The 72089-nt window shown below is 38.3% G+C and overlaps 1 pseudogene; it reads left to right on the top strand.

Moving 5' to 3' along the window:
* The first annotated feature begins 28413 nt into the window (after window positions 1-28413).
* On the top strand, window positions 28414-52404 carry LOC110293356 (60 kDa heat shock protein, mitochondrial-like; annotated as a pseudogene).
* Window positions 52405-72089: the final 19685 nt, after the last annotated feature.

The raw sequence follows: 72089 nt of genomic DNA, 5'->3' as shown, positions 1-72089 counted from the left end.
TATATATATATATATACACATTACAATATATATATATATATAGTACAATATATATATGTATATATATATATATTAATATATATATATTGTACTACTTTTATTCATTACCTCAATGGGGAAAGCAGACCTCTTCATGAGAAAAGCATTCTGCCTGTGTTAAATGCAGAAACATAATGACAATAAACTTTGCAGGTCTATTTTTTTAATGTGTAAAAAATTTATTTTCAATAAAAAGGAAAAAATGTGATTTATAAGGCATTTCACATGTCATTTATCAACTTAACATAGACCCAAGGGGACACTGGTTATTTACACTAGTGGTTATTTGTTTATTTATTTTAAATATATTTTCTTTATTTACATTGCAAATATTATCCCCTTTCCTGTTTTCCCCTCTGAAAACCCCCATACCATCCCCCTCCCCTTGCTCACCAACCCACCCACTCCTGCTTCTCTGTCTTGGCATTCCTCTACACTGGGGCATCAAGCCTTCTCAGGACTTCTCCTCCCATTTGATGTCCAACAAGGCCATCCTCTGCTACATATGCCACTGGAACCATGGGTCCCTCCATGTGTACTCTTTGGTTGGTGGTTTAGTCCCTGGCAGCTCTGGGGGTACTGCTTGGCTTATATTGTTCCTCCTATGGGGCTCCAAACCCTTCAGATCCTTCAGTCCTTTCTCTAGCAACTCTACTGGGGATCTTGTGCTGAGAGCATCTGCCTCTGCATTTGTCAGGCACTGGCAGAGCCTCTCAGGAGACAGCTATATCAGGTTCCTGTCAGCAAGCACTTGTTGGCATCCACAATAGTGTCTGGGTTTGATGACTGTATATTAGATGGATCCCCAGGTGGGGCAGTCTCTGGATGGCCTTTCCTTTAGTTTCTGCTACATACTCTGTATCTCCTCTCATGGGTATTTTGTTCCCCTTTCTAAGAAGGACCAAAGTATCCATACTTTGGTCTTCCTTCTTCTTGAGCTTCATGTGGGTTGTGAATTTTATCTTGAGAATGCCAAGGTTCTGGGCTAATATGCACTTGTCAGTGAGTGGATACCATGTGTGTTCTTTTGTGATTGAGTTACCTCACTCAGGATGATATTTTCTAGTTCTATCCATTTACGTAAAAATGGGACCTCATATAATTGCAAAGCTTCTGTAATACAAAGGATACTGTCAATAGGACAAAAGAGTAACCAACAGATTGGGAAAAGATGTTTACCAATCCTACATTCAATAAAGGGCTGATATCCGATATATACAAAGAACTCAAGTAGTTAAACTCCAGATAACCAAATAACCCTATTAAAAATGGGGTACAGAGCCAAACAAAGAATTCTCAGCTGAGGAATACTGAATGACTGAGAAGCACCTAAAGAAATGTTCAACATCCTTAGTCATCGGGGAGATGAAAACTAAAACATCCCTGAGATTCCATCTCACACCAGTTAGAATAGCTAAGATCAAAAACTCAGGTAACATCAGATTCTGTTGAGGATGTGGAGAAAGAGTAACACTCCTCCATTGCTGGTGGGATTGCAAGCTGCTGCAACCACTCTGGAAATCAGTTTGGCAGTTCCTCAGAAAATTGGACATATTACTACCTAAGGACCCAGCTATACCACTCCTGGGCATATACCCAGAAAATGCTCCAACATGTAATTAGGCCACATGCTTCACTAAGTTCTTAGCAGCCTTATTTAGAATAGTCAGAATCTGGAACGTATTCAGATGTCCCTCAACAGAGGAATGGATACAGAAAATGTGATACATTTATACAGTGGAGTACTACTCAGCTATTAAATACAGAACACACATTTTTTTGGAGGAAAAGGGATTTTATTAAAGATTTTACATCAAACATGTTCAAGTACTGTTTTCTTGGAATTACTTGGAACCAAGATGCTAAGTATGACAATCCCTTCCTATCTCAGAAGAGTAGTGGGTAAACACTTGCCTAACATATGTCCACTCTTGTTTTGCTCCCTAGTAATGCAATTTTAATAGATTCTGTTTTCTGCTTCTCAGATTATGATCAAGTTCCAGTTCTTTTGTTCTTGATCCCTCCCTTAGCACCTCCCACTTTCTCACAGAGGAATACTGTTATACCCTTTCCCTAAGCCCTGAGGAAACTTTCTTCTTGTATTCTAGGCTCCTGTTTAGCATCTACCTCAGGGTCTCTTCTAAATGGATAGAAAATTATATCTTCCTTTTCCTGTTAGGGGGTTAGAAGTGAACAATATAGCTAATGACGGTGAGTACTCTTCATTTTCACCCCTTTGTCGATAGACCGGGCAACATCAGAGGGTTTTGCCTCTTGTTGGCTTAATTTATTCTAAAACATACGTTAAAAATTTGAAAAGTTATATATGGAAGAATTGTGTTTCATTGTTAAAAGTATTTTGGAACATTTCATATGTAATTAATCAATGCTATTTTACACCCTGAGAAAATTATATATATATATATAGTAGTTGGGTTTTTTTTGGGTTTCATAGAAATTTTGTTTTTTTCTTTTTCCTTTGTCCTCTACGTTTATCAAAGTGAAGTGTAATAATGCTAGCATACTGTAGCATTGGACCAATACTTAAAATGAAATAGATAGTTTTCACTTTAGCTGCATTTCCTAATGCTATGGCTACTAGCTACTATTTATTTTGCTAAAACAAATAAATTCAAGGGAACTACCATTCAAAAATGTTAATAATATGCCAAATGTCACATGGACAGCAAGTGACAGAGCTGGCCTTCACATTGTGGCTGTTGGACTAAAATTCAACTGGATGGGAAACCAGGATGACTGAGTACTGACCATAAAGATACCAGTTCATGGCAGGGTATGACAGAATTTTTTTCAGACTGTATTGGAAGATAAGTATTTGTGTTTGAAGTCTGATAGGAATGATGGTTTTTAAAGCAACAAGAGTGACAACAAAGGATACCGTTTCAAAGTATTCTTGAATGCTGCTGGAAGTGAACTGTGGAGGACACAAAACTAATGAGGTAGGAAGTAAACAAAGAAATCTAAGAACAGATGACAATTCTCTGAGTACCACATAGTGTTGGGACTCAAAGTGTTTTCATCAAAGAGAGATTAAGCTAGTATTAAAGCCACCTTGTTTGAATTTGATGAAAGTATATGTAGTTTTGTCCTAATCCCATATGACCAGTGTCACGGTAGGAGAGGATAATGTGAACTATGAAAGAAGTCTGTGTGCCTTTAGAAGCTGGGGCAAGTCCAGGACTACTGAGGATCGTTGATGATTCCAGATGCCAAGAGAACAGGTTCTCCTTTAAAATCTTTTGAGAAAATATGGTTCTACTGAAATGCGGGCTGAGGGCTTTGAGCATCCTTAAGTGTGAAAGAACAAAGACCCGTTGTATTCATTTAAGGTGGTGCTTTGTCATAGCCACAGTAGGAAATGAGCATAACATCCAGAGATATCCTGCCTTTGGGGCATCTGCTAAGCCTACAAATTCACTTATGGCTAAAGCCACAGCAGTTATTCAAATGTCTTCAAACAGCTTCAAAATGTCTCAGTAAATTGTTCAACTGCTTTCAAGATCCCATCAGATTGTTCATCTGGCAGGGCTCTTCAGGGAACCTCTCTATCAGGGACTAGGCTAGCCAAGACACTTCTAGTACTTCCCAACTCTCCAGCAATAGGAGTTCAAGCCAGGCTTAGATATTATTTCTTTTTTGGATTCGATAATTCTTTTGGGTCTGAGAATTGTCTCATGTCTTATAACTCACCCATAAGTGAAGATTCAGGGCCAAATCTTTTGCAGGAGTCCTCTGCTGTATACCATCACACATAACATACATTTTCTCAGACTTCCCATCCCCATTCCTACAACTGTCACATCCCAGCCTCCCCAAAGCTATGAGAATTTCATTCAGTTTGAGTAAAAAGAAAAACAATTATCACCTCTGACCAGCCAACGATAATTACTTTCTACTTGGCATCTGCTAGGTATAGTCATCTTTATCTTGGCATCTTTGTTTTCTAGATACAATTTTTGGATGAGGAAGCCCTAGTTTGTCCTTGTTTTGAGTGTTAAGAAATCACTATTTGAAGGAAAATACTGCAAGAGAAATAATAACGTAACTCTAACTTAATCTGATATTGAGGTCAAATTTTAATGGTCAGAGTAGGCTAGGCACTCAAATCATATCCCTGAGAGGCTGCTACCACTTAAAAGAACTATATATGTCCACATATGTATGCCCATATATATGTGTGTGTGTGTACATTTTATTCATTTGTCAGAAAATATACAACCTTCTTCCTTGTTTTTTGACGGATTTTGTACATTTACTAATCATGCAGAGATTCTCCCACTGTGTTTTGCCTGTTTTTTGTTTTTTGTTTGTTTTGTGTTTTTTTTGTTTTTTTTGTTTTTGTTTTTGTTTTTTGTTTTTTGGTTTTTGGTTTTTTTTTTAATTGTTTTTTTGCCTAGGAAGAGCTGTTCCTAATTGTTTCTCTCAGCATGACTTGGAAATCAACTAGGATCTGATATTAACAATTAAAGTAATGTTGAGGGAGTGTTTCATGCTGAATATGGCTATTCATAAAGGCTCCATACAAAACTGAATATTTCAATGTTATACAAGTGATCATATAGTTCTAGATCCTCGGGAGTGAGGTGTGGTATCTGAAAGGAGACGTTCAGGCTAAGTATTCCTTCCTATGGCACTTACCATACCCAAGGAAGAAGGAAACATAGATACCAGAGATAATAGCCCAAAATACCCAAACCACAAGCTATAGGATTCAGAAGATTATCTAATAAAATGGCATATAAGATAGAGTTAACCAGGCAGCACTCAAAATGAGGGAGTAACTCAGGCAGCTTGAATTATGTCTGGTTTATAATCTCTCTAACTAAAGGTTACTTGAGTTGAATCTTACCTTGTCTGAATTTTACTCAGAGAAGAGAGATGGGGGTAGGGGTAGGGGTAGGGGTAGGGTTGGGGGTACTGGGAGGGAGGGGGAGGGGGAGGGGGAGGGGGAGGGGGAGGGGGAGGGGGAGGGAGAGGGAGAGGGAGAGGGAGAGGGAGAGGGAGAGAGAGAGAGAGAAGAGAGAAGAGAGCAGACAGCCTATAAACTTCTCTTCCAAATGAGAAATTTAGCAATTAGAAGAAAAATTCTATTTCAGGCACACAGTATGGGGCTCTTTCATACAAACACAGTTCTAAATGCATTTCTAAGATTTGTGTTTATGTTGGTCTGAATCTCATTCATGCTAATGCATTAATTCAAGTGTCCTAGCCAAGGATGGGCCGATAGATCTTAATGAATGTACACTAAGCAGTCAAATGGTGTTTCTCTTAATGAAATTTCTGCTACCCGGTGCTCTTTTTTGTACAGCCTAATCAGTTAATGAATAAAATGTCTTCCCTGATACTGCGATGCTTTTTGTTTTATATCCTTCTTATGTAGAAAGGAAGAACTGTAGACAGTCTCCACAGAAAGCCCTGAGGAAGCTACTGTGCAGTCTTTTCCTGGTACATCGCTGCAGTGTATGGCACAGTCCCAGTCCTTCCGTCCCACACTCCCATTTTGTCCTTCTGAAGACCGAGACTGACCTAGGATCCTTTCCAGAAGGTGCTTATACTAAATTATGGGCTGTGTAGAACAAAACCTTAAAGCCTCATGATACAATTTTTTTCCTAGCTCTTACTGGGTTTGAAAAAGTCGATTTACATTAAATCAAAAGGACTCAGATTCATTAAAATGCATAAATGTGTAATTTCACCTTGCTTTTTGAAGTGTCCAATTTAGAATAATTTAATCTAGAAAGAATCTCATTAGAAATATAAATGTTTACATTAAAGAAATGTTTTGAAACTATATTGTCTTGTGAAGGTAAACACAGCACTTTAAATAGGGAGCCTCTTATTTAGCTCATTTATCCATTTTCTTCAAAATACAAACGCTTTAACACAAGTTGCAAACATAGAGAAACAAATTAACTTTACAACAAAGGCAAACATCTCTCAAACAGCAACCAGAGACTCGTAGCATTTAAGAAGTGTGATATTGCTTTATGTTTATGTTAATAATGAAATATTTTTTTTCTGCAGCATTTTTCCTTGTGGAGAACACGGCTGGCTCTCTGTCTTCATACACAAATAGAGCTGAGGAGGGACCTGGTGGCCTCCCAGAAGCTCCCTTTGCATCTGATTTGATGAGAACATTTATACTTTCTAAAAAGCCCCTTTTTTATATAGATATGAGCTTCGCTAGTTTCATCCCTAGAGCCTAGGGTATTTTGGTGGTTTTGATAGAATAGATCAGACACACATGTTGGCTGCGGAGCATTTAAACATACATTATCGATTCCATCGTTTGAAGGTAAAAATGCTTTCAGAAGAAACTTGGAAAACAAGTCTAAATCAATTGAATGTGAAGACCAATAGAAATCCCCAGATATGGTTTCCACAGCAACGATTTGAATGTTGAATATTTCTTCACACTCCACAGGTAATTAATTGCTTCATTGACTCAATAAAATTTTTGGAAGCTCCTATGTGATAAGTAACTGAACAGCAAAAATGAGTAAAGGCAAGCTGGACACTCTTCCTTGTCACCTTCTTTCATCCTATCTTTGTGTCTCCGGAGAGCTCACAGCATACTCAGGGCACTGGGAATGTAAGTTAAAAAATAATGTGATATGTGACACAATAAAGGTGGGAAATATACTTTGAGCATAAAAAGAAGCAGCTAAAATTGTCACTTGGGACTAGAGACAGACTGAAGAGATTTACTGTTAAAACAGCAGCAAAAAGGCATTTGTGTTGTCCCTTTAAATATAAAAATGGTTTTCAGGAGGGACTGGCAAGGGGCAGAATGAGGCTGAGTGGCTGGGAAACAGGAGACTTCTCCACATAAGGAAACAGCATGGCAAAGCAAAGGTCCCTGGGAGGGCTCTGTGTGTGCTTGTGTGGCTTCTTCTCCATATTATAGCAGTGCAGGATATGCAGGATGCTGGCAGGGAACATAGAGATACTGTTAGACCTTCTTATGACATCATAAGGAGATTGTGTCTTACACTACAGTCAATGGAGGATGCTGAATGGCTGACAGCCTACACCTGATACACACCACAGGCAATCATTGCAGCCCATCACAGCACCTGCCATTGTTTCTGTCTCTCTGCCTGCCAGGGAAAGCAGTGTTCAAATACAGTATTGTAGGTGATTTTCCTGAGAGCCTTGGATGTGCTTCCCGGGCACCAGTGATGGTGTTTAGTAGTCTTCACCATCATGACTTTTATCCACATACTAAACCTCACAATTTGCTGCTCAACTCTATCTCCTCACTTTTATCCTCTTAGATAGGAAGGATTTTGTAGCTTTTGATGCACCCAGAGGCGGTTTGAAAGTTATTTTATTGACTTTTTTTCTCTATACTAACCAATCCTATTTATTTTCGTCTTTTCCCCTTCTACATTACAACCATTTAAGATTTTTCAATTGTTTTCTGGATACTTTTTAGATTTTTTTTGTAGCTTCATTATATTTGATACAATAAAAATTAACATAGTCCTTAAAAAGAGATTCTTAGTAATGTTGGAGCTGGTAGGAAGGCTCATTCCCAGCCGGTTCACATCATGCTACAAGGAGGACTTGTCTGGCATGGTGTTGGAAATTATTTTTAAAGCAGCTCTATGGGTGAATGATATAATTTCTTTAATGTTTTGATCACTCTTTGTTCTTTTCTATGAATTAAGTTTAAAACATTTTAAAGCAGTCCTATTAAGTTCTGTCTTATTGTTCACAGACTCTTTCTCTAGCAGTCTTCAAATTCTATTCTTATCATGATCAGCAAGATATAATAGGAGGAGGATCAGCTGGGGGAAAATCTGGGTTCAAATCATTTCTTCGTCTGCTAGTGACGAAGTTAATCTGTGAAAATTGTCCTAGGATAATTGTAGAATATTCTTAAAGTGTCCTAATTTGGATGGTAACTTGAACAGCCACTTTGGGCTTGTCAATTACAAGTCTGTGCCTTCTGACTAGGCTCTTAGCTACAGGGAACAATGACATCCAGACAATACAATTGCTCAGAGATTTAAATATTCACGTTTCTAGCATAAAATTTGATACATAGAAAGAGCTTCATTAACTAGTTCTTTTCATTTTTTGCTCATTTTAAAAAATAAAAATGACAGCCTTTCAAATCAGGTAGAATTTGTATATATAAATTATCTAAATATTTGATACAGAAATATATTCAGTAGAATAATCTGCTATTGAAATTTTGGCTGAAATATAGGAAGGATATAATAAAGATCATTGCTATTTCCACAGCCAAAGTCATCACTAAGGACATTACAAATGCAGACCTACATGTACAACTGTTCACTACCCTTTAACTAGATATACAAGCAGTCATAATGATCTCATACCCAGTTGTGCCTCCAGTTTTCAGAGTAAATCAGGTTATGATAGGATTCAGTCAACTGCATTCTGTGGATGCTGTACTGTTTTTGGGTAAGGTAGATAGGCTGCCAAGAGTAAATTATGAGCTGGGCATGGTAGCACACGCCTTTAATCCCAGCACTTGGGAGGCAGAGGCAGGAGAATTTCTGAGTTCCAGGACAGCCTGGTCTACAAAGTGAGTTCCAGGACAGCCAGGGCTACACAGAGAAACCCTGTCTCGAAAAAAAAAAACCAAAAAAAAAAAGAGTAAATTATGGAAATGGTAAATGCTGGAATAAACAACATTAAAGAGAGTGTGACCTTGTAGCGTTTCCTCTATACCTCTGTCTCTGCTGTGAGTCAAAGGCTCCTATACTACACTATAGTACCCACTTTTGTAAACTAACTAATTGAGCTTAATCTTCTTTCCACAAAATTCCTCAAGTACTAGTACTCAGTAGAAAATATTTGGGAAATACCAAATTACTTAGAGCTCACCCTACCCAAAATGTTACCATTTATTATCCCATTAATTATTCAACAAGTATATATTTGCTTAAAACCATTTTATGTTTTGTGGCTAAGTAATACTTTAGGTCAGATTATATGATAAAAACTACAGTTTAATATTTTAGAAAATAATTGGAATTTATAAACAAAGAGTATATTACAAAACAAAAATTAAACCAATGATTCTGTTATTGTGACTTGGTTGAAAGAGTTAAGTATTCAAGGTATTTAATATAGTCTCACTATGGTTGTACAGTTAGTTATTCTCATGGCAAATATGCTTACTTATTTATGTTCATATTCACGTATTTAGAGGCTAGCGATCATAAAATTACAAATAAAATTAAGATGTTTAAAAAGAAAAGGGTCGAAAAATAATAAGAAATAGAAGCTCCACTATTTTCCTGCTGGACTTCAAGAGATCACAGCATCCGCATGAGCAGTGGCCTTTCTTCAGAATCACTGCTTTTGTGTTGAAAGGACAAAGGAAAAAGAAAAGATAGACAATTATGCTTCAGAAAAGTGTTGTTCCCTTCCCAAAAATACTCTCCTCCTACAAGTATTAAATATGTATTTGCTAAGGTATTTACAGTAAAATGTATTTTATTTGCATAAGCTCATATGGATGCAGGGAATTAAAAATAACCAAGTAGTACCATTTAAAGAGGAACCATTGAGGGAGTTGATGATGAGGGGAACCACAGGGTGGGGAATAGTGGGTGAGGAATCAGGGAGAGCCAGGGAGAAATCTGTCCTTTGAGAGTCTCTACCCAGCAGCCAATGGAAAAAGATGTAGAGACCTACAGATAATCAAAACATTAGACCAAGTAGCTTGGCCAGTCTTGTGGCAGAGTTGGGGAAGGACTGAGGGACCTGAATAAAATAGGGACTCCATAAGAAGACTAACAGAGTAAACTAACATGAACCCTGGGGCTCCCAGAGACTGAACTACCAATCAAAGAATAAGCATGGGTGTCTTAGTCAGGGTTTCTATTCCTGCACAAACATCATGACCAAGAAGCAAGTTGGGGAGGAAAGGGTTTATTCATTCTACACTTTCCACATTGCTGTTTATCACCAAAGGATGTCAGGTCTGGACTCAAGCAGTTCAGGAAGCAGGAGCTCATGCAGAGGCCATGGAGGGATATTACTTACTGGCTTGGTTCCCCTGGCTTGCTCAGCCTGCTCTCTTATAGAACCCAAGACTACCAGCCCAGAGATGGTCCCACCCACAAGGGGCCTTTCCCCCTTGATCACTAATTAACAAAATGTTCCACAGATGGATCTTATGGAGACATTTCCCCAACTGAAGCTCCTTTCTCTGTGATAACTCCAGCTTGTGTCAAGTTGACACAAAACTGGTCAGTACAATGGGCTAGACCTAGCCCCTTCACACACACACACACACACACACACACACACACACACACACACACACATGTAATGTATGTATAGCCTGGTCTTTATGTGTGGAGTTTCCAACAACGGGGGCCGTAGGTGATTCTGCTGCCTGACTCTGAATTCTGTTGCCCTAACATGGCTGCCTTGTCTGGTCTCAGTGGGAGAGAGGATGCTCCTAGTCCTGTAGTGACTCAATGTGCCAGGGTGAGTTGATACAGAGTGAGAGTGGCTCCTCTTTCTTAAAAAAGAAGGGAGGGCTGTGTGAGGGGGAGGAGTTTGGAAGGGGGAGGGATGAGATCAGGGTATAAAGTGAATAAATAAATAAATTAAAGGAAAAGGAAAGAATTCTCCCTTTCTCTTCCTTCTAAGAACCACTGAGATAGTAGGAGTGTATAGTTTATGTCACATCATCAAAACCTCCAGTGGAATAATATCAATGCATAAAACTTCCTTTACAAGAGTAGAGAAAACCACTTGAGAATTATACCTGGGTAAAGCATAGAATAAGAAAACGTGCATCCTAATACATCCTGCTACCTTGCCTGTTTACAGAGGACATAGCTTTTGATTTACCACAGTGGCAAGCTTACTCACAAACTTCCAGGTTCTAGATATTGGCTGGTGGGCTCATATTCCTCACTAGTTCCAATTGCCATGCACTAGAGTAATACTAATAAACTTAGATAGCAGGTTGTGCATAGTGGATCAATGTCAGGACTTCTGACTCACTGATCCAGGCACCTTCCCCCTCCTGTCAGAAAACTCCAGAGGAAAACAGGCCTGGAGACTCTGGCAGCTGGTTTGACTACAGTCTCTGGCTAGGCCAACTGGGGAATGAGATATTCGATTGAAATCAATATATAAAGACGGTAAGAGTCAACACAAGACAATAGGATAATTAATAAAGAGTAGCTTTTGTGTGTAGGTTTAAGCATAGAGATTTAGAAGGCAGTTTAATTCAGTGAGTCATAGCTGTCCAAAGTGTTGAAAAGTGACTCTTGAGGGAGCAACCTTCAACAAAACATTTGTTCCATCCCTTGTACGGATCAGGTACTATTGCAGAAGAGGGGGCATGACAAGGGAGCTAAAACCATCCAGTGGAAAAAAGAGCATTTTCAACAAATGGTGCAGGCACAACTGGCGGTTATCCTGTAGAAGAATGCAAATTGATCCATTCTTATCTCCTTGTACAAAGCTCAAGTCTAAGTGGATCAAAGACCTCCAAATAAGACCAGAGACACTGAAATTAATAGAGGAGAAAGTGGGGAAAAGCCTCAAAGATATGGGCACAGGGGAAAAATTCCTAAACAGAACAGCAATGGCTTGTGCTGTAAGATCAAAAATTGACAAATGGGACCTCATAAAATGGCAAAAGACACCGTCAATAAAACAAAAAGGCCACCAACAGATTGGGAAAGGATTTTTACCAATCCTAAATCTGAGAGGGGACTAATATCAAATATATAAGAGCTCAAGAAGCTGGACTCCAGAAATTCAAATAACCCAATTAAAAATGGGGTTCAGAGCTAAACAAAGAATTCTCACCTGTGGAATACTGAATGGCTGGGAAGCACCTGAAAAAATGTTCAACATCCTTAATCATCAGAGGAAACAAACAAACAAACAAAAAAAAAAAACCTTGAGATTACACCTCAACCAGTCAGAATGGCTAAGATCAAAAGTTCAGGTGGCAGCCGATGCTGGTGAGGATGTGGAGAAAGAGGAACACTCCTCCACTGCTGGTGGGATTGCAAGCTGCTACAACCTTTCTGGAAGTCAGTCTGGAAGTTCCTCAGAAAATTGGACATAATACTGGAAAATCCAGCAATACCTCTCCTTGGCATATACCAAGAAGAAGTTCAACTGGTAATAAAAACACATGCTCCGCTATGTTCATAGCAGCCTTATTTATAATAGCGAAAAGCTGGAAAGAACCCAGATGTCCCTCAACAGAAGAATGGATACAGAAAATGTGGTACATTTACACAACGGAGTACTACTCGGCTTTTAAAAACAAAGGATTTATGAAATTCTTGGACAAATGATGTATCTGGAGGATATTATCCTTAGTGAGGTAACCCAATCACAAAAGAAGTCATTAGATATGCACTCACTGATAAGTGGATATTAGCCCAGAAACATAGAACACCCAAGATAAAATTTGCAAAACACAAGAAAAACAAGAAGAGGGAAGACCAATGGGTGGATATTTCATCCCTCCATAGAATAGGGAACAAAATACCCATGAAAGGAGTTACAGAGACAAAGTTTGGAGCTAAGACAAAAGGATGGACTATCCAGAGAATACCCCACCCAGGGATCCATTCCATAATCAGCCACCAAACACATACACTATTGCATATGCCAGAAATATTTTGCTCACGGGACCTTGTCATAGCTGTCTTGTATGAGGCTATGCCAGTGCCTGGCAAATACAGAAATGGATGCTCACAGTCATCTATCAGATGGAACACAGGGCCCCCAATGGAGAAGCTAGAGAAAGCACCCAAGGAGCTGAAGGGGTCTGAAACCCTATAAGTGGAACAACAATATGAACTAACCAGTACCCCCCCCCCCAGAACTCATATCTCTAGCTGTATATGTAGCAGAAGATGGCCTAGTCAGCCATCACTGGGAAGAGAGGCCCCTTGATATTGCAAACTTTATATGAGCCAGTAGAGGGGAATGCCAGGGCCAAGAAACTGGAGTGGGTGGGTAGGGGAGCAGGGCAAAGGGAGGGTATAGGGAACTTTCGGGATAGCATTTGAAATGTATATAAAGAAAATATCTAATAAAAAAAGGAGTCAGAAGTTCATAGGCTGAAGGTTTGTAACCACAAACCTCCTTAGTCATCTTCTAGACTTTCATTAACCCACAAAATTTTCAACAGTCATTAACCCATAAAAATGTCCGTTACCTGTACTGAGCCAGGATAGGACTATGTACAATCAGTCATGAAAGAAGGAGGAACTTAAGGGTCCCTGAATTTACTGATGAACTTTGTCTATTGATAGGCTCAGAGAGAGAGAAAGAGTCCTGATCTTCAGTATTTATCTTCTGATGACCTCACCATATTCTAATGAATAGCTCCAAATCTTTATCATATAGAAGGCTCTGGTTCAACTCAGTGGGTCAGAAAACGAAATGAATAGATATAAAAGTGAGAAACAATTTGTAGTAAAGGGTGAGGTGAAACCAAGTTCCAAGTTGGGAAGAGATGAGAGAAGCTGTGGGATGAGCACAAGATCCAAGTGGACAGCAGATGGAAGAGGTGAGCACAAGCATAGACCATATATGCAAAATTTAGTTGTATAAAAATACCAATGAACACATTTAATTAATAAAACAGTGGTTGTAAATAACTAGGACCAAATGATAGGGGAATGAAATAAACATCGGAACCTAACCAAGAAGAAACAGAGAGTGCTGTACCTTCAAAATAAAATCATTTAAAACCAGTTCTTAAAAAAAAAAAAAAGCCCAGTGAACTGCAAGAAAACACATATAAGCAATTAAACTAAATAACATTAAAAATACACAAAACCTCAAGGAGTTCACTGGAGAAACAGATGCCATGTAAAGAAAGAGAGTGGAGCTGAGGAGTGTATAACTAAAACTTGCTACAGATTGTTTCAATAGAAGATCCAATTAAGCAGGAGACAGACGAGGTGAATGCAAGGAGAGATCATATAAATTACCCTCTCATCAGGGGGAACAGCAAGAGACGGAAAGACCCCAGGAGTCACCATACACTCTTGAGTGAATCTATCATGTTATGGAATTTCCAGGAAGAACTGAGACAAAGAAAAGGAAAGCTACAGTGAATAGTGTTGTAAAAAACATGGGGACACCTTTTTGACGTACTGATTTTAAGTTGTTTGGACATGCACCTTGCAGTGAAGTCTCTAGATCACAGGGTTTTAGTTTTGTGGGGATCCTCCATCCATAGAGATACCAGACAGCTCATTGTTTTGGAACTTTCCATGGTCGTGCTTGTGTGAGTTCAAATTGTTAATGTGAATTGTTTTCCCTCACTTGCTGTCTGTTCTCTGCTGTGAAACTTGGAGACTGGAACTGCTATGCTCACCTCCCCGTCACCTGCCCTTTGCTCTCCTCGGCTCAGTCTTTAAATTTATCTTTTGCCATCTGCCATCAGTGTTGCTTGCTCTTCTGTTCCATTCTTTCTTTCAGTCTCTCTGGATGTTGGATATGTATTACCTCACACCAACTCTAAGCTACCTTAAGCAGATGTCCATTTCCTTTCAATACCGTAAAGTTATCTTCACTAGCATTTTACAAGTGCACGTGATTAGAATTATTGAAGGGTATTTGATACCTTTGTTTCTCATGTGTGTATGTTGTATACACATAAAACCTACGCATTGAAGGAAAAGGAATAATGCAGGGCAGGATTTCTCAGGTTTCCAGTTCATTTCCCCCCCCTCTTCTGAAACAGTTCACTTCAAATAGAGTTTTAATTGTATTGGCTCTAAGTGAATGTAAACCAAGTTAATATTGAACCAGCAGATGGAAAAATCCTTATCATTGAACAGTGAAACAACTTGAATTCTTTCCCCCTCTTTTACCATCTGGTATCTGAGCTCATATTTGAAACATTAGCCGTTCAGAAAGGAGGGTTTGTTGTTGTTATCTTTTTTTTTTTTTTTTTTTGTCTCCAGTAGGCAGAGAGTTTCTCTGAAGATCCAGTGCTTATCTCTTCAGAAGGAAAAAAGTGTTATAAATGTGAAGGGAGCCCTGAACTAATATTTAACAGTCACATAAAAGCTTAAGAAAATGCAGAGTACAAAGTCAGTCTAAGGAGATGCCATTTCCAATTTATTTTCATAATCTAATTCTGCCTTGCCTGTAAAGGTTAATCTAAACTCAGCAGAACCAAGCCTGTCCACTGCTTGCTTGTTACAGGCCCTGCTACATTATTTGAAACATAGCAAAATGAAAACAGCCCTTGTTCACAATCTAGTTGTTATTTTTTTTCCAGTTGTAGCAGATAAGATTTTTTTCCCACATAACTCTCAAATTATCAGCAGTCATATTGTGTGCAGTGGCAAATGAATAAATAAATAAATAAATAAAAAGTTCTCAGAAAACTCCTAGAGAAGAATTTGTTTTGAAAAGCAGGCAGATTTCTGAGTTCAAGGCCAGCCTGGCCTACAAAGTGAGTTTCAGGACAGCCAGGGCTATACAGAGAAACCCTGTCTTGAAAAACTAAAAAAAAAAAAAAAAAGAAAGAAAGAAAATAACAGCACAGAACATTTAGCCTCCATTCACTTAAATAACAGGGTCCACCACCCTTTTTTAGATATCCATGCACTTGGGAAATGAGAGCCTAATGACCTAAATAATTCGACGATTAAATTAAACATTAGCCTAAGGGTTTGGAAAACTATTCAACATTCCAAACTTGTGTTCTTCAAGTCAAACATTACATTTCCAGTGGCAATGGCTTTTAGATTTTTGTGTGTGTTTTTTATTGTGTATAAAACTGTTCATCACAGCTTTCATGAGCATTTTGATTATACACAAAACATTAATTACTTAATATTGTTATACTCTTAATGCTTGAGGCTAAGTAGTCCTTAGTCTAAGGTACTTGCAGCACTCAGAATGATTGCTGTTGCTTAGCAATTGGCTCGCCTTTGGGCAGACTTTGAAGACTGCTGCAGTTTCTATTTGGGGCATTAATAGCCTTCTTTGGTTGGTTGCCGAGTGAGTTCTGGCCAGACATCTCCATATGGGCATCCAGGAGCATTCTATTAACCATTCTTTAGATTGAGAAATAACATGTTCACTAAACAGTCTCTGAGTGACAAGCTTAAGAAGATTACGCATCATACTCATTAGGCAAAAGTTAAGTACTTTTTTGCACAAACTTGAACCTTTATCCATCAGTTTAATCTGACTCTGATCTACTTACTTGCTCAAGATAGAGCCTTTGTCTTTCTCTCTTAATTGGCATTTCAGGTGTTAAGGCGTTCTGTGACTCAGAATGTCAGTGGTGTGCTCAGCTTAATCAGTCAAGGGACTGAAACCTGGGAGTTGTCTGAGAAGCTACAAGTGACCCCCCACCCTCATACTGGGCCTGGCTTCACCCTTGTCTCTCCGTACCCTGATATCTTTCACGCAAGAGCTTGTGTGAGTCTGAGAATATTAGCCTCTGCCATGGTGTCTGTTGCGTGCTGTTTTATGGGCTGCTCTCCAAATGATCTCTGTTTCTTTTCTGAGTGCTACCAACAAAGTTTTCTTCTCTCCTTCATGGATTTTGTCTGTTTGGCTCCTATTGCTATAGGGATTCCTTATCCTTTGGATAGACATTAAAGCCCTCTCCTCACTGACTTCCACCTCTCTCCACTTTGCTTCTATCCATGTATACACTACTTTGAGTTATCTCATGTCTGCTAAAGAAGCCAAAACAGGAAAAACAAATAACCTGCATCAAGAGTTTTACTTGTCATTCAGCTCAATGTTGAGAGCTAGATTACTGTTCATCTCAGCTTTGGCAGGCAGGTAAACTTCAATTTCTGTTTTATAGATGTAAAATCAAGATCCAAAGCACTTAAATGTTGATAAAGATAGGTGCCAATTCAGCTCTGTGTAACTCAAACCTTGTATGTTTGTAACATGTAACTGCTGTAACATGGCAAAAGCCAGGGTTAGAATCATGGTGTTCTTAGCCTCAAGATCTCTGGAAAGTGGTGCCTTTCAAGAGGTTGCAGAAATGGGAGAGGCCCCAGGCTCTTTTAGGAGGATGCTGTCATCAATGGACCCTTTCTAGCACATATATCTTCTGGTAACAGTGAGATTGACATTTCTTTTCCAGTATATAGATTCCTAGTGGACCAAAAAATGTTAACCAAATTATTTTTTATTGCCTAAAATGTGTTTATTAGGACAGCCCCCACCTATCTTGAATCAAAGTAGTTTGAGTACTACTTCTTCCCAAAGGAAGAATCTGCTGTCAGTTTTCCTTTTCTGCATGGTTTTCTGCTGACAGAGAACAGTCTGGCAGTCTACACTCAAAACTTTTGTCTGTGAGTGGCTAAAGACTGCAATGATTTTACAGCGTGCTGGGCATTTCACATACATAAGGTATGTGAATGGGGGCTCCGCACTAGGTGCTTTGTGTGTTTCATCTTTTCTTATGGAGAGGGATAAAGGAAGATCCTTTGTGAGAGACATGTTTCTGTAGGGAGATCATCCACACCAGAGAGCCCAAATCATCATCATCGTCTTTGTCGTCGTCATCATCATCACCATCATCATCTTAACTCCTATGCTTATATAATAAAAGAAATAGTGCTGTGTTTCCTAGAGTTGGACCTGGGCCCTTCAAGTCAACCCCACAACTGACCTGTCCATGCAAGGCAGATCATTTATTCTCTTTCTTCCTTCATGTTGTTAACATGTTCAGTCTTAATTCTAAAAGAACAATCTTATAGATTTAATAACGAAAACATTATCCAATACATTTTAGTTTATTTTGATAATAGACAGCATTTAATCTACATTGAATATATTAATGGTTTGCTTCGTTTATCAGTTTTGGAATAAATAGGATGTCTTACACCATGAAAAGAAAAGAATGAAGGAAAAATAATGGAAGTATCCGAGGTTCAATCAATTGAATTTCAAAATGGAGTTACTGTGAAACAAACCGTTTCTCTACCAAGCAGTACAACATCAGGTCACTGCTGTGCCTTCTACCTTTGAACCCTGCCGTCTCCCTATATCAGGGCACTGTGCTAATTTCTTCTTCTGTATGTATCTTGCCTACTTTTTAAACATTTAGTAAAACAAACCACGTAGAATGCATTCTGTGTGCCTGACTTTTTCATGCTATGTTTGTGAGATTCCTGATATTGTGGTAGATAGGCATGATCGGTTCATCTTGATGTTTACCAGTGGGTTCTTCTCTAAAAACAAACCAAATTGATTTGTTTAATGTCTTTAGAATGTTTTTAGTTTTCAGAAAATACAAATAATGTTTATCTTAATGCTTTTGGGCATCTCTTTGGTTAATGTATGTGTCTATCTTAGTGTTTATCTAGCTGTGACTTATATTTATAGTCTCTCTTTGATTGTGTGTTACAACTATTTTCTCTCAGTCTGTGACTTTTTCTCCTAGACTTTTCACAGAAATAAGTTTTAAAATTTAATATAGCACAATTTCTAATCTTTCTTTGGCTTGTGATTTTTTGATCTTGTGTTGGGATTTAACAATTAATTTGTTTGTATTTAGTATACAAAAACTGTTTTTCAAATGTAATTTTCACATATACATACTTTGTTCTTGTTAGCATCCTTCATAGCATCATCTCTCACCACTGATAGTTCTTTCCCTCCCAGAAAATAGGATTATAAACTCTGAAATCAACTCAAAAAAAACCATATATTTTCAATAAAAAGTTTCAGTGTTTTTACTTGGGCATTTAAAAATCACAGTCTTTATGTGATAGGTTGGTATGGTATTGTGTGAGGTAATACTTCATCTATGACACAGTCAATGTCTTTTTTGATTTGTGTGTTCTTTGTACCTTATGAGAAGTGGGTGGTAGTACCAAAAGGAAGGCGTGATTCTTAATGTGTCTGGGATTTTGACCGCTGTCTTTCCACAGAATACTATACTTCAAAAACACTTGCCTTATTTCTTTGCAAGAGATAGATTCATTTCTTAAATTGCCCTTCTGCAGTTTTCCTAAGGATATTTGAGCAAGACTGCCACAAAGCATCTTTGCAGAGCACTGGCAGTGGAAGGTAAGATTGATATGTAGGCATATAGGCAATTCTCCCTTTGCAAACCTCTCTATTACTCTATACTCTAAGAGTTCTGGCCCAACATCAACCTCAATATTCACACTTGTACTTCCTTCTTAATGACAGCTCTTCCATTTGATAGTGAATGCTGTGAAAGGAAGGGGCTTTCCTGAAAGGCAGTCTGGCAGATTTTATTCAAGGTTTGATAGGCATGTATAAACACAGGCTTACTTTGAATTGGATGGGAAAGAGTGTCTACTTCTGTGCTTGTTGGCATTGTGCTTTGTGAAGATCTCAAAAGGCTTGCTAAAGCACAGTCAAATACCTTCTGTGCAGATGACCCATCAAGGAACAAAAATCCTTTAGATTTCTCTTATACAGCTGCTTTCTCAACCACTATTACAAATGCAAACTTGTAGTTCACCAATAAAAACCTTGTGTTAGAAAATGCCCAAAGGAGCCTTTAATTCAAGCACTTGTGAGGCAGAGGCAGGTGGATTTCTGAGTTCGAGGCCAGCCTGGTCTACAGAGTGAGTTTCAGGACAGCCAGGGCTATACAGAGAAATCTTGTCTCGAAAAACAAAACAAAACAAACGACTATAGGATGATTTGTAGCAAGACAAACATCTCAATGCTGATTGACATTTCTGTCTTGATAGACTTGCTCTGGAGAGTTCAATGCTATATTTCATTTTGCTGTGAAAGGAATTGCAAAGTGAACCCAGGACCTTAAGCCTGTTAAGTATTCTGCCAGTGAGCTACACACTTCCAGCTCTTGATGCTAATATTTTTATCTCTGAACAGTGGCATATATTCGTTTTAATTATTATTTTACATTGAAATTCCAGCTATGTTTTTCTACTGTCTACAATTGACTACTGAAGGGAAAGAACTATTCGAAGGGGACATTTTATTTGACCCACGTAGGTTGCTGCTATCTGTGGCTTGTACCCCCTTTCTCTTTGGGAAAGCACTGCTTTCACACCACAGTGCAGTTTTTAGTTTTCAAAGGCTGTGCTAATAAAAAAGCACTTCATAGGAAGACACAGAAAGGTCAACTAGCACTTCTTAACTAGTTTTGAAAAACTTCTGGCTTCTATGGTGATGTGAGTATATATGCAGACATAATTGTTCAGGGCTCATCTTACAACTTAGTTAAAAATTGTGTGCCTTTTCTCTTGCATATGGCCTTTTAAAATGTCAGTAACTTTGTTAATTCCAAGCCAATTATTTTCATATTTTTCAAAGTATGAACTCACACTGGTCATATGCATTTCTATATTGGGATTAATAACACATACACATGCACAGTTGGCATTTTCATTTTCAAGGAAGATGTTTATTTTCATTAATATTTTAAAATCAACATATATAAGATTGGTCAGTGTTAAATGATGGTGATAAAGAGAAATAAAACACAGATCCTTATGACTTATACTTGATAGGATAAATGTACCTTAAAGTTTAAGCTGTGGTCCAAAGTCTTCTCAACTTTAGTATTCTCACAATATTATTCAGGACCTAAAACTTATGTTCAGATCATTTTTAAAATTTCCCAACTTCTGATCTTGAAGGTCATGTTCTGGTGGAAAGTTCACACAAAGAGAAGGTCTCAGCTTTCAAGGTATGGAGAACAGCTTCTGCAGTTTCCTACCGTTCATTGTACCACAATGTATTTAGGTGATACAAATAATATTTATTATCCTCTTCCTCTGTATTTTCATTATGCTGATTTATTCCTTTCTCTCATAATTTTACAGCTTTCAGATGGCGTTTATCTATGACATTAAGTAGCTTTCTATTTTGCCAATAGGGAAATAGGTGACCTTTATTGCAACTAAGAGTAAAGTGCTTATAATTCTTTTAGAAGATGAAATGATTCAGTGGGTATAGGTGCTTGCCTCCAAGGCTGATGATCTGAATTCAGTTTCTAAAACCCTTATGGTAGGAGAAAAGAATTAATCTCTGTGATAGATGTCCTTTGGCCTATATGTGCATGCCCTGGTAAGCTTGTGTATGTGTACTCACCCTACCTCTTATTAACTAACTAACTAACTAACTAACTAACTAACTAACTAACTAACTAGATAAATGGAATAAGACATTTATAACAGAAAAGATGGGTCTTATACCCTTCAAATTATATATAAATATAGGTTCCAATAGGGAATAACTTAATAAAATCTTTGACACAGTTATATATCTGGTATGGATTTTTGAAAGTAGATTTCAGAAAATTGAATGCATCTATTATTTTTTTTAATTTATTTTTTTAATTTTTAATATTTTTATTACATATTTTCCTCAATTACATTTCCAATGTTATCCCAAAAGTCCCCCATAGCGCCCCCCACTTCCCTACCCACCCATTCCCATTCTTTTGGCCCTGGCATTCCCCTATATTGGGGCATATAAAGTTTGCAAGTCCAATGGGCCTCTCTTTCCATTGTTGGCCGACTAGACCATCTTTCCATACATATGCAGCTAGAGACAAGAGCTCCGGGGTTCTGGTTAGTACATCATGTTGTTCCAACAATAGGGTTGCAGATCCCTTTAGCTCCTTGGGTACTTTCTCTAGCTTCTCCATTGGGAGCCCTGTGATACATCCAATAGCTGACTGTGAACATCCACTCCTGTGTTTGCTAGGCCCCAGCATCGTCTCACAAGAGACAGCTATATTTGGGTCCTTTCAGCAAAATCTTGCTAGTGTATGCAATGGTGTCAGCGTTTAGAAGCTGATTATGGGACGGATCCCTGGATACAGCAGTCTCTAAATGGTCCATCCTTTCATCACAGCTACGAACTTTGTCTCTGTAACTCCTTCCCTGGGTGTTTTGTTCCCAATTCTAAGAAGGTGCACAGTGTCCACACTTTGGTCTTCATTCTTCTTGAGTTTCATGCGTTTATCAAATTGTATCTTATATCTTGGGTATCCTAAGTTTTGGGCTAATATCCACTTATCAGTGAATACATATTGTGTGAGTTCTTTTGTGATTGTGTTACTTCACTCAAGATGATGCCCTCCAGGTCCATCCATTTGGCTAGGAATTTCATAAATTCATTCTTTTTAATAGCTGAGTAGTACTCCATTGTGTAAATGTACCATAATTTCTGTATCCATTCCTCTGTTGAGGGACATCTGGGTTCTTTCCAGCTTCTGGCTATTATAAATAGGGCTGCTATGAACATAGTGGAGCATGTGTCCTTTTTACCGGTTGGGACATCTTCTGGATATATGCCCAGGAGAGGTATTGCTGGATCCTCCGGTAGTACTATGTCCAATTTTCTGAGGAACCGCCAGACTGATTTCCAGAGTGGTTGTACAAGCTTGCAATCCCACCAACAATGGAGGAGTGTTCCTCTTTCTCCACATCCTCGCCAGCATCTGCTGTCACCTGAATTTTTGATCTTAGCCATTCTGACTGGTGTGAGGTGGAATCTCAAGGTTGTTTTGATTTGCATTTCCCTGATGATTAAGGATGTTGAACATTTTTTCAGGTGCTTCTCTGCCATTCGGTATTCCTCAGGTGAGAATTCTTTGTTCAGTTCTGAGCCCCATTTTTTAATGGGGTTATTTGACTTTCTGGAGTCCACCTTCTTGAGTTCTTTATATATATTGGATATTAGTCCCTTATCTGATTTAGGATAGGTGAAGATCCTTTCCCAATCTGTTGGTGGTTTTTTTGTCTTATTGATGGTGTCTTTAGCCTTGCAGAAGCTTTGCAGTTTCATGAGGTCCCACTTGTCAATTCTCGATCTTACAGCACAAGCCATTACTGTTCTATTCAGGAATTTTTCCCCTGTGCCCATATCTTCAAGGCTTTTCCCCACTTTCTCCTCTATAAGTTTCAGTGTCTCTGGTTTTATGTGAAGTTCCTTGATCCACTTAGACTTGACCTTAGTACAAGGAGATAGGAATGGATCAATTCGCATTCTTCTACATGTTAACAACCAGTTGTGCCAGCACCATTTGTTGAAAATGCTGTCTTTCTTCCACTGGATGTTTTTAGCTCCCTTGTCGAAGATCAAGTGACCGTAGGTGTGTGGGTTCATTTCTGGGTCTTCAATTCTATTCCATTGGTCTATTTGTCTGTCACTATACCAGTACCATGCAGTTTTTATCACAATTGCTCTGTAGTAAAGCTTTAGGTCCGGCATGGTGATTCCAACAGAGGTTCTTTTATCCTTGAGAAGAGTTTTTGCTATCCTAGGTTTTTTGTTATTCCAGATGAATTTGCAGATTGCACTTTCTAATTCGTTGAAGAATTGAGTTGGAATTTTGATGGGGATTGCATTGAATCTGTAGATTGCTTTTGGCAAGATAGCCATTTTTATAATGTTGATCCTGCCAATCCATGAGCATGGGAGATCTTTCCATCTTCTGAGATCTTCTATAATTTCTTTCTTCAGAGACTTGAAGTTTTTATTATACAGATCTTTCACTTCCTTAGTTAGAGTCACGCCAAGATATTTTATATTATTTGTGACTATTGAGAAGGGTGTTGTTTCCCTAATTTCTTTCTCAGCCTGTTTATTCTTTGTGTAGAGAAAGGCCATTGATTTGTTTGAGTTAATTTTATATCCAGCTACTTCGCCGAAGCTGTTTATCAGGCTTAGGAGTTCTCTGGTGGAATTTTTAGGGTCACTTATATATACTATTATATCATCTGCAAAAAGTGATATTTTGACTTCATCTTTTCCAATTTGTATCCCTTTGATCTCCTTTTGTTGTCGAATTGCTCTGGCTAGGACTTCAAGTACAATGTTGAATAGGTATGGAGAAAGTGGACAGCCTTGTCTAGTCCCTGATTTTAGAGGGATTGCTTCAAGCTTCTGACCATTTACTTTGATGTTGGCTACTGGTTTGCTGTAGATTGCTTTTATCATGTTTAGGTATGGGCCTTGAATTCCTGATCTTTCCAAGACTTTTATCATGAATGGGTGTTGGATCTTGTCAAATGCTTTTTCCGCATCTAACAAGATGACCATGTGGATTTGTCTTTGAGTTTGTTTATATACTGGATTACATTGATGGATTTCCGTATATTGAACCATCCCTGCATCCCTGGGATGAAACCTACTTGGTCAGGATGGATGATTGTTTTGATGTGTTCTTGGATTCGGTTAGCAAGAACTTTATTGAGTATTTTTGCATCAATATTCATAAGGGATATTGGTCTGAAGTTTTCTATCTTTGTTGGGTCTTTTTGTGGTTTAGGTATCAGAGTAATTGTGGCTTCATAGAATGAGTTGGGTAGAGTACCTTCTGTTTCTCTTTTGTGGAATAGTTTGTGAAGAACTGGGATTAGATCTTCTTTGAAGGTCTGATAGAACTCTGCACTAAACCCATCTGGTCCTGGGCTTTTTTTAGTTGGGAGACTATTAATGACTGCTTCTATTTCTTTGGGGGATATAGGGCTGTTTAGATCATTAACCTGATCTTGATTCAACTTTGGTACCTGGTATCTGTCTAAGAACTTCTCCATTTCATCCAGGTTCTCCAGTTTTGTTGAGTATAGCCTTTGGTAGAAGGATCTGAAGGTGTTTTGGATGTCTTTAGGATCTGTTGTTATGTCTCCTTTTTCATTTCTGATTTTGTTAATTAGGATGCTTTCCTTGTGCCCTCTAGTGAGTCTGGCTAAGGGTTTATCAATCTTGTTGATTTTCTCAAAGAACCAGCTCCTTGATTGGTTGATTCTTTGAATAGTTCTTCTTGTTTCCACTTTGTTGATTTCGCCCCTGAGTTTGATTATTTCCTGCTGTCTACTCCTCTTGGGTGAATTTGCTTCCTTTTGTTCTAGTGCTTTTAGGTATGTTGTCAAGCTGCTAATGTGTGCTCTCTCTAGTTTCTTTTTGGAGGCACTCAGAGCTATGAGTTTTCCTCTTAGAAATGCTTTCATTGCATCCCATAAGTTTGGGTATGTTGTGGCTTCATTTTCATTGAACTCTAAAAAGTCCTTAATTTCCTTCTTTATTCCTTCCTTGACCAAGGTATCATTGAGAAGAGTGTTGTTCAGTTTCCATGTGAATGTTGGCTTTCTATTATTTATTTTGTTATTGAAGATCAGCCTTAATCCATGGTGATCTGATAGGATGCATGGGACAATTTCAATATTTTTGTATCTGTTGAGGCCTGTTTTCTGACCAATTATGTGGTCAATTTTGGAGAAAGTACCATGAGGTGCTGAGAAGAAGGTATATCCTTTTGTTTTAGGATAGAATGTTCTGTAGATATCTGCCAGATCCATTTGATTCATAACTTCTGTTAGTTTCACTGTGTCCCTGTTTAGTTTCTGTTTCCATGATCTGTCCATTGGTGAAAGTGGTGTGTTGAAGTCTCCCACTATTATTGTATGAGGTGCAGTGTGTGCTTTGAGATTTACTAAAGTTTTTTTAATGAATGTGGCTGCCTTTGTATTTGGAGCATAGATATTCAGGATTGATAGTTCCTCTTGGAGGATTTTACCTTTGATGAGTATGAAGTGTCCCTCCCTGTCTTTTTTAATGACTTTGGGTTGGAAGTTAATCTTATCAGATATTAGAATGGCTACTCCAGCTTGTTTCTTCATACCATTTGCTTGGAAAATTGTTTTCCAGCCTTTTATTCTGAGGTAGTGTCTATCTTTTTCTCTGAGATGAGTTTCCTGTAAGCAGCAAAATGTTGGGTCTTGTTTGTGTAGCCAGTTTGTTAGTCTATGTCTTTTTATCGGGGAGTTGAGTCCATTGATATTAAGAGATATTAATGAAAAGTAATTGTTGTTTCCTGTTATTTTTGTTGTTAAAGTTGGCATTCTGTTCTTGTGGCTGTCTTCTTTTAGGTTTGTTGAGGGATTACCTTCTTGTAGTTTCTAGGGCATGGTTCCTGTCCTTGTTTTGGTTTTTTTCTGTTATTATCCTTTGAAGGGCTGGATTCATGGAGAGATAATGTGTGAATTTGGTTTTGTCGTGGAATACTTTGGTTTCTCCATCTATGTTAATTGAGAGTTTGGCTGGGTATAGTAGCCTGGGCTGGAATTTGTGTTCTTTTAGTGTCTGTATAACATCCGTCCAGGATCTTCTGGCTTTCATAGTCTCTGGTGAAAAATCTGGTGTAATTCTGATAGGCTTGCCTTTATATGTTACGTGGCCTTTTTCTCTTACTGCTTTTAGTATTCTATCTTTATTTAGAGCATTTGTTGTTCTGATTATTATGTGTCGGGAGGTATTTCTTTTCTGGTCCAGTCTCTTTGGAGTTCTGTAGGCTTCTTGTATGTTCATGGGCATCTCTTTCTTTAGATTTGGGAAGTTTTCTTCTATAATTTTGTTGAAGATGTTTGCTGGTCCTTTGAGTTGAAAATCTTCATTCTCATCCACTCCTATTATCCGTAGGTTTGGTCTTCTCATTATGTCCTGTATTTCTTGGATGTTTTGAGTTAGGATCTTTTTGCATTGTACATTTTCCTTGTATGTTGTGCCGATGTTCTCTACGGAATCTTCTGCACCTGAGATTCTCTCTTCCATCTCTTGTATTCTGTTGCTAATGCTGGTATCTATGGTTCCAGATTACTTTCCTAGGGTTTCTATCTCCAGTGTTGCCTCATTTTGGGTTTTCTTTATTGTGTCTACTTCCCTTTTTAGGTCTAGTATGGTTTTGTTCATTTCCATCATCTGTTTGGATGTGTTTTCCTGTTTTTCATTAAGGACTTCTACCTGTTTGATTAGGTTATCCTGTTTTTCTTTAAGGATTTGTAACTCTTTAGCAGTGTTCTCCTGCAATTCTTTAAGGGATTTTTGTGCTTCCTCTTTATTGTCTTCTACCTGTTTACCAGTGTTCCTTTGTATTTCTTTAAGTGTGTTATTAAAGTCCTTCTTGAAGTCCTCTACCATCATCAGGAGATATGCTTTTAGATCCGTGTCTAGCTTTTCCGGTGTGTTGGGGTGCCCTGGACTGGGCGAAGTGGGAGTGCTGGGTTCTGATGATGGTGAGTGGTCTTGGTTTCTGTTAGTAAGATTATTACGTTTACCTTTCGCCATCTGGTAATCTCTGGGGTTAGTTGTTGTCGTTGTCACTGTTTAAAGATTGGAGCAGAAGCTGTGTTCCACTCACCAGCAATCTCAAAATCCTGTGGCGGGGGTAGTGGGTAGCTGGCGGGTGTCAGCCGACCCTGCCGACCCTGCACTCTAGCTACAAAGGTGCTGTTCAGGCCGGATGAGGCCTGTGGCCCTACTCAGGCCGGTTTCTGCTTCCCTAACTAATGCAGTCTCAAGTCCCGTGTGCAATTGGATTGGAGCAGAAGCTGTGTTCCACTCACCAGAAGTCTCAAAATCGCATCTATTATTTTAAAGTACAGTGATTTTGTTGTTTTTTGGTTAGGAAATAATAAAACCAGTGAACAATTTATAAGATCTGCAGATTTCAGTAAATGAAAGATAAGTGAATAGTAAAGTGTCACTAATTACCAAGAATGGTCACTAAGAGTCAGAGGAGTTACCATAGAGAGTAAAAATGTCTCTCATTCACAAGTTTCTGCTTAAAATCAACATAAGGCTATTCAGAATTTGCAAAATGGTAAGGAATGGAAGGCATATCTTCTGAACTAATAAAATTAGAATAGTTCAGTGATTAAAGCTGTGTGATGTCATTTGAACTGATTTACATACTGGTGTATATATATGTATATATATACATGTGTATATATATATACATATATATCTTATACAAACATACTTTGATGTAATATTGAAATTTATGTGCACCCATTTAAATACTATTAAAAGTATTTATTGAACCAGACTGTGCCCATCTTGCAAGGTGGCTACATTGGAAGCCATCCAGCCTTGACTCAGGCAGACCGAATATGTAGAAATGAAATAGAATCAACAGGATTTTCAGAGAAACAGCAATATCCATATTATTGTATATATATATATATATATATATATATATATATATATATATAATACATACAATATATTATATACAAGACTTCAGAGGATGTCACAAGGCTCATGAATTTTATTTAGATTCACCTGCAGATCCAGCAAAGCAATTTTGGTGTTTTTAACATTGATGATGAGTGGAATGGAGATGGACAGAAATGAAGGAAGACAATCTGAAAAGCATGGAGAATGGATGCACAAAATGGAAGAAGGGAACTATCAAGGATGACTCAGATTCCTGCTGTGAGCAGCCACTTGAGTGAACGAAGGGCTGGTGCATGCAGAAGGGAAACACAAGAGGAGGAGTAAATGCCGGGCAGAGTGGTTATGATGAATTCATGTCTGAAGCTCAGGGAAATGAAACTGTTCTGCTTCTGATACAGCTGCATGGCATTGGCTGCTCGGCTCAGCATCCTGAGGATAACAGCCTATGAGCTAGAGACCAAAGTAGGTAAGAATGTAGACCTTCACAGTAAGCAGAGAAATGACTTTTGTATTGCAACCTGACTTTCTAGGGTCTGAAATCTAATGATGGGGCATATATGACTGTCACTGTCTTCCTTACCATTAATGTGGTCTTTTCAGGTTGCTTTTTTTTTTTTTTTTACCCTGATTCCTAGCATACTAGCACTGGGACATATGTTGCTTACCTAGCAGGTTACCTGAAAGCTTTCTGGAGGGCGAATTTTTGATTGTGTGTGTAGGGTTTCTCCAATGTAGGTCAGTATCTGTACTCTCTTTGATTGTTAATCCACAGTCTTGAAGTGATTATGCAATCCACCGGGGACCTGCTAAATATAGTGTTCTAAAGTTCAACAGCAAAAGTCCTCCCCCACTGTCCTTTAATTTGAAAATGACTGAACAAATTTCTCCTATACTTTTCATAAAAATAAAGATAGGACTTCCAAAGAATGTAAAACTTTCCCTACCAGAAAAGTTTTAGACAGTTATCAAATGACTTAAAGCAGGAGGTAATAATAGAGACTTTTTAAAAAACATAAAATATAGCATTTCCTACTCTGAACACTGTAATTACTATTTACAGCTAGATTATGGGGAAATCTGTGGGTGTTATAGAATTCAGTTTCAGAATTATGGAAACTCTGTTTGCATAATTAAAGGGATAGTTAGTAAATTCCCTCCCATTTTCTAACCTATTTAAGCAGACCATATATGTGCCAATATTTCTTTTCTAACTATGGTAAAAGAGACAGCCAACTTTAAATCTTGCGTTGCTGAGTAATAGCCATAATAACTGTGGATAATTCTGGGTTCATAATTAGTGAATTTGCTGAGGTATTTCTAGCAATGCATTAGATATGGCATAGATACAAATTTCTGCTTCATTAAATGACTTTATAGACTATATTTTTGCTGCTTTTGCGTATGTGATTTTCCCCCTGTTTGATAGCAGGGTTACTTTACAGCTTCTTAATGAGAATACCTTTTTTATTGGAACCTTTTCTGAAGTTTTATTGAAGCGCTCAGTGACCTATTTCTAATGATTTTAGAGCTCTGAAATGTTCTCTCCCTTATTTAAGGAGCTTTAACTTATGTTTGATTACTGGCTTTGGAAGTAGACTCACTATCTAATTTTAGGAAGGAAACCTTTTCTTACAGGAGAAACAAATTCAAAAATAACCTTGCACATCACAGGATGCCCATGAATTATGGAAATGGCTTACTTCCCTGCAATGCTTATTAGGTAAAGGAAAGCAAAAACTCAGAGATGTTTCTCCTTCTCTCTTCATTGTACTTCTTTAGGAAAACTTCCATTTTATGTCCTCTTTTATAAAAAAAGATAAATATATAAATTCACTCTTCTAATGACATCTCAGCTGCTATGATTTTATATTCTGTAGTAACATGGATGCATTTCTGACATTGTGTGTCTCTAGAATGTGTGGGGAAATCTAGGCATCCACATTTGTCAACCAAGGTGAGGTTTGTTTTTGTTTTTGATTTTTTTTTGGTTTTTCGAGACAGGGTTTCTCTGTATAGCCCTGGCTGTCCTGGAACTCACTTTGTAGACCAGGCTGGCCTCAAACTCAGAAATCTGCCTGTCTCTGCCTCCTGAGTGCTGGGATTAAAGGCTTGTGCCACTGTCTCTGTCTCTATTCCTGCAGAGACAAGAACAACATAGACACCAAGACAGGTTCACGAAGCTTCTGCAGCTTCCTCTTTACTTGCAGCTCTTGCAACTCTTTTTTACTTAGGGCAAGGGCTATATTTATACAATAGCAGCAACTGACCTCTTCTTGCTCCACACCACCTCATCCAATCAGAATCACACATGCTCCAGGCACGAGCTCAGATTGGTCACAGATAGGCTGACAGATCCGGATCAGGAGAAATAATCTAACCTGGCAAGCAGCTTATGCATGCAGTTTCACTGCGCAATACTTTGATGTGGGATAATAATGTTCCTTCAAGAAACCATGGGTTGTCAACAAAACAAATACAAAGCCCCCTCACAGGTGTATATCTCGATTCCAAGTTGTTGGTCAGGGGTGTCTGGATGCTCCCAAACAAATCTGCGTAAAGTAGTTGCTCTTGGTTGCCCACTAGAACTTGCTGGTAAGATAATGTTGCTGAAGACACACTACATTTGGTCACAGGACATGGAGAAGTCAAATTTCCATTGGCTAGGAAGCTTCTCTGCCAGCTACTTTATCCAGCTATAAAGCGCTTGTAATAACAAATAATGATGAGAATGGCAATGTATGTCTATGGTTGTAGTAGTGGCACAGATGTTAGGGAGGGTAATCAACCACTCTATGATTGTATTTAAGGCCCACGCCTGGTGCTATAAATCTGGGCTAAAACTCAGTGTTCTGGAGCTGTAGGCTACAGGGTAAAACCTACTACTATTATCAGGTTAAATGATTATATTATCAAACTACTTTCTAAATTCATACTTCTATATCCACAGATCAGTCCAGCCCTCAAAGCTCATTTTTTGTGTAGTGGGATGTTGTTAATGTAGAAACTTGCGTTTGGTCCAGTTGCAGAGAATGGTGTCTGTGGAGAGCCTGGTCATAAATGAGACAGCCATATTATACCCTATCTCCTCAAGGCTCAGGGACCATCATGGAAGAAGAGCTGGAATAATTGCATTAGTCAGAGGCTGGAGAGAACTGGACTAAAGCAGCTACTTCTGGATATGATAGGACAACTGCACCCATGAGCTCACAGAAGCTGTGGTTATCTCTACAAGATCAAGTAAGTCAACATTCTAGCATGGAGCAAGGAAGGGATCATGAACTACTACCTCTAGTTGGGGAACTATTGAATGGTGCTGGCTTTGTGAATAGGGAGAGTCAGTTTTCTTTAAGCACGTGACTCCATAGGTTTACCATGCTTTAGTGGATAGCCCCATATTAATTATTGTTAGAGTTATAAAAATTGGATTCAGCTCACTCAGAAGAGGTAATAAAATGATCATTGGAAGTGGATGGAGGGAGAGATTTGGATGGGAGAGGGGATGAGGAGAGGAACTGGGGGATGATTGAGGGCTGGAAGAATTAACAGAAACTGGATGATGGGTCTGGGGGAGGTGCAACTCTAGGACATACCAGAGACCAGGCATGGGGGAGGCTCTAAGAAGTCTATCTGGTGATTCTAGGTGAGAATGCTGGCAGTGGGGGATATGGAATCTGAAATGGCCACCTCCTGTAGCCAGGCAGGACAGAATGATAAGGACAGTATGCCATCCACAAAACCTTCAACCCAATATTTGTCCTGCCTATAAGAAGTGCAGGGACAAAGACAGAACAAGAGGCTAAGGAAATGGTCAAACAATGACTGACTGAACTTGAGACCCATCCCATGGCCAAGAACCAATTCTTGATTCTAGTAATGATATTCTGTTAAGGTTTCAGACAAGAGCCTAATAGAACTGTCTTCTGAGAGCATATAACCCGCAGCTGACCAAAACCGATGCAGGGATCCACAGCCAAACATGGCATGGAACTCTGGAAGACTTGTGGAAGTGTTTGGGGAAGAAATGAATGATCCAGAGGGGTAGGGATTCCACAAGAAGACCAATAGAGTCTGAACCATACCAACCAACAAGCATACATGGGCTGGACCTAGTCCCCTTGTACTTATATAGCAGACGTACAGCTTGATCTTCATGCAGGTCCCACAACAACTGGAGTGGGGCTGCCTCTGTTTTCTGCCTGTGGATCTTGTTCCCCTAACTGGGTTGACTTGTCTGGCTCAGTGGGAGAGGATGTGCCTAGAGTCCTTCAGTGACTTACTATGCCAGGGGGTATTAGTACCTAGCGGGATATTTCCTTAGAGGAGAAGAAGGAGAAGGACTGTGAGGGGGGAGAACTGGGAAAAGGTGAGGCTTTGATCGGAATGTTAAATAAATAAATAAATAAATAAATAAATAAATAAATAAATAAATGGAAGAAAATGGACTCAGGGTGTTATATAATAATAAAAAGGACATAAAGTTGGGGGTGGATGTGAGAGGAATTGGGGATAAATGTGAGCAAACTATATTGTGTACATCTATGGAATTCTCAAAGAACTAATGCAACAGCAAATCAAAGAAAAAATAACACAGAGGAGGATCCACTCCCAGGTGCTCTAGAATGCCCAAGATCTTAGGATCAGGGGTGAGGAGAACACAACATCTGTTTCAACACCACTTAGAGTAACCTGGACCAGCATGATCCAGGGACGCAGGAATCCCACTTGACCAGTGGCTCAGGTTACTTCTGATCCACACCAGTCTACATTGGGCAAACTCAGAAGCCAGTCCCACAGTCCCCAGATGAGGTTCCATTCCCAGGCACTCTAGAGTGCCCAGATTCTTCGGAAACTAGGATTCCAGGAACCCAGGAGCTTGGTCACACCAGGATCTCAGGGTCTCAGAGGCAGCTTGACTCCCAGGAACTCTGACACACCCAGAATCTCAGGATCACGGGATTCTGGAATCAAAAGATCACAGAGACAGCTGGACTCTGAGGAGTTCTAATCAACCAGTATTACAGGAAAGACAAACTCCAGTCAGATATAGTGACGGCAGGGAGCTCTAGAGATAATCAGATGGCAGGAGGCAAGCATAAGAACAGAAGCAACAGAAACCAAGGTTACTTGGCATTATCAGAACCCAATTCCCCCAACATAACAAATCCTGGATACGCTATCACACCTGAGAAGCAAGATTTGGATCTAAAGTCACTTCTCATGACAATGATGGAGGACTTTAAGCAGAACATAAATAACTCACTGAGAGAAATACAGGAGAACACAGGTAAACATGTAGAAGCCCTTAAAGAGGAAACACAAAAATCCCTTAAGAAATTATAGGAATACACAATCAGTTGAAGGAAATGAACAAAACCATCCAAGATCTAAAAATGGAAATAGAAACAATAAAGAAATCACAAAAGGAGACAACCCTGGCATTAGAAAATTTAGGAAAGAAATTAGGAGTCATAGATGCAAGCATCACCAAGAGAATACAAGAGATAGATGAGAGAGAGTCTCAGGGGCAGAAGACACCTTAGAAAACATTGACACATCAGTCAAAGAAAATGCAAAATGCAAAAAGCTCCTAACCCAAAGCATCCTTGAAATCCAAGACACAATGAGAAGACCAAACCCAAGGATAATAGGTATAGAAGAGAGCAAAGATTCCAAACTTAAAGGGCCAGTAAATATCTTCAACAAAATTATAGAAGAAAACTTCCGCAACCTAAAGAAAGAGATGTCCATGTACATACAAGAAGCCTAAAGAACTCAAAATAGACTGGACCAGAAAAGAAATTCTTCTCATCATATAATAATAAAAGCACCAAATGCATTAAATAAAGAAAGAATATTAAAAGCATTAAGGAAAAAGGTCAATTAACATATAAAGTCAGACCTATCAGAATTAGGCCAGACTTCTCATCAGACTATGAAAGTCAGAAGATCCTGGGTAGATGTCATAAGACTCTAAGAGAACATAAATGCCAGCCCAGACTACCATACCCAACAAAACTCTCAATTACTGTAGATGGAGAAAACCAGACATTCTACAACAAAACCAAATTTACACAGTATCTTTCCACAAATCCAGCCCTACAAAGGATAATAGATGGAAAACACCAACACAAGGGGGGAAATGACACCCTAGAAAAAGCAAGAAAATAATTTTTCAATAAACTCAAAAGAAGATAGGTACACAAACATAATGCCACCTCTAACGACAAAAATCACAAAGAGTAACAATCATTTTTCCTTAATATTTCTTAATAATCAATGGACTCAATTCCTCAATTAAAAACATAGACCAGCAGACTGGATATGTAAACAGGACCCAGCATTTTTCTGTACATAAGAAATGTACCTCAGTGATAAAGACAGACACTACCTCAGAATAAAATGTTGGAATACAATTTTCCAAGCAAATGGTCCCAAGAAATAAGCTGGAGTAGACATTCTCATATCAAATAAAATCAACTTTCAAACAAAAGTTATCAAAAAGGATAAGGAAGAACACTTCATCCTGGTCAAAGGAAAAAATTACCAAGATGAACTCTAAATTCTGAACATCTATGCTCCAAATGCAAGGGCACCCACATTCATAAAAGAAACTTTACTAAAGCTCAAGGCAGAAATCGCATGCCACACAATAATAATGGGAGAGTTTAACACCCCTGTCTCTGCAATAGACAGATCATGGAAACAGAAACAAAACAGAGACACAGCGAAACTCACAGAAGTTATAAACTAAATGGATCTAACATATTTGTAGAACATTTCATTCTAAAGTAAAAGAATATATTTCCTTCTCAGCACCTCATGATACCTCCTCCAAAATTGACCATGTATTTGGCCACAAACAGATACAAGAAGATTGAAATAATCTCATGCTCCTATCAGATCACCACGGACTAAGGATGGTCTTAAATTCCAATAAAAACAACAGAAAGCACACATACACATGGAGGCTGAATAATACTCTCCTTAATGATATCTTGGTCAAGGAAGAAATAAAGAAATTAAAGACTTTTTAGAATTTAATGAAAATGAAGACACATCATACCAAAACTTATGGGACACAATGAAAGCTGTCCTAAGAGGAAAACTCATAGGTCTAAGTGCCTCCATAAAGAAACTGGAGAGAGCTTATACTAACAGTTTGACAGTACACCTGAAAGCTCTAGAACAAAAAGAAGCAAATATACCCAAGAGGAGTAGAAGGCAGGAAATAATCAAACTCAGGGCTGAAATCAACCAAATAGAAACAAAAGGAACTATATAATCAACCAAACCAGGAGCTGGTTCTTTGAGAAAATTTGCAAAACACATGAAACTCAAGAATAAGGAAGACCAAAGTGTGTATACTTCACTCCTTCTTAGAATGGGGAACAAAATAACCATGGAAGGAGTTAGAGATAAAATTTGGAGCTGAGATGGAAGGATGGACTATCCAGAGACTATCCCACCCAGGGATCCATCCCATAATCAGTCACCAAAACCAGAAATATTTTGTTGAAGGGACCCTGTTTTAGCTGTCTTGTTTTTTTTTTTTTTTTTTTTTTTTTTTTTTTTTTTTTTTTTTTTTTTGGTTTTTCGAGACAGGGTTTCTCTTTATAGCTCTGGCTGTCCTGGAGCTCACTTTGTAGACCAGGCTGGCCTCGAACTCAGAAATCTGCCTGCCTCTGCCTCCCGAGTGCTGGGATTAAAGGCGTGCGCCACCACGCCCGGCTTAGCTGTCTTGTATGAGGCTATGCCAGTGCCTGGCAAATACAGAAGTGGATGCTCACAGTCATCTATAAGATGGAACACAGGCCTCCCCAATGGAGAAGCTAGAGAAAGCACCCAAGGAGCTGAAGGGGTCTGCAACCCTATAGGTGGAACAACAATATGAACTAACCAGTACCCCCAGAGCTCTTATCTCTAGCTGCATATGTAGCAGAAGAGAGGGAAGAGAGGCCCCTTGGTATTGCAAACTTTATATGCCCTAGTACAGGGGAATGCCAGGGCCAAGAAGTGGGAGTGGGTGGGTAGGGGAGTAGGGCGGGGAGAGGGTTTAGGGAACTTTCAGGATAGCATTTGAAATGTATATAAAGAAAATATCTAATAAAAAATAAAAATAAATTGTAGGAAAAAAGAAATCTAAAAATAAATAAATAAATAAATAAGAATCAGCAAGTTCCTGTGCTTAAAAAAAAATACTCAATAAAATTCTTGCCAACTGAATTCAAGAACACATCAAAACCATCATTCACCACAATCAAGTAGGTTTCATCCCAGTGATGCAGGGATGGTTCAATATACAGAAATCCATCAACATAATCCAGTTCATAAATAATCACAAAGAAAAAAAACCACATGATCATTTCATTAGATGCTGAAAAATCATTTGACCAAAATCAGCATCCCTTTATGTTAAAAGTCTTGGAAACATCAGGAATTCAAGGCCCATACCTAAGCATAGTAAAAGGAATATACAGCAAACTAGTAGCCAACATCAAACTGAATGGAGAGAAACTTAAAGCAATCCCACTAAAATCAGGGATTAGACAAGGCTGCCCACTCTCTCCTTATCTATCCATTATAGTACTTGAAATTCTAGCTAGGGCAATTAGACAACAAAAGGAGATCAAAGAGGTACAAATTGGAAAGGAAAAAGTAAAAATACCACTCTTTGTAGATTATATGATCATATTCTTAAGTGACCTCCAGAATTCCACCAGAGCACTCCTGAAACTGATAAACGACTTCAGCAAAGTGGCTGGATATAATAATAATTCAAACAAATCAGTAGCCTTCCTCTACTCAAAGGATGAACAGGCCTAGAAAGAAATTAGGGAAATGAAACCCTTCACAATAGTCATAAATAATATTACATACCTTTGTGTGATTCCAACCAAGCAAGTGAAAGGTCTATAGGACAAGAACTTCAAGTCATTGAAGAAAGAAATTGAAGAAGATCTCAAAAGATGGAAATATCTCCCATGCTCATGATTGGCAGGATTAATATAGTAAAAATAGCCTTCTTGCCAAAAGCAATCTACAGATTCAATGCAATCACCATCAAAATTCCAACTCAAGTCTTCATAGAGTTAGAAAGAGCAATTTACAAATTCATTTGTAATAACAAAAACCCAGGATAGCGAAAACTATTCTCAACAATAAAAGAACCTCTGATGGAATCACCATCCCTTATCTCAAGCTTTATTACAGAGAAATCATGATAAAAACTGCATGGTGTTGGTACAGAGACAGGCAGGAAGATCAGTGGAATAGAATTGCAGACACAGAAATGAACCCACACACCTTCGGTCTTTGACAAAGGAGCTAAAACCATCCAGTGGAAAAAAGATAGCATTTTAAACAAGTGGAGCTAGTTCAACTGGCAGTCAGCATGTAGAAGAATGCAAATCAACTCATTCTTACCTCCTTGTACAAAGCTCAAGTACAAGTAGATCAAGGACTTTCACATAAAACCAGGTCAACTGAAACTTATAGAGAAGAAAGTGGGGAAGAGCCTTGAACATATGGGCACAGGGGAAAAATTCCTGAACAGAACACTTGTTGTATGATCAAGAATCAACAAATGGGACCTCATAAAATTCCAAAGCTTCTGTAAGGCAAAGAACACTATCAATCAGACAAAAGGTAACAAACAAATTGGGAAAAGGTCTTTACCAATCCTATATCCCATAGAGGGCAAATATCCAAAATATACAAAGAACTCAAGAAGTTAGACTCCAGAGAACCAAATAACCCTATTAAAAATGGGTACAGAGCTAAACAAATAATTTTCAACTGAGGAATATCAAATGGCCCAGAAGTACCTTAAGAAATATTCAACATTCTTAATCATCAGGGAAATGCAAATCAAAACAACCCTGAGATTCCACCTCACACCACGTAGAATGGCTAAAATAAAAAACTCAGGTGACAGCAGATACTGGTGAGGATGTGGAGAAAGAGGAACACTTCTCCATTGCTGGTGGGAATTCAAGCTGGTAAAACCACTCTAGAAATCAGTTTGGTGTTTCCTCAGAAAATTGGGCATAGCATTACCTGAGGGACCCAGCTGCATACCTCCTGGGTATATACCAGAAGATGACCCAACATGTATTATGGTTACATGCTTCACTATGTTTGTAGCAGCCTTATTTATAATAGTTAGGAGCTGGAAAGAACCCATATGTCCTGCAACAGAGGGATGGATACAAAAAAATGTGGTACATTTACACAATGGAGTACTAATCAGCTATTAAAATTATGAATTCATGAAATTCTTAGGCAAATGGATAGAGCTAAAAAATATCATCCGGAGTGAGGTAACCCAACTGCAAAAGTACACACATGGTATGCACTCACTGATAAGTGGATACTAGCCAAAAAGCTCCAAATAACCAGAATGCAATTCACAGACCACATGAAGCTCAATAAGAACGAAGACCAAAGTGTGGGTGCTTCAATCCTTCTCAGAAGGAGAACAAAATACTCACAGGAGCAAATATGGAAATAAATTGTAAAGCAGAGACTAAAGGAAAGGCCACTCAGAGACTGTCCCTCCTGGGAATTCATCCCATATACAGTTGCCAAACCCAGACATTATTGTGGATTCCAAAAAGGACATGCTGAAAGGAGCCTGATGACTGTCTCCTGAGAGATCCTCCCAGAGCCTTACAAATACAGAGGCAGATATTAGCATACATCCATTGGACTTAGTGCGGGATCCCTAATAGAGGAACTAGAGAAGGAACTGAAGGAGTTGACGGGGTTTGCAACCTCATAAGAAGAACAACAATATCAACCAAGCAGACAGCCTCCGCCCCGAACTCCCAGGAACTAAGCCATCAACAAAGGAGTACACATGGCTCCAGCTGCATATATAGCAGAGGATGCCCTTGAAGGAGAGGTACATGGTCCTAAGAACGCTTGAGAGATGCCCCGGTGTAGGGGAGTTGACAGTGGGGAGATGGGAGTGGGTGGGTGGGTGGAGGAACATCCTCATAGAAGCAGGATGTGATAGGGTGTTTCCGGGAGGGAGGGAAACCGTGAAAAGGGAAAACATTTGAAATGTAAATAATGAAAATATCCAATTAAAATGAAAGAAAGAAAAAGTAAGAAAAAGTAACAGGATGAAAGTGGGTATTGTTCTGAGTAACCATATGCGAGGTTGAGGCAGGAGAATTGCCATAAGTTTCAAGACAACCTGTTCTATATACTTTGTCTACACACAAACACACACACACACACACACACACACACACACACACACACACACACAGAGAGAGAGAGAGAGAGAGAGAGAGAGAGAGAGGCAAACACACATGCACATGCGCGTGCACATGATGATGAAAATAAATACTGTGACGATTTAATTTGGTCCTGAGAATTGACTACCACACAGAATAAAGGAGGGCTATTTAGTCTTTATAGAAAGTTACAGGGGTCCCAGTTCCAGTATAGTGGTGCATATGCATAAGACTATCAGATGAGAGAGGCAAGAGTTTCTCTGAAAGTTTGTGTCCAGTTCGGTATTCAAAATATCTTAGTCTACTGTAGGGTCAGTTGGGCTAGCTCTGGCTACAGTTAGAGCCTGTCTTTAAAAACAAGCAAGAAAGCATGCAAGCAATCAAGCAATCAACAACAACAACAACAAAAATAGGTATTAATCCACATTATCATTACTTTTATAGCTAGGATAGATTATTATGTCAACACCAGAAGAAATACATATACCTTAAAGCATGAAATGATATATATTTCATTTATATATATAAAAAAGAAACCTGTACTACCGAGTGTCCTCAGCTCTACCTTTCACTCAGGCTTTGCTCTGCATGCATTGTGATTGGTATAATCTGTGTGTGTTTCCATACAAGATTTGTATATTGAAATCTTGACCTTGAAATTGATGACATCAGCACGTAGGTCCTTTGGGAGATGATCAGGTCATGAAGGTAAATTTCTCATAAAACCAACCTATGAAACAGCTCCAAGGAAGCTCTTCTGATTCTGTTATGTAGATGTACAAAAGGAGATTGCCCACAGTAAGCCCTGGACCCTCAGCAGATACTCAGTCTGCTTGGTATCCTGATCTTGTACTTATTAGCCTCTAGAATAGTGAGAAACATTTGAGTGGAATAAACGTTCTCATTTATGGGATTCTTTTACAATAATTTATAACAACAAATAATGCAACAAACTTTATATCTATCCTTCTCTCATATTTCTCAGACAATTTCCTTTCTTCTTATTACAGTTTATCTAAATCATAATTGTCCATATTGTAATTCTGGGGCACAGATCCCTCAACAGTATCTGTTATACATTGACAGATAATCCTGGATTTTCCTTCTGTAACAGAACTAATTTACGGGCTCATCAAGAAGTTATTGGTGTTTATTTCATCATTAATCACTGGTATGATTTTTCTATTTTATTGAGAAATAATAGCAAACTATCCTTATTTTCTCTTACTTCTGCTTACTTGACCTGGTAAGTGCAAATATTTTTCTGCACTTTTTTTTGTTGTTGTTGTTGATTTTTTTGTTTGTTTGTTTGTTTTTTTAAGACAGGGTTTCTCTGTATAGCCCTGGCTGTCCTGGAACTCACTTTGTAGACCAGGCTGGCCTCGAACTCAGAAATCCTCATGCCTCTTTTTAATACCATGATTTCTTTCTTGTCTCCTTATCAGTTGTGAGAAAGGGTCATTTTTCAACCCAGTGATTTCTATAATCCCATTATTCAGCTTAGCTATAATGTTTTGGTCAGTTATACACTTAAGAAAAATTAAGGGAGAAGAAGTTTATTCTAGATCAAAAATTCACTGAACTTTTGATATAGTAAAATTTGTCATTTCTTTTTTCTTAATCATGTTTGTATAACGTTTCTTGCCTAAGAAAACTTTGTCATATCAAGATTACAAAGATTTAAAAATATCTTTTTGAAAACATTTGTATTCACAGCACCTATATATCACTGTTCCATGTGCACATATAGTTGCCTATATTTCTTAGCATCCTGGAAAGTTGATGCTATAAGGTTGAACTACAGCCAACAAAATTAGAGTAGAAGTTAGGTATTTGTTTTCCGTCCATCAAACAACAAGAACAACAACCACCACCACCACCACCACAACAGAACCAAAACAAACTACCACTACTACCACCACCACCACCACCACCAAATCCTTTCAAGAGAGACCTTATAAAATAGCAGTAAATGCTATGTGCTAAGAATGGTGGTATAGACTCTGGGAAGAGATTCTGTTCTAGAATCATCACTGAGTGGAGAAATACATATAGATTAACATTCACATTTAGCTCATGAGGAAAAATGAAATTCTTCCATATTTATGCACCAGGATATTATAGTTTGCCTTTTGTAGCAACTACGTGATCCATATGTAGGGTAAGACCTTGACTTGACTGTTTCCCAGTTGTGAAAGAAAATTCATGGATAAAGATCAGACCAGAAAATTGAATCTGTCCTCTATTAGGAATTTTTTGCAAGCATGGTTCAGAAATCCAAAACAAAGACATCAGAATGCTACATCCTGAGATCGCAGAACTGCAGTTTTTGCCATGATCCCAGACTTTGACCAGGACTGATCTTTGCTCAATCTGACTGCCTTTGTGGCTTGTTAAACAGACATAGTTCTGACTTGTATGATGGAGATTTCACAACTGGAAACTATTGGCATTGTCCTATCTGAACTGTCAGGAATCTACAGATAGTGGATTCCACTCTAACCATAAGAATATTCCTCCCGGATGGGAATCCTTGTAACTCACTGTCGCAGGTTTTAGATGATAGTCTCCTTACTACCCAGCCTACTGTCTTTCTTGAAGTATATTCATCTATTCTTCCTATTCTAGTTTAATGGGTTAATTCTATCAATAGGCACTAACCTGTTGTGCTTACTCCAAGACATTGTTTAAAATTATAAATGATTATGAATGGAATCAAGAATGGTCTTCTTTATAGGGAAGGGTTTAGATATTCCACACACTGTGTTTTCATTGTCATTAAAATTCATTTTGATTATTTATGATGCATTCATGAGGACTTTTTATACACTCTAAATTAAACATACCACACATGCCCTCTTACCTTTCCTGTTCTACACTCTTGTTCGGCTTCACATGTATTCCTGAAACAACACCATACTTTATTCATCACAGCTTTTAATATTCCAGTATCAAGGAACAGAGTAATCTTTTAAAATGAAGGCTGATTTACTCTTCAAAGTCATCATATGACTTTTAGTTAAAAATGCAAACTCTCTGATGGTCTATAAAGCTTGGTCACCATTTATTTCCTTTCTCTTATCTCCTTCCCTTCAGCTTCTTTAATTTTTTTAAATACTCAAAATAAATTATCATATCTTTAGATCTGTATTCCTGTTTTTCATTTGCTTAAATATTTCAGAGGGTTTGGGTGAAATCATAATCAGAATATATTCTGAACTAGGAAATATCATTCTGAGTGAGGTAACCCAGTCATAAAAGAACACACATGGTATGTTTTCACTGATAAGTGGATATTAGCCCAAAAGCTCGGAATACCCACAATACAACTCACAGACCATATGAAGCTCAAGAAGAAGGAAGACCAAAGTCCTTCTTAGAAGGGGAAACAAAATACTCATGGTAGGTAGAAGGTGGGAGGGACTTGGGAGGAAGTGAGAGGGGGAGGGGAAAGAGTGGGGCAGGATCAGGTATGGGAGGAGACAGGGATGATAGTGTCAGGAAATTCAACAGAGGTGTGTAGCAATTGGGGATGGGTAACTGGGGGTAGCCACTAGAAAATCCCGGATGCCAGGAAAGCCAGAGGCTCCCAAGACCCAACAGGGATGAGATTAGCTGAAATGCCCAACAAAGTGGAGGGAGAACCTGTCGAGACCATATCCAAAAGTTAGGCAAGGTCCCTAGTTGAGGGATGGGGCCACCTGCTCACCTCCAAATTCTTAACTCAGAATGGCTCCTGTATAAAGGAAATGCGGGGACAAAGTGTGGAGCAGAGACTGAAGGAAAGACCATACAGAGCCTGACTCACCTAGGGATCCATTCCATATACAGACACCAAACATAGATACTACTGCAGATACCAACAAGGGCTTGCTGACAGGAACCTAATACAGCTGTCTCCTGTCAGTGCCTGACAAATACAGGGCTGGATGCTCACAGCCAAGTATTGGAATGAGCACAGGGACCCCAATGGAGGAGTTAGAGAAAGGACTGAAAGAGCTGAAGGTGTTTCCAACCACATAGGAAGAACAACAGTATCAAGCAACCAGATCCCCTAGGTCCCCCAAGGACGAAACCACCAACGATAGAGTGCTCATGCCATGGCTCCAGAGACACATGTAGCAGAGGATTGCCTTATCTGTCATGATTGGGAGGAGAGGCCCTTGGTCCTCTGAAGACTCCATGCTCTAATGTAGGGGAATGCCAGGGTGGTGAGGAGGGAGAGGGTGAGTGGGGGAGTAACTTCATAGAAACAGGGGGAGAGGGATGGGATATGGGGTTTACAGAGGGGAAACCAGGGAAGAGGATAACATTTGAAATGTAAATAAATAAAATATCCAATAAAAATATTAAGAAAAAAGGACTGAAATCTCTGGTCTATATACAAAATAGCAGGACAAATGGATCTCACATAAGAAGCATTACATTACTTATTTGATGCTAACAATTTGATCATATAAATTTTTTTTACCAGATGATATAAGAATATAACAATTCTAGGGACATAAGTAAATTGGAACTCATATAGAAGGCTCCTCAGGATGTGTCTGGAGGTAAGACACTGAGGGACTCTGCCCTCAGTTGGCACCAATTGGTAAATAAAGATGCCAGCAGCCAATGTTTGGGCAGGACAGACAGAGGCAGGACTTTTAGGATTCTTAGGCTTGGGAGAGACAAGGGAGGAAGAAGCAGAATTGCAGTGAGAGGGACCAGCCATGTAAGAATTGGGGTAAGTGGTTCTAGTGGCCACGTTGCATTGGGTCTGGGGTAGCAGAGATGTGATATGGATTTTAAACGATGATAACTCTGGAATACCAGAGGTGAGTATTTATTAGCTAGGGGAAGGATTTGAACTGCCCAGCCTTTGAACTAGTCAAGGCATATTAAAAATTAACTGGTGTGTGTGTGTGTGTGTGTGTTTGTGTGTGTGCGTTTCATGTGCGAATCCAGATAGCTCTTGGGTGGGTGCACCAAGAGGCAACAAATTACTGCTATAGTTCCTGTATCTTTAACACACAGATTGGTGACTATAGTGACCTGTACACATATTTGAGAGAGTCTTGGTTTTGGTTATGTTGATCTATATTTTAGATGTAGATCTCAAACAAACAAACAAACAAACAAAAACACAAGAAAACAAAACAACAAACAATCAAACAACTGGAGGAAAACTTTGTTTTATGAAATCCACTAAAATACCTGTCAAATGAAAACTTTTTGGGGTTTGATTTCTCTTTTGTATCTGTGCATTTAATTAAAATTGGATGAAAGAGTGAGAGTCATGAATTTGTGCTACTGAAGAAAATGTGATAAAAGAGTTCTTGGCAAAATAGTTACAGTTTTTCAAGTGGCAAATTAAATTATAGTGTAGATTTGCTATCTTGCCCCCATTAACTTCTTGCCCTCTTTGGCTTTCTGAGCCACTGGGGATCAGATTTCTTGTGGTCCAGTTTAACAGGATATTGATCATCCCTTCTGCTTTTCCAAGTTCACCTTCCACTGCAGACTGACTTGCTTCTGGTGGAAAGAGACTGTGGATAGGGAAGATAATTAATTTGTTCTCACATTAAAGATAGATACATTGTATATATACAAATATAGGATACATTGTATATATGCAGATTCAGATGGATACAGTCATTTGGGCTTGGATGCATTAAGGCTTAACAATTTTCAGTTTGTAAGCTTCTGAGTTTATTTATTCTAAAATGTTAGAAGGATGGGTAAATAATGTTTGCTTTAAGTTCATTTATGTGCTGTAGGGTGAAATGGAGTGAAAGATGGCTAAAATTCAACCTTTCTAACATTTTATACAACTGTGATCATATTGTTTCCTAATTTAAAATGATATAGTTGATTTTTAAAACTTACATCTCTTGGTGTATAATTATATACTCAAAATACCAACTTTGAATGCACAGCATGTAAGACCTGAGCTGATTAGCTATCAGAGGACATTTTTTTCTTTATATGGCTATGTATTGTATTTTTCTTGTCAGTGCTTAAATGTTTATCTCTGTAAGTCACTTCTAGTTATACACTGAGGAAGCCAGAAAATTGTTCCACTCACAAACAAGCCTTTACTTTTAATGCAGACAGCATTGAACCAGTGACCTTTGAAAGCAGAGTGGCAGGAACCTTCAAGATCATGTGGGGCCCTTCCGCTATTCAGTTTGCAATCCACCTATTTGCCATTTAACAAAGTCAGATAAATTAACATCAAAGATCTGAGCAGCAACGGAGAACAATACAGATAATAATTGTAAGCCTAGTTTAGCCTTAAAGCAGTAGAAATGCTTCCAGGGTGTAGCTGTCAGTGTTCCTCAGAATGTGGTAATTGTCCTCTTAAACACTGTGCTGAGGTGAATATGGCATATGTTCTTTGAAGATGATGCTGGCAGTCAGGAAGATCTGGATGCACTTCTGTAAAACACTGACTGATGATGTATCAGGGGTACCTAGAGTTTTGATCTTAGTTATGTTTCCCTCGGTAATTTGTTGTTGTTGTTGTTTGTTTGTTTGTTTTGTTTTACTTGTTTATTTTTACCTATGTAATATTTGCTTTCTTCACCGAACATGAGTAGTATATCAGTCAGTTGTTTTAAGGGAAATAAAATAGACACATTTATATTAGGTGGGTGGCTTATAAGATTAAACGATATACCCTCCAAATCTAGGATTTTCTATTGCTGGTGTCCAAAGATTGTTTAAAAGGTGTTCAAAAGCATAATTTCAACATGAAGCAACTTGTATTAGGATATAAATGGGTTCAGATGACCTCCAAGAATCAATCACTTTAAGTTGGATTTCTCTTTTGCTGTCATAGAAAGTTGTGTGCGATGATAAAATTTAGTACTGACACAGGTATTTTTAGCTATCTAAATCAATTCTGCATGTAGTCTTGAGCATGGCTGTGTCAGGGACCTTGTAGGTAATTGGACATAAAACTTGGTACCTGGCTTTTGCATTACGATTTACACGCTGGTGAAATCTTACTTAGGGAAGAGAATTTTAGGAATGCCTTTTGGCTTTTTTAAGTAGAGGATTTAAGAACAAAAGGAAGCTTATGGATAAACAGACTACTGCTGGCTTTATTGCCAGGAAGAAGAACACGTAACAACTTTGCAAAGCTCTCTTGATGTTTACTGGGCTTGGTGGAACAGTTTATGTGAGTTACCTTGCCCAAGAAAGGGTGAGTATAGATTCTGATCAACCCAACTCTTAGCAGGATTATAATGAGGTCTTTTGGCTTCAACTGATATTTTAGTTTTTTAAAAGCTTGTCAAACTTTTCTCTAGGGTCAAGAGATCTTTCAGGGACAGAGGAAAGTGTCCTTAGGTCTGTCTCTGGGCCTTCTTCCATGTGAGTGTGAAGAAAAACGTATCCAAAGAAGAGACAGAGAGGTGACTGTTAATAGTTTCAGTTGGAAGAAGTCAATTTATAACTAGAAAGCAGCAAATATTTGGAGAAGTTCTCTTAAAAGTATTTATATGGGCTGGCGAGATGGCTCAGCGGTTAAGAGCACTGACTGCTCTTCCGAAGGTCCTGAGTTCAAATCCCAGCAACCACATGGTGGCTCACAACCATCTGTAATGGGATCTGATGCACTCGTCTGGAGCGTCTGAAAACAGCTACAGTGTACTTACATAGAATAAGTAAATAAATCTTTAAAAAAAAAAGGGACAATAACCATTATTCAAATACTGAGTTCTGATGGCCACACCTTAAAAAAAAAGTATTTATATTTTGTGTTTATAGATGTTTTGGCGGCATGCATATCTATGTAGCTCATGCATGTTTGGCATCCTTAGAGGCATTGGATCCCCTGAAATTGCAGTTATAGACAATTTTTATCCTCTAGAAGAGCAGTGACTGCTCTTATCTGCTTAGCCATTTTTTCCCATCACTAAGATATTCTTTTGATTTGGGGATTCTTCCATGATCTAGACAACTACATTAAATGATATGACACCATTATGGTGACCTGGATACTAAAATGAAAAGGGAAGAAACTGTCATACCTCTGTACATCTCCAGCACTATGCAGAATGCCTGGCTCACAGATGTACTCAGCACTAAATGAATAGATGAAGGAATGAATGGTTAAAGAGTGAAGACTGCTTTGATGTCAAGTTCCTCTAAATTCCATATATGAATGAGAATTTTTTTTTGTGTGCTACAAGAGGGAAAACCAATGAATGCACTCACTAATTGAAGTTCTCTTTGTTGCCAACATTTTAATTAATTGAAATCAGCATGACTCCTTGTCCCCTAATACCTTGAACAATTGCTGGCATATCATAGTGCTAATTACTTGTATGACTGACTGGACACCTGTACATTTCTCTTCATTATACTCCAAATCTTGCCTTCTCATCTCTACTGAAGTTCCACATTTTCTATGATTGCTACCCTGTCTCACTCTTTAACTCAAGAGTCTCTCTTCCTGAGAACCTTGGTGCATAAAATTTTCACAATTTATTTGAATATACATTTTTTATTTGCTTCTATAATTGACAGTGATTTCCCTTTATCTGCTTCTGGGAGCTTATCAGGAAGGAAGGCTTAAAAGTTACTGGATGAACTCTTTTGGAATATGCTCACTACATCATGAAGTGAAGGTATTATAAAGTGAAGGTATTATACATTGCTTCAATGGTATGGATACAGTTAAGCCAAATTTCCCTTGGACTGTCATGTCCAGTGAATCTGAGTTACCATCTCATGTGTGTGTGAGAGAGAAAGACAGTGTGTGTGTGTATGTGTGTGTGTATGAGAGAGAGAGAGAGACAGTGTGAGAGAGAGAGAGAGAGAGAGAGAGAGAGAGAGATAGTGTGCGTATGTGTGTATGTGTGTGTGTGTGTGTGTATGTGTGTGTGAGAGAGAGAGTCAGTGTGTGTGTGTGTGTGTGTGTGTGTGCTTTTCCATAATGTGTGTGTGTGTGTGCTTTTCCATAATTCCTGTCTCATGTTCAATTTAGGAACTCTAGATACATTTATTGATTTCAACTAACTTGCTAATATAGCTCCATGGAAATAGATCTGTAAAGCATATTACTTCATCAGAGGGCCAACATTTTCTGAATATTACTGCTATAACTAATATAACAGTTGATTTAAACATAGGGACAGAAGACATATTTTGTTCCCACCTGACACTACAGTGTATTTGTTTTACATCAAAGTTAAGAATCATCTTTTTAAACATCATAATTGTTACAGACTGGCTTAGTCGGTTCACATACAGAGCTATGTTTTCCCCCATGGCACACCAAGGTGGCTGGATGAAGAGGCCTTAGCCAAACACTGCATAACAATTTCTCAGTGTAATACTCTAGAGATCAAGTGTATATCTTAATTATCATATATTTTGAAGTGTTTTTCTCCCCTCTTGGGCTACATAACTTTTCCTTGATTTCTGTTTCTACTGGATTTCATTCAGCATCAAACATCCCATGGAGATATTTTCTTCTTTTAGAAAGCTCCATGGGCCTCTATAAGTTTATAGAGTAGCTGGATTTGTGGGAGAAGAGTGCTATTCAGTTCCACTAACTATCTGTGTTTTAAGGTTTAGAAATATCTCTCCAAAAGATATCTGTCATACTTTGCATGGCTTCTTGTTATTTTATATTGTGTACTACAACATCATGTATTTTGCTCTTCTAATATAATGGTTCTTGACATAGAAACTAATATTGTCACCAGGAAACTATTATAACCTAAAAATGTTAGCCTAATTTATTGAGCACATACCTACCCTGGCACTCCAAATGAGAACAATTCCTAAGTCCAAAATTAAGTATTGTTCGACATACATATTCACTTGGATATTATGTTGACATTAAGATTAGGAAGCTGTTGAGTTGGCTCAGCAGTTATGCAGACTGGTGACTTGAAATGATCTCTGGAAACAATCGAAGATGGTAGGTTAGGAAGTCTATACAATTACATTAAAATAGTTATAAATTACTAAGTAATAGAAAAAGAGGCACATCATAAATTTATGTTCCACTACATATTCCAAAACACGTTGTATAGCCACTGTAGCTTTGGAAGAATGTATAGTCCATTACTGGAAAGACCTAGATAATCAAATGCACAGTGTCCAGAGAAGAGTGCAATACAGTTTTTTTGCTTTCACCTCAAGTCACTCTTAGGTCCATTATGAGTCCATTTGGATGCAATTCAAAAAATGTCTTCTATCTGGGGCTTTCATTCATTTCCTCTCTTTAATGTCCCTTTGTCTTTATTTTCAGATATTATTTCAGGGTTATATTTTTCTTTCCTCTTGGCTCTGGCCCTTAGGTTCCATTTAGTTTTCTTCCCCTAAAAGGTGAAATACACCCGTGTGAGTGTGAGTGTGTATGTGATAGAGAGTGTGTGTATGTGTATGTGTGTGTGAGAAAGACAATGTGTGTGTATGTGTGTGTGTATGAGAGAGAGATACAGTGTGTGTGTGTGTATGTGTGTGTGAGAGAGGGAGAGAGAGAGTCAGTGTATATGTGTGTGTATGTGTATGTATGTATGTGTGTGACATTTCAATCATGTTTCACGGATAAGCATTTATAAGGTAAACAAGCCTTTCAAATACTAAGATGATTCTGTTAGAAGCTAATTTTTTTCTGTCTCACTTCAGTTTTGCTAACATGGCATGGATCTATAGTGGTGAATCATTTGCTTTGCTTCAAAACTAAGTGAACAAAAGGACATTCTATCCGTGCAGTAGGACAGGAACAGCAAGAAATCTTGCTGTGAAATTTATGGCACATTTATTAGAATATCAAATGGCACTTAATTTTAATTTCTCTGTAATTTCCAAAGTATATTTGTGAATTATATCACATTTATATGCCAAAAATATTCAATAGAAACATTTAAAATCTAAATGTTGAAAAGAATTCTTATTAATATGTCAGTTAAATTCCACATTGGTGAAATGAGGTATTCAAGAACAAACAACTTATGATTGGCAGAACCAAGGCTAGCATCAACATTCTGAATGGAGAGGGCCTAGAGAAAAGGCTTTGTCATTAAAGGGAGCTGCTTCTCCTGTAGAAGAACTGAGTTTGGGTCCCAGCACCCACATGGAAGCTTAGAACTGTCTGCAACTTCACTTTCAGGTATATATGGGCACCAGACATGGTGTGGTATATAGAGATTCATTCAGACAAAAATGTTTATACACATAAAAAATATTTTGCAGGAAAACACTTGAGGTAGACAGGTAGGCATTGATATATCTCTGTTCCTTAAACAGCCCCCTCCCCACAATTTTCTAGCTAACTGTGCAGAGAAGTCTTTCACTCCTGTTACCTTAGTACTTGTTCAAAATCGGGCAGAGGGGCGTAGTATCTGATAGCAATAGGTGTCAGAGATCATATATAAAGAATGGGGATCTGATGTTGTCAAGTAATATAATATCACCAGAAAATACCACTCCCTTTTTGTCTCAGTTATTCTACTTTCTGTGTCATATCATCTCTCGGTTATGGTATTGTCTTTTGTTATTGTTACATATTTTCCTGGTGTTACAGTTTGAATTACTTTCCATAGTAATATGTGGTAAAAAAGTCCTAGACTCTTGAATCTTGGCATATGACATTGGTAAGAGAACCACAAAATAGATGATGAATGGAGGGCCTTTTTGGGTGTTCCCAGGCCAGGCTGTAGGCTGTTCATGTAAGAGGAAGAAGAGAATCCAGGATGAGTTAGTATATAGCAGAGGATCTGTGAGGACATAGTGAGCAGTCCCATGCTGAAGATATAATTGTGGGGCTGCCTGAGCATTAATGAGTCAAGTTGTAGACTTTTTAGCAGATTCTGTAGGTATTAATATGGAGCTAAAGAGAAAAACAATGATGATTGAACAGAGCTGGGGAAGTCCCAAAGTAACAAATGATAGGCAGAGGGTCACAGTTCTAAAGTAAATTGATTTTAAAAATAGAAATACAAGAATAGAAAAAACAAAAAAAAATAAAAATAGAAAAACAAGCAAGTTAAACTTGTTCAAGATGTTGCCAATAACACAAACTAAGAGGCTGGGGAAGGTAACATCAGTGCTATTGTTCTAGCCCATTTTATTGTCAAGGCTTTTGAGATCAGCAAAGGGCCTAATCCAGTGGAAATTAGTAGAGGTGTGAAGATGGCTGCTGATCTTTAAAAACAGCCTAAACTTGTCAAAACCCCTGAAGTAATTGCTCAGTTGCTATGATTTCTGCAAATGGAGATAGGCATTAGAAACATTAATTCTGATGCAATGAAAATGTTTGGAAGAAAGGACATCATCACAGTAGAGGATAGAGAATCCCTGAATGATGAATTAGAAGTTATTAAAGGTATAACACTTAATACAGAATATATTTCCATATATTTTATTAACCTTAAAAAGGTCAGAATGTGGATTTTAAGATGCCTATGTTCTATTGAATGAAAAAAAATGTCTATTGTCCAGTCAATTGAAACTACTCTTGAAGTTGCTAAACTGCTCATGATGTTAATGGAAACGCTCTAAGCTCACTGGTTTTAAACAGACTTAAAAAGGCCATTTTACCAAGGAAGACATCATGCCTTTGAAAGGAAAAGGAAAAGGTGACAAAGCTCAAATTGAAAGATGTACTCAAGAAATCACTTAACAATTAGTCATTACAACTAACAAATATAAAAAGAAAAAGTTAAATGAGTGACTGGCTAAACTTTCAGATGTAGATGTGGTGAAGAATGGAAAGGCAAGTGATATTGAAATGAATGAGAAAAAAGAGTCAGGGATGCTCTAATGTTACTAAACAGCCAATGAAGAAGAAGACTTTGTCCTAGGAGGGGGCTGTGCTCTGCTTCAGTGCATTCCAGCATTTACTTTGTTAAATCCAGCTAATGAAAATCAGAAAATAGGTATAGAAATTACTAAAAGGTAATCAAAATTTCTGCAATGACTGCTGCTATGAGTGTTAGGTATTGAAATATCTTTGATAGTTGTATAAATTATGCCAAGTTCCTCAGAACTTGGTTATTGTGTAATACTCAGAAACTTTGTGAACATGGTAGACAAGAGAATCATTGGTACAAGGAAGGCTATAAGAACTGCTTTATTGGACACTGCCAGGGTGGCCTCCTTGTTAACTACAGCAGAAGGTATAGTGACAGAAAGAGGCTAAGCCACTTGAGGGAAAGTGTTGCTGTGTTCACCTTTGCTGTGATAGCAGGTAAGCGTGGGCTTTTTGGTGAATTTTGGACAATCCCTAAGGCTAGAAATTGTATTTTATATTTGTTTTCCATGTTCCATGGAAGACCAGCTGCTGAGGGTACAGACAAAGATACTGTGATAATGAGCATTATCAATGATTTTTTTCTTTCTGAAAATAGTGTCTAGAGTTGTCCTTCTATGAAGTCATAGAAGTAAATGCAATTAAGAGCTGAAAGATTATTCCTTATTGCTTGTCGAGACATAGGAAGAGAAATTAAATCTTCAAATGCAATTTTTGAAATTAAGATTAATGATGAAGAATATCCAATTCCCTCATACTCAGATGATATCATGTTGTTTGAGACTAAGTGTGGGAGCTTCCAGCTATCTTTGCCATTAACGAATATGATTGAGTTACTTTAAATGTAGTCAGGATACAAGCTCACTTGTCTGTGTTGAAAATTTCCCTTGTATTTTTTGGAGGATCAAAAGCAGACACTAGTGAAAGAAAAAGTCAAGCGACTTTTTTTCCTCCTGACTTTTAAAAATTACATTAGATTCTCATTTCTGGATTATGGAAATATGGGAGAAAATGAGTTATCCTAATTAATTTATGGCAGGGACATCAAAAGATGAAAACATTTCACAAGGTTTTCAATATTTGCCAAGTCTAAAAGCTTAAAGGTAAATTTAGTGATTAAGGAGAAATGTGCCGAGCAGTTAAGGATACATTTATTACTGGGAATATATAGGAAAGCTGCTTACAGAATTGGCACAGCTGCTGTGTTGTGAGAAGTGATGTGCTTCTCATGCTCTCGCAGCAATGTGTGTGCACACCACTGCAAACAGGCAAGGGGTGTTTTCTATCATCTCATTACAAGAACTTGTTGAATAGTTTTTTGAGTGTTAATTAAAACCCATGAGCCTTATTTACACAGCTATAAGGAAAAGGTACGAAATAATCTCCAACATATCATCTGATGCCAATAGTTGATGATTCTTTTGTGTTTGTCAAAACAAAAAGAATGGAGGCTGGTGTGAAGTTATTCAGGGAGGCTGTTGGTCATTCTGGGCTTGCAGGACACCTAAAGCTAGTCTCTGTATAAAGGGCAGTGATAGTCTTATAAGTCAATACTCCAAGTCTGAGCACCAAGTTACCAGGTGTCCCCAGGATGAAGAGACATGTAAAAGACTTCTGATGAACATTTCTAGTTCTGCCTTTGATTTATAGAATCCACTGTGCTGTAACATGTCCATATATTTTTGAGGTCACCGTCTGATTAGAGAATTGGAGAAATACTACCATGTCTGCCTGTTGGACCAGAAACAATGGCCTGGAACAACATCAGCATCTTAAAGTAAGTCTGTTACTTCCCTCCCAAGCACAAAAGCAACATATGATGTTCCATTCTGTTTTCCTTTCCTTTCCTTTCCTTTCCTTTCCTTTCCTTTCCTTTCCTTTCCTTTCCTTTCCTTTCCTTTCCTTTCCTTTCCTTTCCTTTCCTTTCCTTTCCTTTCCTTTCCTTCCCTTCCCTTCCCTTCCTTTCCTTTCCTTTCCTTTCCTTCCCTTCCCTTCCCTTCCCTTCCCTTCCCTTCCCTTCCCTTCCCTTCCCTTCCCTTCCCTTCCCTTCCCTTCCCTTCCCTTCCCTTCCCTTCCCTTCCTTTCCTTTCCTTTCCTATGTTGTTTCTTCTCTCTTCTCATCAAAATCCTCTCCTCTCCTCTCCTCTCCTCTCCTCTCCTCTCCTCTCCTCTCCTCTCCTCTCCTCTCCTCTCCTCTCCTCTCCTCTCCTCTCCTCTCCTCTCCTCTCCTCTCCTCTCCTCTCCTCTCCTCTCCTCTCCTCTCCTCTCCTCTCCTCTCCTCTCCTCTCCTCTCCTTTCCTTTCCTTTCCTATGTTGTTTCTTCTCTCTTCTCATCAAAATCTACTGCCTGTGGGGAAAGTAAAGTATATACTTGTAATGTAAATATCACAAGGCTGAGCCACTATGCTTTGGCTGAGCCACTATGCTTTTTTATGTACCTCAGGTCTCACTTAGAACTAAATAATGCCACTGAAAAGTATTTGTTGAGTGAGAGAATGACTGAATGATGAACTCTTAAATGCTGAGATTTATAACCACAGCAATAATGTTATCTGGCTCAGTTCTCATTAGTCATGGTAGAAGAGCCCAAGAAGAAGAGAGTGATGTGCATACATATGCATATTTATAATTCATTTAGAGAGACAGAGTTATTTTTACTTTATCTCCAAATAAAAACCTTGTGCATATTATTATATCCGTGATCAGGTTCAAGGTAGGATGACTGAGAGAAAGAAGGACAAAATTGAAAATATTTAAATTTCTAGGTATTCCTTTAAACCTTACCAGTTAGGTTTAATGGAAAGACTATTCAAAACATTTTTTATGTAAAGACTAGGAATTGGAGACAGCAGAATTATATTATAGTGTGCTTTGCCTTGGGCATAGCTGTTTCATCAAGTGGTTAAACTTTGCTCTTCTCCTGTCTCCCAGGTGATTATCCCAACGTTTATTTGTGTTTGGTATATATTCTCTATAACTTTGAAATCTGATGCAACTGAAAAGCTATGGAATAAGCATTATCAAAAAGAGTACCAGTCTCACATTTGGCCTCTTCAAAGATATAGAGAAAATCAGCTGCCCAGGGAGGCACTTTCTCTACCCCCTGCCTTTGTTAAAAATAGAAGTTGCAAAATTTCATTATGAATCCGTATGCATCACTTCTCACCTTTCTGTGGTCTGAGAAACCAAAGGCCATTCTGTCAGATTTCAGTCTTGGAGTTACCATTCTTTCTTGTGCCTTCAACTGCCTTTATTATGCAGCAATCTTCCCAAGTCTATATTTCAATTCAACATCCCCTGTCCTTGCCCCAACTTGCATCCTAAATAAACAGTGTTTAGTTTAAAATATTGTTAACTTTTATCTTTAGCATTGCCTATTTTCATAGTTAAAAAAGTAAAAAGTCATATAACATATATAACCTTGCTTGCCTCAAAAAAGGAAAATTAAACATTTAGCGGATGCAATTAAAGAACACAATATTAATACAGGGGACTAGCTTTTTTTTTTTTTAATTACATATTTTCCTCAATTACATTTCCAATACTATCCCAAAAGTCCCCCATAGTGCCCCCCACTTCCCTACCCACCCATTCCCATTCTTTTGGCCCTGGCATTCCCCTATATTGGGGCATATAAAGTTTGCAAGTCCAATGGGCCTCTCTTTCCATTGATGGCCGACTAGGCCTTCTTTCGATACATATGCAGCTAGAGACAAGAGCTCCAGGGCTCTGGTTAGTACATCATGTTGTTCCAACAATAGGGTTGCAGATCCCTTTAGCTCCTTGGGTACTTTCTCTAGCTTCTCCATTGGGAGCCCTGTGATACATCCAATAGCTGACTGTGAACATCCACTCCTGTGTTTGCTAGGCCCCGGCATCGTCTCACAAGAGACAGCTATATTTGGGTCCTTTCAGCAAAATCTTGCTAGTGTATGCAATGGTGTCAGCGTTTAGAAGCTGATTATGGGACGGATCCCTGGATACAGCAGTCTCTAAATGGTCCATCCTTTCATCACAGCTACGAACTTTGTCTCTGTAACTCCTTCCCTGGGTGTTTTGTTCCCAATTCTAAGAAGGTGCACAGTGTCCACACTTTGGTCTTCATTCTTCTTGAGTTTCATGCGTTTATCAAATTGTATCTTATATCTTGGGTATCCTAAGTTTTGGGCTAATATCCACTTATCAATGAATACATATTGTGTGAGTTCTTTTGTGATTGTGTTACTTCACTCAAGATGATGCCCTCCAGGTCCATCCATTTGGCTAGGAATTTCATAAATTCATTCTTTTTAATAGCTGAGTAGTACTCCATTGTGTAAATGTACCATAATTTCTGTATCCATTCCTCTGTTGAGGGACATCTGGGTTCTTTCCAGCTTCTGGCTATTATAAATAGGGCTGCTATGAACATAGTGGAGCATGTGTCCTTTTTACCGGTTGGAACATCTTCTGGATATATGCCCAGGAGAGGTATTGCTGGATCCTCCGGTAGTACTATGTCCAATTTTCTGAGGAACCGCCAGACTGATTTCCAGAGTGGTTGTACAAGCTTGCAATCCCACCAACAATGGAGGAGTGTTCCTCTTTCTCCACATCCTCGCCAGCATCTGCTGTCACCTGAATTTTTGATCTTAGCCATTCTGACTGGTGTGAGGTGGAATCTCAGGGTTGTTTTGATTTGCATTTCCCTGATGATTAAGGATGTTGAACATTTTTTCAGGTGCTTCTCTGCCATTCGGTATTCCTCAGGTGAGAATTCTTTGTTCAGTTCTGAGCCCCATTTTTTAATGGGGTTATTTGACTTTCTGGAGTCCACCTTCTTGAGTTCTTTATATATATTGGATATTAGTCCCTTATCTGATTTAGGATAGGTGAAGATCCTTTCCCAATCTGTTGGTGGTTTTTTTGTCTTATTGATGGTGTCTTTAGCCTTGCAGAAGCTTTGTAGTTTCATGAGGTCCCACTTGTCAATTCTCGATCTTACAGCACAAGCCATTACTGTTCTATTCAGGAATTTTTCCCCTGTGCCCATATCTTCAAGGCTTTTCCCCACTTTCTCCTCTATAAGTTTCAGTGTCTCTGGTTTTATGTGAAGTTCCTTGATCCACTTAGACTTGACCTTAGTACAAGGAGATAGGAATGGATCGATTCGCATTCTTCTACATGTTAACAACCAGTTGTGCCAGCACCATTTGTTGAAAATGCTGTCTTTCTTCCACTGGATGTTTTTAGCTCCCTTGTCGAAGATCAAGTGACCATAGGTGTGTGGGTTCATTTCTGGGTCTTCAATTCTATTCCATTGGTCTATTTGAATGTCACTATACCAGTACCATGCAGTTTTTATCACAATTGCTCTGTAGTAGAGCTTTAGGTCCGGCATGGTGATTCCACCAGAGGTTCTTTTATCCTTGAGAAGAGTTTTTGCTATCCTAGGTTTTTTGTTATTCCAGATGAATTTGCAGATTGCACTTTCTAATTCGTTGAAGAATTGATTTGGAATTTTGATGGGGATTGCATTGAATCTGTAGATTGCTTTTGGCAAGATAGCCATTTTTACAATGTTGATCCTGCCAATCCATGAGCATGGGAGATCTTTCCATCTTCTGAGATCTTCTATAATTTCTTTCTTCAGAGACTTGAAGTTTTTATTATACAGATCTTTCACTTCCTTAGTTAGAGTCACGCCAAGATATTTTATATTATTTGTGACTATTGAGAAGGGTGTTGTTTCCCTAATTTCTTTCTCAGCCTGTTTATTCTTTGTGTAGAGAAAGGCCATTGATTTGTTTGAGTTAATTTTATATCCAGCTACTTCACCGAAGCTGTTTATCAGGCTTAGGAGTTCTCTGGTGGAATTTTTAGGGTCACTTATATATACTATCATATCATCTGCAAAAAGTGATATTTTGACTTCATCTTTTCCAATTTGTATCCCTTTGATCTCCTTTTGTTGTCGAATTGCTCTGGCTAGGACTTCAAGTACAATGTTGAATAGGTATGGAGAAAGTGGACAGCCTTGTCTAGTCCCTGATTTTAGAGGGATTGCTTCAAGCTTCTGACCATTTACTTTGATGTTGGCTACTGGTTTGCTGTAGATTGCTTTTATCATGTTTAGGTATGGGCCTTGAATTCCTGATCTTTCCAAGACTTTTATCATGAATGGGTGTTGGATCTTGTCAAATGCTTTTTCCGCATCTAAGGAGATGACCATGTGGTTTTTGTCTTTGAGTTTGTTTATATACTGGATTACGTTGATGGATTTCCGTATATTGAACCATCCCTGCATCCCTGGGATGAAACCTACTTGGTCAGGATGGATGATTGTTTTGATGTGTTCTTGGATTCGGTTAGCAAGAACTTTATTGAGGATTTTTGCATCAATATTCATAAGGGATATTGGTCTGAAGTTTTCTATCTTTGTTGGGTCTTTTTGTGGTTTAGGTATCAGAGTAATTGTGGCTTCATAGAATGAGTTGGGTAGAGTACCTTCTGTTTCTATTTTGTGGAATAGTTTGTGAAGAACTGGGATTAGATCTTCTTTGAAGGTCTGATAGAACTCTGCACTAAACCCATCTGGTCCTGGGCTTTTTTTAGTTGGGAGACTATTAATGACTGCTTCTATTTCTTTGGGGGATATAGGGCTGTTTAGATCATTAACCTGATCTTGATTCAACTTTGGTACCTGGTATCTGTCTAGGAACTTCTCCATTTCATCCAGGTTCTCCAGTTTTGTTGAGTATAGCCTTTGGTAGAAGGATCTGATGGTGTTTTGGATGTCTTCAGGATCTGTTGTTATGTCTCCTTTTTCATTTCTGATTTTGTTAATTAGGATGCTTTCCCTGTGCCCTCTAGTGAGTCTGGCTAAGGGTTTATCTATCTTGTTGATTTTCTCAAAGAACCAGCTCCTTGATTGGTTGATTCTTTGAATAGTTTTTCTTGTTTCCACTTGGTTGATTTCACCCCTGAATTTGATTATTTCCTGCCGTCTACTCCTCTTGGGTGAATTTGCTTCCTTTTGTTCTAGTGCTTTTAGGTGTGTTGTCAAGCTGCTAATGTGTGCTCTCTCTAGTTTCCTTTTGGAGGCACTCAGAGCTATGAGTTTTCCTCTTAGAAATGCTTTCATTGCGTCCCATAAGTTTGGGTATGTTGTGGCTTCATTTTCATTAAACTCTAAAAAGTCCTTAATTTCTTTCTTTATTCCTTCCTTGACCAAGGTATCATTGAGAAGAGTGTTGTTCAGTTTCCACGTGAAGGTTGGCTTTCTATTATTTATTTTGTTATTGAAGATCAGCCTTAGTCCATGGTGATCTGATAGGATGCATGGGACAATTTCAATATTTTTATATCTGTTGAGGCCTGCTTTGTGACCAATTATGTGGTCAATTTTGGAGAAGGTACCATGAGGTGCTGAGAAGAAGGTATATCCTTTTGTTTTAGGATAGAATGTTCTGTAGATATCTGCCAGATCCATTTGATTCATAATTTCTCTTAGTTTCACTGTGTCCCTGTTTAGTTTCTGTTTCCATGATCTGTCCATTGGTGAAAGTGGTGTGTTGAAGTCTCCCACTATTATTGTATGGGGTGCAATGTGTGCTTTGAGATTTACTAAAGTTTCTTTAATGAATGTGGCTGCCTTTGTATTTGGAGCATAGATATTCAGGATTGATAGTTCCTCTTGGAGGATTTTACCTTTGATGAGTATGAAGTGTCCCTCCCTGTCTTTTTTAATGACTTTGGGTTGGAAGTCAATCTTATCAGATATTAGAATGGCTACTCCAGCTTGTTTCTTCATGCCATTTGCTTGGAAAATTGTTTTCCAGCCTTTCATTCTGAGGTAGTGTCTATCCTTTTCTCTGAGATGAGTTTCCTGTAAGCAGCAAAATGTTGGGTCTTGTTTGTGTAGCCAGTTTGTTAGTCTATGTCTTTTTATCGGGGAGTTGAGTCCATTGATATTAAGAGATATTAAGGAAAAGTACTTGTTGTTTCCTGTTATTTTTGTTGTTAAAGTTGGCATTTTGTTCTTGTGGCTGTCTTCTTTTAGGTTTGTTGAGGGATTACCTTCTTGTTGTTTCTAGGGCGTGGTTCCTGTCCTTGTATTGGTTTTTTTCTGTTATTATCCTTTGAAGGGCTGGATTCGTGGAGAGATAATGTGTGAATTTGGTTTTGTCGTGGAATACTTTGGTTTCTCCATCTATGTTAATTGAGAGTTTGGCTGGGTATAGTAGCCTGGGCTGGAATTTGTGTTCTTTTAGTGTCTGTATAACATCCGTCCAGGATCTTCTGGCTTTCACAGTCTCTGGTGAAAAATCTGGTGTAATTCTGATAGGCTTGCCTTTATATGTTACTTGGCCTTTTTCTCTTACTGCTTTTAGTATTCTATCTTTATTTAGAGCATTTGTTGCTCTGATTATTATGTGTCGGGAGGTATTTCTTTTCTGGTCCAGTCTACTTGGAGTTCTGTAGGCTTCTTGTATGTTCATGGGCATCTCTTTCTTTAGATTTGGGAAGTTTTCTTCTATAATTTTGTTGAAGATGTTTGCTGGTCCTTTGAGTTGAAAATCTTCATTCTCATCCACTCCTATTATCCGTAGGTTTGGTCTTCTCATTGTGTCCTGTATTTCTTGGATGTTTTGAGTTAGGATCTTTTTGCATTTTACATTTTCCTTGATTGTTGTGCCGATGTTCTCTATGGAATCTTCTGCACCTGAGATTCTCTCTTCCATCTCTTGTATTCAGTTGCTGATGCTCGTATCTATGGTTCCAGATTTCTTTCCTAGGGTTTCTATCTCCAGTGTTGCCTCATTTTGGGTTTTCTTTATTGTGTCTACTTCCCTTTTTAGGTCTAGTATGGTTTTGTTCATTTCCATCATCTGTTTGGATGTGTTTTCCTGTTTTTCTGTAAGGACTTCTACCTGTTTGATTATGTTATCGTGTTTTTCTTTAAGGATTTGTAGCTCTTTAGCAGTGTTCTCCTGCAATTCTTTAAGGGATTTTTGTGCTTCCTCTTTATTGTCTTCTGCCTGTTTAGCAGTGTTCTCCTGCATTTCTTTAAGTGTGTTATTAAAGTCCTTCTTGAAGTCCTCTATCATCATCAGGAGATATGCTTTTAAATCTGTGTCTAGCTTTTCCGGTGTGTTGGGGTGCCCTGGACTGGGCGAAGTGGGGGTGCTGGGTTCTGATGATGGTGAGTGGTCTTGGTTTCTGTTAGTAAGATTATTACGTTTACCTTTCGCCATCTGGTAATCTCTGGGGTTAGTTGTTATTGTTGTCACTGTTTAAAGATTGGAGCAGAAGCTGTGTTCCACTCACCAGCAGTCTCTAAATCCTGCGGCGGGGGTCGTGGGTAGCTGATGGTACCCCGGTGCTGGTCCAGCCGGAAGAGGCCTGTGGTCCTACTCAGGCCGTTTTTCTGCTTCCCTAACTAATGCAGTCTCTGGTCCCGCGTGCAATTGGATTGGAGCAGAAGCTGTGTTCCACTCTCCAGAAGTCTTAAGATCCTGTGGTGGGTGTTGTGGGTAGCTGGTGAGTGTCAGCTGACCCTGCGCCCCAGCTGCCCGGTGCTTTTCTGACCGGAAGAAGGTTGTGGCCCTATGTAGGCTGGATTTCTCTCTCCCCAACCAGAGCAGTCTCAGGTCCCGCGTGATTGGACTGGAGCAGAAGCTGTGTTCCACTCACCAGCAGTCCCAAAATCCTGCGGCGGGGGTCGTGGGTAGCTGGCGGGTGTCAGGCAACCCTGCGCTCCCGCTACCCCGGCGCTGATCCAGCTGGATGAGGCCTGTGGTCCTACTCAGGCCGGTTTCTGCTTCCCTAACTAATGCAGTCTCAGGTCCCGCGCAATTGGATTGGAGCAGAAGCTGTGTTCCACTCACCAGCAGTCCCAAAATCCTGCGGCAGGGGTCGTGGGTAGCTGGCGGGTGTCAGGCAACCCTGCGCTCCCGCTACCCCGGCGCTGATCCAGCTGGATGAGGCCTGTGGTCCTACTCAGGCCGGTTTCTGCTTCCCTAACTAATGCAGTCTCAGGTCCAGCGCAATTGGATTGGAGCAGAAGCTGTGCTCCACTCACCAGAAGTCTTAAGATCCTGTGGCGGGTGTTGTGGGTAGCTGGCGAGTGTCAGCAGACCCTGCGCCCCAGCTGCCCAGGTGCTTCTCTGACCGGAAGAGGGGGGACTAGCTTTTTAGTAAAACCCTTCCATAATACAATTAAAGATTTTATCTAAAGAGCATTTTTAGATAAAGGATATAAAGACACTATCCATCTCAGAAATTCTTACATTTTCATGTATATTTCAGAAGTTCTTAACTTTATAATCTATGACTTTGCCAATCCAATTTTATGTCAAAGTTTACTGAGATTCTCCTTGACTTACCCAAATCTCATGTTAGAAATGAAATTGAAGTATATATGATGGATCTCATATCCCCTCATCAATCTATGGTATAAAATGTTTGAAAGATATATGAGCCATGCTGTAAGAGATTTATTTGCACAAGGGATAATGTTCTTCTGGTCAGCTTTTCTCCTTTAAAAGGTACTTGTCTATTATAGTGCCCTGGTAATACCAGTGGCAAAGAGGGCAGTTGAGTTTGGGTAGAGAAAAAAAATCTGTGTATTTTTCTATAACTACTAAACAGTTCTATACATCACATTACTGATATTGATTGTTTTACTATAAATATTCTTCTAATTAACAATTTTTAAATGAGACTAAATATTTAGAAACAATTTTATTTTAAGATTCTGCATAAACTAGGAAATACACATCTGAAACCAAGAATTCTGGGACCTACCATATATGGGGAATCCTCTGGATTCCTGGGAAGAAGTAACACAACTGTTAGTAGTCTAGCAAGGAAATGAGAGATGGTAGAAAGGAAACATGAATGAAGAGATGTGGGCTGCATTGCTCATTCAGACACAGACACTTTTGGTTTGGCTTGTTCTAAGTGCTGTAAGGACATAGTCTGCTTATGTGTAAATTCCAGGGTCAGGAGAGGGTCGTAAAGCTTCTGCTAGAGTGGAAAGCATTCTTTGATCCTACAGCAGATTAGGGCACAGAAGTAACTCATAGAGTGTCTCCTGGAACCAGCACAAGTTTTGGACCCAGCAAATCTGTATGAACCCTGGCTAAATTTCATACAAGTTCAAGGTAGCACAGAGTCATTTCAATTGTAACTTTCCTTGCAGAATACCTGATTTCTGGAGCTTGAGTGTTAACACAATCCTGTGGTCAAAGTATCTGCATAGTTCCTCGAATATAGTAGGTACTCAATGTCAGCTTCTGATGTCTTCTTGTTTTAGCAAGATTTAATCAGGATTTATTTTGTAGGGATACTTAGATATTGATTTTCTAACTTCTGATTATTCTTAGATCCATACATTGTCTTGTCTTTTTCTGGGAAAGACAGGTTATACCAAGAGAAGCAAAGAAATGAATTATGGTATTATACCATCAAGATATTGGTTGACTACTTCAAAGATAAAGTCCTTTAAGAAACACTTGTCATAGGAGCCTCAGCAGCATTTCTATTTATTTTGATCACTCAATTCAGCTTAAGCAGTACACAGAAGCCACATGACCTAAGTAGTCAGCACAGTTGCTGCTAAGGGGGCATTTCTCACGCACAGTAATTCTTCGGCATTTCACTTCAGAATTGATTTATGAACTGGGGTATATAAGGAGAAATCTTCGTATGAAGTCTTCAGTGCTTTCATACATGTATAAACCAGTACCATAAATAATATTACCAGATGCAATGTAGCTTAGCAGGCTGTAAAATGAGCTGAGTGTGGGAGTCTCTAAGATTTAATGAATGCGTATGTTATTCTATCATGCCCAGTGCATACTGGGGATTTTCTGATCTTTTTATTTTCCATTCTCTCTTCATTGGTCAATGCTTTTTTTCCTCTCCTCATCTTTAATTTAACAATTTAGGCCTTATTTAATATATTCTAAGCTTTTCTTGCTTTTTGGGCAAGGATATGAGAAAAAGCCCTGATGTCTAAAATTGGAAGAGCCTTCTATATGCTTTGCTAACACAGGATTACTTCTGTATTAAGAAGTTGTGGGCCTGAGAATGTAGATTAGTTGGCAACTGCTAATCTAACATGCAGGAAGCCCTGATCTTGGTCACCAGTACAGTATAAACCTAGATGTGGTAGATAGAAGTTCAAGTTTATCCTGGGCTACATAGCAAATTCAAGTCCAACCTGGGGTCTATGAGATTCTACCTTTTATAAAAGTAGCAAGAAGACTGACTCAGTTGTTAACAATGGCTTCACAGATGTGTGCTTATTATCTGGAGAAGGCTGGGAAGTTGAAAAACAGAGAGGGGTAGCTGTAAGCTCTGCTTATAATGCTGATATATTCAATAATGGTGATTGGGGTGAAAAGCTTCTTTTCTTTTTTTTTCTCACCTTTGAGAGCAACAAGAACCTTAGTATCTTATGTGAGGATAGATTGAGCTAACATATGTAAACTCTTGAGTGGTGTGCTTTGTGCAAAGCAGGTGCATATTAAAAGGAAGCCACCGGAAGACTCAAAAGTGAGTCTGAAGAGAAATGAAGGAGGAGTGGATGGTGGGGAGTAGGTGGGGGAAAAGGGGCAAGGAGGGAGGAGAAACTACAGTAAGGATGAAAACAAATGAATAGATAAATAGTCAAAAGTGAGTCCACCATGACAAGTGGAGTGTCAGTGGTCTCACCAATGGTTCTGTTTTTCTGGCATATTAGTAGTGGGCATTCTATGGAGCCAAATTCTCATATCTGATTTGAAGGCATTTCATTTCTCAGTCTCACTTGTGAAACACTGAAAATCAAGCAAAACTAGACTTTTTCTTTTTAAGAAAGAGAATCTTCAAAATAATTTTTGTCCCTAACAAAATAGAATTTGGTCATTGTATGAAAGATAACTGCTGAGAAGGCAGATGGATTCATGGGATGTGAGTGTTACTTTTCAGCATAGTAATAGTATGTTGAAAACACAAATAAGAGGAGCTATTATGTTGGATACAGAAGGTCCTTTTCAAGCCCAGGGTCTATTTTCAAGAGAACATGTTAAGGTGAGTGTTCAGCTTCAGTGCCGGTGATTATGTGGCTATGATGTGATTGACTGATTTTATTCAGTCTGGTAATGTGACAGACAGACAGACAGAGCTTGTGTAGACACACAAGACAAAAAGTTATCCCATTTGTATATTTCCTACAAATTCAAAGAACAGGTCATGTGGGCCTTTTGGAAAACAGCCAATGGCTTCCTGTGCTAGTAGTCGCTACCACAATTGTTATATATACTCATTGGAACATTAGTCAAACTCATTTCATGGGATATCAAAAAGGTGATAATTTTTCAAATGAATTTGAAAACGCTGAACATAACATCCTCACTAATGACCTTTGTAACTCACATTAGAATATTCAAATCTAGGGGAAACCTTCCATTATAAAATAACTTAAAGACTATTTTCATGATTCCTTAATTTTAGTCCTAGATCTCCTGTTTTCAATTTATTGTTATGATTTTATATATTTAGACTGCATAAGACTTCTGTTAACCACATGTGTGCCTGGTATGTGATGAGGCCAGAAGGAAGTATCACAACCTCTGGTACCAGAGTTACAAATGGCTGGGAGCTGCCACATAAGCACTGGGTACTAAATGTGGAAAGGCTCTGCAAAGGTAGCAAATGGTCTGAGTTGCTAAGTCATCTCTCCAGCTCCTTAAAAATATTTTAATAAATGTCCTTTATAGCTAGTGACCTGGGAAACAAACTTTGGAAAGCCCTGGTAATTAGTTATCTGGCTGAAAGAAGTTTACATGTTTGGCAGCAGTATCTGTGAGCTTTTTTGGGGAGATGGAGTTTTTAATTTTGTCTCCTGAAATGCAGATAGTATATTTCCCCAAAGTTGATTTTCTAGACTCACCTGTGAAGAATCTCCTGGAGTCTTGTTCTTCTTCATGATTAATTTAAATGACTTGCTTATATTATACTATTAAGCAGAAGCCAGTTGTTTCACCATTTTATTTTGTGTATTAGGCACCAAAGACAGACCTTGTTGTCTGACAAAATCCTTTTAAACTTTTGTTTCACAGTTTTCTAGCCCTGACACACTTTTCTTTTTAACTAAAACTATTTTCTTAATTTGAGCAATTCTCCTGGTTGAAGAAAAGTTGTAAGCCCTGTTAGTACTTGTTAGGCGTAAATGGGCCTCTAGAGAGTTCTTTGAAATGGGAAACATTTGAACAGAATACCGTCTTGCTTTCAGCTGTTTGTATAGATGCAATTTCTGCAATTCTATACCTCACAACTCTAATTTCTCTTCATCTGTGTCTCAGGCTTCCATCAATAATCCTTCTACTGAAACACACTTGACAAGAGAGGTAGAGTAGGCGCCCTTGCAATATCTCCTGACTGTCATTCAGCAGTGATTTGTAATCAGCCCGATACATTTCAGGAAGAAAAATGTGAAACTAAACAGAAGATTCAATCCATACCAGCCCAGATTGGACAAGGGTGCTGTTAGGAGCATTTTATAAAATCACCTTTTGATTAGATGATGGAGATTGTATGAAGCATAAAAAATTCGAGTGATTTTTAGGTTTCCATTGTTTGTATGTATCTATAAAATAAAACTGCCTATGGTCCTGTGTATAAAAAAGAATTGGCTGTTTTCTGGATCCAATTACATCTATCTGAAGTACCATGATTTCTAACTATATTTTTCTAATCTAGAAACTACACAGTGCATTTATTCTTCCATCCTATCTTATCAATATTAGAAAGATGGTCCTGCTGTTTGCATATATTATGGAAGAAACTGAGCTCCTTTTGGAACTTTCTGAGTTTTAGCTGATTATGAACTAGAAGCCATGGTTATTAAATACAAAACATTTAAGAAAATTAAAAAAACTATTTTAAACATTAAAATGTGTTAACTATTATTTGTATCTTTGTTTAGTTGATGTGATGTCTTAAAAACTTCTAATTATTTTGATCACATTTTAAAAGGGTAAATGGATTTTTCGAGCCTCATGATACATTTTTCTACTAATGTAAAATGTACCACATTCTCCTACTGTGGGTGTGTAGTATTCATTCACCGAGAGTAGTAGGATGCTATGGAAAAGTATTTACCTGAGACACTGCCCTAGATTTTCAATACATGTCGGTGCCTTACATGTGCTTAGAGCAATGAAAATAAGAGTGAATGCAAGGCACTGATTGAAGAAGGAACACTGAATACAGCCTTGCAGTAACTATAAGGATTAGATGAGATGAGGTGGGTGACCAGAATTAACTCTCCTCTCTTGAGAGCTAACTGCTATATTCTTTTCTTGTGAGGAATACCTATATGCCTCTGATAGAAACAGTGAGTCTTATGCAATTTCCTGTGAGGTTCTAGAAGACATCTTGAAAAAGGTTACTCTGAAAGTAGAGAAAGTGAGGCTTTCATGACCAGTTGACATAAGTTCAAATTTCCCTTTATTCAATTAGTAATCAATTTTCCTTTTAAAATTTTTATTAACCAAACTGTACATAGCTGAGTGTGCAAAATGATGTCTGCATCTTAGTACCACGTACAATGACCATTCCAAGACATTCATTCAATTTCCACAAGCATATGATATCAGAGGCAAGGAGAGTGTTCAAGATTTACTTCTCATTGACAGTGAATGTACAAAATTCATCTGTTTGCTTTTCTCAGATAAGAGGAATATATTTGGTTTATTTTGGAAATAGACTCCACTGTCTGGCAAGTTCAAGTCAGTAGCTGAGTGTTATAGAATTCTGTCAGGTTCTTCTTCTTCTGAAATAGGAGTCCTCCAGTCTGTTCTAGACGAAGCCACGACTAGATAAAGGCTTCTGTGATCTGTGTGTCCATTTGTCACTAGGAATGCCCTGAAAAGCTTTCTATGTGTCAGTGAGGCCTGATTAGAAACAGATATTTTGAAGAGAAGATGGGAGAAACTCACCTCTCACAGGGCATCACATCTTCTCTACATGAAAAGGAAGCCGTTTATGATGCAGACTGGTGAAATAAATGTCTTGTTACTGCTCCTTCTCCCAGGCCACCAGTGATCACAAATTGGACTGCCCCCTCTCGCATTTTTCACTATCATATACACAAGGTCGTCTCATAAAGATGGGTCAATCCATCACATATGGCTCATTGAACTACTAAAGCAGAAATAAAAGTTAGAACCCATTTAGAAGAATACAATATTTAGCTTTTCCCATTCAACTGTGTAGGAAAGGTTTAGGGCATAATTGTATTTTCTAAAGAGACTGCTATTGATAATAATAAAAAGGAGAAATCTCTCTCTCTCTCTCTCTCTCTGTCTCTGTCTCTCTGTCTCTGTCTCTCTCTCTCTGTCTCTCTGTCTCTCTCTCTCTCTCTCTCCATATGTATATTAAACTTGAACAAGTGATGTAAAAAGTTAGACAAACCCCTGTATCTGCCAGTGTTAAAACTGGGTTGTATTAACCTCAGATGACTGTGTCCTTGCTACCTTTGCCTTACTTCATACTCTACCTTTTGGTTTTGTAAACACATTCAAAAACTGAGTCAGCTGTTTTTTGAAATTCTGGTGTCACTTATTGGTTAGATCCAACTACTGTAATTATTTTATGTACTTATCTTTTTCTTCTACTGCATTTTAAATTTTTGTCAACTGAAGAAACTGTCTGTGATGGTTTTATTCTTTAACTCAATATCTGTAACTACTGTCAACTTTAGGGCTATAAAGATGCTAGGAATAGCTGGTTAGTTGGGCTTGCTCATTCTTTCTTTCTTTCTTTCTTTCTTTCTTTCTTTCTTTCTTTCTTTCTTTCTTTCTTTCTTTCTTTCTTATTTATTTATTTATTATTTTTCGAGACAGTGTTTCTCTGAATAGCCTTGGCTGTCTTGGAACTCACTCTATAGATCAGGCTGGCCTCGAACTCAGGGCTTGCTCATTCCTTTATTTGAAATTGATATAAAGGTCTCAGTTTGAGTGGACATTGCCCAGGTATTGGTAAGTAGTTCAGGGTTCATGAAGAACCCCCTCAGTGTAGTATAAATACCTGGCAGAAGACTGTAGTTTCTTTGCTCTAAGTTGCTTTGATGGAAGAGTAAAACTCTTAGCAGTGTCTGAGAATGTTTTTTGAGACTTTACCACAGAACAGATGCTGATTATAACTATGTAGAAAAGGTAAATATTTGGATGTTTGCTTTTCAGTGGCCTGTGGATTACTTATTTAGCTGTGTTGTGTTTTGGTAGATTACATGAGGTCATTTAGTGAATGTGTCACCATGGAGCCTGTTCGCTCTGAAAACTCCCACTCTTTGCTCCAATTAACCGAATCAACTGCTGACTGTGATATGTGAGGCTTGTGGAATGAGTCTCTATTGTGTATCAGGTAGACAAAATCAAAGGACTCAGAGGAAACAGATGCTAGTCACATGGGTTTGGGTGAAATAGATATACTTACTGCTTATTGTAGTCAGAAGCAGTACTTCGAAATCTAATCTTTTTCAAAAATTCAAGAGAGCAGAGGCTCATGGTGAAGTCTAAATAGGAAAAGTCATAGATGTATAATTGTAAAAGGACCACCAGCTTTTAATTTCAAAATTATGAAAATAATTTGAATTGAGTACATTATCTGATTATTTATTTATTTGACATCATCACATGTGGGTTTGTTTCCTATCTGCTTTCAGGAATGGATGATCAGAGAGACTGGTATAGACATAATCTCTACAATGAATTTCATAAAAATGGTTATACTAAATTATACTTTTAGGTGCACTGAAATATTCATTTCACTGGCAGATATTTGCATATTAAAATATTCTCTAAACATGGTGTGTGTTTTGTTGTTGTTGTTGTTTAGTTTTATGTTTCCCATTTGGGCTAGAGTCATGTTATTATGGTTACCATGCACTTTACTTTGAGTTATTACAGCTGAAGACTTTATGCCGGAAAAACAAAGATAATCTGAATTTTAAAACTTTAAATGAAATATATAGACAATTTGAGGTTTTGCTTAAACCAATTTGATGCATAGATATTATGAGAAATGTATAATTTCATATGAATAAAAAGAGTAAACTTTTAAGAATACTAGAAATATGCAATGTGGAAAATAATCATTCAATTAGCAGATGATACAAATTTTGGGGCACACATTTGATTGTAACCTGGAGTAACAAATGTGATAATTGCATAGCAGGCAGGCTGCATCAGTAAAACTCTAAGGAGGTTCTTATGTTCAGAGGAGACAATAGAAAGCAAGAATAGAAATCAAGAACAAACATCAAAGAACTGTGGGAAGGAAAGGGGGAAATTTACCCTTGATGGAGATGAGAAAGGAGTATGAGGAAGAGTCTCAATCACTTAACAAAGATGACTTTTAAGGGAAAACTTAATGCAGTGAGGAGAAAAGTCAGATGGTTGTTCACTATGTATATTTAAGAGTTTTAGTCTAATCTTCCATTAATTCTTCAGACTAGTATATCTTCTATATGAGAAGGCAGAGTTCAGAAAGACCAGAAATCTTCCTCAGCTAAGACAGCAATGGTCTAATAGTGGTGGAATAGGATCCAGAATTACTTATGACATGTGAAATAACACTTAAGTAATAAAGAACATATTTGTAAAATGTAGTTTAAGAGGCGTTTAATATCTTAGTCACCAGAGAAGTGCAAATGCAATCTACTTTGAGATTGCATCTCTTTTTTTCTTTTTCTTTTCTTTTTCTTTCGTTTTCTTTTCCTTCCTTCCTTCCTTCCTTCCTTCCTTCCTTCCTTCCTTCCTTCCTTCCTTCCTTCCTTCCTTCCTTCCTTCCTTCTTTCTTTCTTTCTTTCTTTCTTTCTTTCTTTCTTTCTTTCTTTCTTTCTTTCTCTTCCTTCCTTCCTTCCTTCCTTCCTTCCTTCCTTCCTTCCTTCCTTCCTTCCTTCCTTCCTTCCTTCCTTCCTTCCTTCTTCTTTCTTTCTTTCTTTCTTTCTTTCTTTCTTTCTTTCTTTCTTTCTTTCTTTCTTTCTTTCTTTTATTTTGAGACAGGGTTTATCTGTGTAGCCTTGGCTGTCCTGGAACTCACTCTGTAGACCAGGCTGGCTTCGAACTCAGAAATCCGGCTGCCTGTACCTCCCAAGTGCTGGGATACAAGGCGTGTGCTACCACTGCCCAGATTTGAGATTCCATCTTATTCCAGTTATAACAGCTAAGATCAAGAAAGCAAATGACAACAGATGCTGCAAAGGTGTGCAGAAAGGAGACCCATTATTCACTGCTAGTGGACGTGCAAACTGATACAGCCCTATAAAAATCACTGTGGAGGTTGCTCAATAGCTAGAAGTAGAACCATCATATGACCCAGCTTTATACTAAAAGGGCTCTGTATCCTGATACACAGACACTTGCTCATCTGTGTTCATTTCTGCTACATTCATAATAATGGAAACAAAGTAGATATCTGTCTCTCTACTCATAAATCAATAATGAAATGTGGCACATTTATATAAAATATATTAATCGGTAAAAACTGTACAATTTCAGGGAAATAGTTGGAACTGAAAATAGTAGTGAAATAACCCAGATGCAGAAAGATAAACACAGCATATGCTCTCTTATACATAGATCCTAGGTTCCAACCTTCTGAGTTTGTGTTTTAAATGGGAGTACATATAGAAGCCAGGAAATATAATTAATTCTTAAATGAAGCAATTTTGGCAGACTTTGTAAAAATGAGCTCATTCAGATAGAAGTGGCCAAATTATTCTTTCTTAAATGTATGCAAAGTTTCTGTTTAAAACTTTCTTTTGTAATAAATGGCTTCAACATTAGTAGTCTCTTCTCATTCCTTCTTAGAGTGGCAAAGAATGATACACATTAAATTTGTCAGTTCATAATTTCTACAGTCTATTGGTTTTTTGGGGCACTTTAGAGCTAAAACATAATTTTTAAATACAAGAATCAAAATTAAAAGAAGATAGACTGAAAAACTTTATATGTAGCTAGGGAAAGTTCTAATAATTTAAAAGAAATCAAAATAGATTTTGCATATTTGACTACTTCTGAGAAACCATATTCTAAGAA

The sequence above is a fragment of the Mus caroli genome, unplaced genomic scaffold (genome assembly GCF_978045245.1).
Source record: "Mus caroli unplaced genomic scaffold, Mus_caroli_1 scaffold_6, whole genome shotgun sequence".
NCBI classification, from domain to species: Eukaryota; Metazoa; Chordata; class Mammalia; order Rodentia; family Muridae; genus Mus; species Mus caroli.
This window is presented reverse-complemented; position numbering and strand designations above follow the sequence as displayed.